Below are 69,220 nucleotides of genomic sequence, written 5' to 3' on the forward strand. Positions count from 1 at the left end.
ACAGCACTAGGGCCGCTGGAAGCTACAATATACCTGGCAGAAATCAGTGATTTGTGCACATAAATATGGAATCAAGAAAATTCCATGGACTGAAACAAATTCAAGGGCTTCACGCCTTGATTACACCATCAACCAAACACAAGTTCAGTAGACTCTAGAAAGCGCAGCGACCAGTGACAAACTCACAAACAATGACTGAAACCGTAAAGGCAAAGGCAGATTGACACCACAAAGGAATTTCAGCATTTCCATTATGCAATAGTGCATTTTCTACTCATCTAATCATCTCTGGAATCAGAAGAATCAGAAATGTGCATCAAGCTGCCAATCATCACGCATCAGACCTGAGTTTCTTCTTCCTAGGTCACCTCTTCCTTTTTTTTCTTGTGGTCGTGGGTTCGTGACATCGATGCTCCAGTGGCTGTGATGCTCCAGCTCCATCTTGTGCACTTTCATCAACTTCCTTTTCTTCTGCATTTGCATTTGGTACAGTCCAAAGTAACCAACTCCAGAAGAACATCATTTATTTCCTTCTCTATGGGATCTCTGCTCCTGTTCTCTTTCTTTTGCCTTAGTTTGGAGTTAAATGCACAAAATGCAAGATCCCTCATCCTACCATGAAGTAATTTGCTGGCATTCTTTGTGGTGAACCGCGCCATGGCAAACGCCTGCACGTGATATAAAGGTCATATTGATGATGTTGTCAGGAACAATGGTGAAAACCTTCAGCGAGACAAGATATATAGCAAACTGGGAAGATTTATCTAGTACGGTCGAATTGTATGATGATTTGTCAGCAAGAATGGTGAAACTATACAAGGACAAAGAGAGTCCACTACGGAAAAAGGAAGTGTGACTGAGGGAGGGACTGAATGCGAGTGCAACCTGTCTGTCTGAAGATTCAATGCTGGACCTGAAGATTGATATAAAGTGGCTGCTCTTAGCCGAAGGGATCAGATCCTTCTGTCATACTGTCATGTGACGAAGCGTCGCCGCGTTGTTGTCGGCACATTTGCTTTTCCTATGGACTTCTGTATTAATTTGCTCAAACACCGACCTGAGCTCTAAAGTTAAGCAGTGATGCAGGCAACACTCACTTTTTCACACAGCTGAAGAACAGTTGCTAACTACTAGGAAATAGCATGTGTATTGCACTCAGACTGCTAACAACAGCAGAACAAAGGTTCACTGTGCTCTCGCTGCTTTTCAGCTTGTCAACAATATATTACAAACAGTATGCTAATATCTGCACTTGGTCTGTATTTGAATCTTGAAGTGCAGGTATGTGTTATTAATAAGTCTTCTTTTCAAGATTGTTATAAAACAGTGGCTGAACAAAATCTTTTCTACTCTGAAACTTTTGTTTTCTTTCATATTTAAGCATAGGAAATTTTACATGATGTCAAGTCCATCATGAGTCTTGAGCAAAATGCTCCAATAATTTTCTAAGGCCCTCATGCCTGAACACCAACATGGATTCTTATTCCAAACTACCAAATCTATAACCTTTCATTATTCTATGGGAAGAATCAATTTTCATAACAGAACCGAATCAATCTAGATATATGAAGAGATATAGGTTCCACGTGCACGCGTGCGCACGCCCATACATGCACACGCGCACGCACGCGCCACACACACGTACCACACACACGACGTGTTTAGCAAACGCTGTCAGTTTCTTGCATTGTCAATCAAAGAACCTTAATCCACTACAAAGTTGGTACGCGTGCCAATAACGACTGTCACCCTATATAAAAGACAAGCCATGCACCCGATCGGCAGCAAGAAGCCGCACAACGCCTTCTTTCGCCAAAGGAAAGAGAGACTGTAGAAGCCTCTAGAACCTTCTTTTTAATAAGCAGGAAGCAGAAGCTGGCCGGCAATGGAGCGGGTGGCGGCGCTGGCGTCGGAGCGGGCGGTGGTGGTGTTCACAGCGAGCAACTGCAGCATGGGCAACGTCGTGGTCTCGCTGCTGAGCAGCCTGGGCGTGAACGCCGCCGTGCACGAGGTGGACAGGGACCCCCGCGGCCGGGAGATGGAGCAGGATCTCGCCAGGAGGCTCGCCGGCAGCAGCGGCGGCACACCCACCGTGCCGGCGGTGTTCGTGGGCGGCAACCTTGTCGGAGGGACGGCCAGGGTCATGGCGCTGCACCTCGCCGGCGAGCTCGTGCCCTTGCTCAGGAGCGCCGGCGCGCTCTGGCTGTAGGATCACGGAGCGAGCGACGACGACGTGCATGAACGCGTTGCATGCGCATGCAACGATAGCTTTCTCTTTTTTTTTTTCTCGTCGAATGATGCACGTACGGGGATAAAAGAGCTGACGAGAAGATGAAAACAGCTGATATGATGATGTACAGAAGCTGAACTCTGCGTGATCAAGGCCAGATTTTTCTTCTTTTTCTTTTTCGCCTTGTGCCGATGAGAAGAATAGCGAAGCTGGCGAGTAGTATACATGCCGCATAATGTTTTTGGACCTTGTTTGTAAGAATGGATTGGAACTAATTTAGTGATGCGTACTTGCTAATGTGTAGGCAATAATGGATATATACTTCTAGGTCACTGCTACTAGAAGGGGCAAATGAAGCTATACTCCCTAAATGTAATTCCAACCAAAAGACCCAGGTCCTTAGTACATTTCCGCTGTTGTCGAAAAATCCGCCCATGCATTTCTCTCTCGCCATAAGCGCCAAATAGTCAGGATGACTAATGTGCGGGTACCCCGTCTATTTGACACATCGACAGGAACCAAGTGTGCATATGTTGTTCTTTCCATTGAGCAGGGCGATCGTTAGTCATTTTCCCATCCTCTTTGTACGTAGTAACCGATCCGCATGCAGTCCATACTCTATCTTGAAGGAGCAGCCAAGCAAGTAAAGAATTTGGGAGCCCATAGTTTCCAAATAGCTGGAGCACAAGCAGATAATACATATTGTTCCTACAAACTGCATGCCAGAACCTGAATCAATAGCCATCCGAATGCAAATCAATAGCCTCCTCCTCAATGAATTGCCAGAACCTGAAGAACTCCGTCAGTAACCATGCATCCCAGATCGAGAAAGCTAATCATTGCTCCCCGTTTTGGACCGTGCATCATATCCTACCCTCACATAACAACAGATTTGGAGGACTAATAACATGATGGCTACTACCTTTGAGAGGATCCATCCTAACCGTCTGGCGACACGACATGAATGACCAACTATGGCTGACTGTCACCGTCTGTGTTCTTTTGTCCGTTGCGTTGCTACGCTACGATTACCTCTGCAGTCAGCACCACCAACAGCATCTGTCCTTGCACGTCCTCCCCAGACCCCAGCCCTCTCTCGCAGCATCTTTTGCGGACAGCCTATCCATTTCTACTGTTGCACCTGCTAAACCACCGTGATCAATGTTGATAGAGATTTGATTTGAACTTTTGGTATGTTGGGTCAAACTCAGGCCCATATATAGTTTTTTTTTCACCTACTGCATGCTCCAACTTTTATCGTATTTTCCTTTTTAGAAAATTGCAACAGGTGTTAGCCTGGCATGGTGTGTATGGTGCATTTGTTGCATTCGTGGAGTTGCATACTATATTGGGAATAAATAGAAACATGTAAAAGTGGATGCAATCACATAAATAAGGAAAATAGTATTTACGTTGAGAAGACAACAAAAACATATAGAAAAGAGTATATGATGAATTCATAGTGAAATGGTACGGTATACCACCGTGCAGTAAGCTAGTTTATTACTGAACTTTCACCTCCCATCAGAAGAACACCAGAATAAGCACCTCCATTGAATGTGGCGCACCATGCATGTTTTTACATATCCTTACAATATTTGACCTTATATTTTTCAACATATGATGGGTAATAATCACCCGGGGAGCTGGCAGGGCTATGGGCCCCTAATGATCCATACAACCAAGGTTACTACTTACTAATCAAATCATCAATTGCTTAGACTAATCACTAATTCTTTAGTATAATCACTATCATTTAGCTTTCGAATAATGTTTTTTTAGTAATTAGGTCTTGTAATTCTCCGGCTTTAACTGCCGCCCTTGAATCTAATTCCTAGCTCCGCTCCGGTGTAAAAGGTGTTCGGTTGAAATCGTTAAGGAGAGACATGCATGCTCAAAGGGGAGGAGAGCTACCGATAGTCACCAGATCCGGATGTGTCTTAGAATGGGCTGGCACAGAAGATCCTGGGGTGTGAGTATGATTATGGTACAGGCGTACAGCCCCTGACATAGTGAACGGCCCGACGGGATTTAATGCGGCTGTCGGCTACTTGCCCGCTGCGCTGCCCCCATCGTGTGACATGCTACGCTCCAAGATCTATCCTTTTCATATACCATACGTGAAACCAGCTGTGAAATACGCACTCCTCTACTGGGAGTAAAAAATCACAGACATGAAAGACAGAGATTCATTTTTTTTGAAATAAGAGATTCAAAAACACTTCTTTTCTAAATAAGACCAAGATTGTATTTTTTTAGGAAAATAGCTAAAAATACATAGTTAAGCCACACGAGACCACAGGATATTAGACCCCAACATCAATCATTCAATCGTATCACACTTAATCTTGTCTTCCGTGGCAGTGGAGACCAAAATATATAGTTTTGTTATACAACTCATACTTTCTTTGTGACAAAAGGTGACTTGAATCTTTTTGGCAGTCATTTGTTTATTTGTAGTTCTGCAAAATTTACGTGCAAAAGATGGATGTCTCGATCCCAGGAAAGCAACCGGGAAACGATTTGCACAATGAAATGCTGGAGGCCCTTTGACTAGTACTATACTGAGTTACTGACAATGAAATGCAAAACATGGATACGATACGATTTTCAGTGCTTTTCCGGGCGCTTGCCGGGCCCACAGTGTCAGGCTCAAACCTGTGAGTGACCGATGCAGGCTTTCCCATGACTCAGACTGACGTAGCTGTGTAACGACTGTGGTAATGAAGCCACCACACACACAGCCATGGCAGAGCAAGGTACCACATGCGCGTGTTTCAAGGCAAAACCATAATTGCGCCTTGGACCGGCAGAGATCAGAGAGAGATGCCGACTCTGTCTGTGTCTGGACACACCATTTTTTCCCCCCTCATAATCTCCTCGAGGACATTGCAAAGTACTACTAAATAAAGTATATAAAATGCATTGCATTGTTCAGAAAGTAGCAAAAAAGCAAGTATCACCCGTGTTGAACTTTCTACAGTAAGTATCATGCGTGTACTTTTATTTAGCTCCAGCGCTTTTTTTACAAGGCACCATTTTATCAATTTTTTTCTACTACATGAAAATTTTCAGATTCACAAAAAAAAATCCATCTTTGATGCTAACATGGCATGATGCTAACAGTAAAGTGAATCACCTTTCTCCATGCCTGTTGGCTGTTACAGCGGCTGCCTGTAAAAGTAAAACAGTATTTAACAAAACACCACCACCCCATACACCTGCAAAAACTTTTCACTAAGCTGCAGGCTGGCCAAGCTGCAGGCTGGCCCAGCAGTCTCACCAGTGACCAGACCACAGGCTTCTTCCCCACACAGACCCCTCCATGCTGAGAGAAGTCAATGTCGCTGCTGCCGCCGCCTGCTCCGCAGCTACAGTACCTCCACCGCTCACACTCCTCGAGCTCCCACACTTACCACTAGAGCAAATTTACGCCGGAGGTTGGAGCTGTTCTTGTTCGCCCTGCTCATCTTTCTTTCTTGCTCCGATCCAAGAAGAGGGTAGGACTCCGTGCTCATTTTATTTGATGATTTTTCTTTTGTGCTTACTTTGATGTGCCTGTCTGATTCTTGGCAATGCCAATGGAACTTCTTGAGAAGCTTAAAAAACTACATTTTTTAAAATAAAGTGAAGGTAAAATACAATAGAAGAAATTTATTGGTCTTGTTCTTGCTCCAAGCGAGGAGTAGAGTTGGTGTTCCTTGATTTGTTTTTGTTGGTGCCCAGTCTAGTGGATTCCTGGGCCCAAAAAAATTTCTGTCCTTTTTCCCCTCAGTATCTGCAACTGTTTGATGTCTTCCTGTTCTTGCCCAAGTCCCAAAGGCAGCATCCGTTTTTTAAAAGCAAAAATTTGTCCTTTTCTCCCCTTATTTTCGACATGATTTCTTGGGACCAATCCCAACCGCTCCACTAACCCGGCTTCTTTTCCCTTTTCTTCGCGTCGCCGTGTTTGCAGGTGACAAGAGATTGCGGCGGTAGGGTTTGGTTAAATCGTTCGAGGTCTTGGGAAAAATCTGGGGCTGAACTGAAGAGAGGTCGCAATGCCGAAGATGTTTGGGTTCTCTCGGCGCCGGATGAAGCTGGGGAGGTGAGATTTCAGTTCTTCACCCATAAATTTTGCTGCTTTTCGTTGTTTGGTTCGTATCCATTTTTTCTACTAAATATTGGTAGATATTTCTTTTCTTTATCTTTTTTGTTGGTACTCATGGGAAAAGATTTTATTTTTATCTGTTATGCGAGATGTTTTAGTTTGATTTTCTGATTTGGCTGTTTAGAAGATCTAGGGGTTCAATGCAAGAAAAAGTTTGTGCTTTCCATCTCATAAATACAAGAAGGAAAATGGTTGCCCTCGAAAAAAGAAGCTGGTGTTAATAAGATTTGGTTTTAGTGAGCCCCAAATATATGGAGAAAAGAGGTTCTGTTAAAAATGTTGAACTTATTTGTAAATTTCTGGGAGATGTTTGAACCTAATTTCGATTCCTTCTCTATATAACTAGATATGTTTATTTAGATGACTTTTTCTTAGTCTTCTTTCTGTAGTCACAAGATTATTTGGTTACTGTGATGAGCTTGAATCTTTTGGATTTATTATTTCTTTCAAGTCATAATCATAAGCTTGACTAGTTGAGTTCCAAAAGAAAAGGTCTCTCATTGTGCATTCACTCTGCTTGCCCTCAACCTTTTATTGGTCATATGATTTCTGCAGGTTAAAGGGTCATCTGCACGATCCTTTCCATGGCTCACGGAGCCCTTCACGTCAAACTAAGCGTTTTAGTCACCCCAATGTGAGATTTTCTGGTTCAACTGTATTGCATTTGCCCCCTGATTCTATCGTATCAATGAATTTTAAGTTTATTAGATCATGGGATTTGTCTAGGGAGAAGATCCAGTGACTACATCAGTGAGTGGCCGCGCCGATGACCTTGCTTGGCGCTGCTCATCTGATACATTTGATCTCAATGGGCGTGCTTTTGAGAGCTCAGAGAATTGGGCGGTGCTGTCAACAGAGGGCGACAAACCAACTCCACGTTTTGATGTAAGTAACCATATTAAGCTTCCTATCTGTTTGTAACAAATATTAATTCGAGTGCTGTCCTCCTCATCAATATTCTCAATCGTTGTATCACATTCTTTGGGTGTAAACAGCATGCAGCAGCCATGGTAGGGAGCAAAATGGTAGTCTTCGGTGGTGATTCTGGTCATCGTTTGCTAGATGATACCAAGGTAATGGATGAACACTAATCTTGTACTGAGATGACTTCATGATCTCATCTTCTATGTATCTTTCAGATCATTATCTAAAAAATGTATCTTTCAGATATTGAGCTTAGACAAACTTAGCTGGGATTCTGTGTCTCCTAAAGTTCGACCATCATCAAATGGACGTTGTCCGAAGTTGCGACCGTGCAAAGGTCATTGTCTGGTATGTTCTTAGAGCTCATTGTTCTCTCACTAAGGTCTTTGTATCAGTTTCAGTATTGTGTATTGCTGTGTAAATAGTTTAAGAAATTTTTAGGATCGCCAAAAGTTGCTTACCTTTAACATTTTAAAAACGGTCCCTTGAAATCTGATTTTACTAGAATTCATATTCTGAGGGATAAAACTACCCTTTTGCACTCTTGATTGCTTTGTTGCCAAAGCAATATAAGTCTGGAAAACAAGGATATGACTTTGTTTGCGTTTAGCTTTGTCTGTCATATTTTACAACATCTTAGTGTCTTACCAGCTGGCATTGATCAAATCTGCATTCTTTGATGTTTAGGTTCCATGGGGGAAGAATGTCATTCTTGTGGGAGGGAAAAGTGACCCACCTTATGACAAGATATCAGGTTTGTCTGCGCTATTTAATTTCTAAACCGCATCTATTTGTTTTATTTATCTGATTCTCTGCCAAACTTCCAACAGAGACAATTAGGAATTCATCATTTGTTTTACTGCAGTATGGACCTTCAATACAGAAACTGAGCTCTGGTCACATATGGAAACTAAGGGCGATGTTCCGGTAAAAATCTCAACTTATATTTCAACACTCCTAAAATATTCTTGTGCCGATGAAGAATGATGGAGACTGTACCTTGTTGGATTTCAGGTGTCGCGAAGTGGCCATACGGTGATTAGAGCAGGTCCTGTTCTAATTCTCTTTGGAGGCGAGGATGCCAAAGGGAAGAAACTGCATGATCTTCATATGTTTGATCTGAAGTCATTAACATGGCTTCCTTTGAACTATAAGTGAGTCATTCCTGTCTGGAACCCCAAATGGCGTCATTTCAAAAGCAAAGAAAAGAAAGTTTGGAGGTTAATTTAGCCAACCAGTTCAGTTTTTCTCTGTGAATGCTAATATCTTAGATGCAATACATTTTTAGCCATCCCTTATTCCCTGGGAGAAGCACCTCAATATTAGAATCATTCTCTTAATTCACTATGCATTTTTCTTTTATTCATTCTGAGTTTGTTGTTTTAGAGGTGCTGGACCTTCTCCAAGATCAAATCATGTAGCTGCACTTTACGACGATAGAATTCTATTGATTTTTGGAGGTCAGTCGAAGTCGAAGACCCTGAATGATATTCATGCTCTAGACTTTGAAACAGTAAGTTCTGTCAGGTTTCTTTTTAGGCTTTGCTTGTTAACAGCTTACTGAAAATTGGCCTCCTTATTAGATGGTATGGTCAAGGATCAAAACCCATGGTCATCATCCATCTCCTCGAGCAGGTTGCTGCGGAGCACTTTGTGGGACTAAATGGTATATCGCAGGAGGTGGAAGCAAGAAAAAACGTAAGTTCCATCCTTTCAGTTTCATTTATCAATATTATGTATCTTTCCTTTGAATAATTGATAATTTGTCTACCATGACCATGAACAATATCTAACGCAAAATGTTACCTCAGGGCATCCTGAAACATGGGTCTTTGACGTTCTCGAATCCAAGTGGTCTGTTTGTGTAGTGCCTCCTAGTTCCTCAATTACTACGAAGAAAGTAAGTTTTAAATATTTGTTGCTGTAGTATTTTTCATGGAGTTGGCATTCATACTAAAACAGTGAAATTCAGAACTCCTATATCTTCTATCTGGCACCCATTATAAAAAATAAGAGAACCATTTCTGCATATTCATGTGTTCATCACATACCTAGCTGCTGAGCAACGGATGACAAACTCTTTGCAGGGTTTCAGCATGGTACCATTGTACTACAGGGACAAGATTGTGCTTGTTGCTTTTGGAGGAAACAAAAAGGAGCCATCTGACAAGGTGAAAGAAAAGAACTGCATATGAAACACATGCTTCATTTTCGTGTAATTGAGCTGCACTCAAAACATTTATATGACTCAGTATTCCTTAATCGAAATTATTTTTGGGTTTTGAAGGTTGAAGTACTAGTGGTGCTGCAGAACGAGCACTGTTTCAGTTGGCGGTCTGCACCTGAGGTTGAACCCTTAATGTATGATGAATCTCCTCCAAGCTCAAGGGAACTTGCTGATCACCTCAACCATTGTGCTCCTCTGTACTCTAGTGGCTCAGTAGCGAGAAGCAGCATTGCCACCACAGCGGAAAACTCATCTGGGAGGAAATCCCTCCCCGATTCGCTGCTACAGAACTCAAATCTCGGGAGCTCATCGCTCCGAAGGCAGTTCCGTCAAGAACAGGACTGCAGCCTGGCCCAAAAACTGCAGAAACCAATCGATGACGACAAATACAAGGATGTTGATGATTGTTCTGAGCTACCTTCCATCACAAACCAAAAACCACGTAATGACACTCATCAGTCCCCAGATGCTGAAGCTAAAGTGAGAAAGCTGGGCAGAAGTTCTTCAGACATCAACAACCATCACGATACAAGGATAACCACCCTGGTCAGGAGAAACATGGCTTTAGAAGAGCAGCTCTCAGCTGCGCTAACGACCAAGGACGAAGCGGAAAAGAACCTGTCTCTGGTCATCGACAGCAAGGATGAGCTGGAGAAGAGGCTGGCTGAGAGGGACAGAGAGGTCGAGGCACTGAAGGAGAAGGTGACCGGGCTGGAACTGGCGCAAGAGGAGTCGAACAACCTCTCCAACACCGTACATGCGGACAATGTGCGGCTCGAGCGTGAGGTGGCGTTCCTGAAAGCCGTCATGGATGAGACCCAGAAGGCAAGAGAACGAGCTTGTTTTCTTGTCCTCGATTTTCAACTGCTACTAAATGTGCTATTGTAATGCTGATGACTTGATTTCATCCATCCTCAGGAGCTGCACTCAACTCGCGGAGTTCTAGCAGGAGAACGTGCAAGGGCGTTCCAGCTTCAGGTAAACACCTACAAATGCAAGGGGGTACCATTGACTGTTTTTTCAGGTCTTTATCAAGGGGGTCTTGTTTACAGTTGCATCCACTGAACTGACTAGGCATGTTGGCATTGCTTTGCCAGGTTGAAGTGTTCCATCTGAAGCAACGTGTGCAAACGATGGAAGGAAGGTCACCTACACCACGAAAGCCTCAGAACCTGTAGAGTACATGTAGAAGTGTACAGTATTTCTAGCACTCTGTTGTAAATTCAATGTTGTATTAAGAGTGGTATTGGGGCCATTTTGATTTGCAATGTTAACCTATTTCGCCACTGGGCTCAATTGTGTATCATTGAGTTTTTATCCATCCGCGAAGATGTTTATGCACAGATTCTGAGCTGTCCCTCAGCAGAGGATTTTATTGAATACCTGTTGAATTCTTTTGGTGCAGTTGTTCTTGTTTCAGGTCCACTGACTCTTGTGTGCACTAGCACTTTCTTTTATTTTCGTTTTCTTTCTAATGAAAAATAAAAGAAAGGCAGCTCCTTGTGTGCTTACACTATTTTTTTTAAAGACTGGAAGCAAGCCATCTCGCGTCATTAACGAAAGGAAAGAAAAATACTACAGGAATTTAAGTGGACAAAGATATGAAATGAATCATATGAAATCTTGCTGCCCGCTTCTACATCTGATTTATGTCGTAAGCAGTTTTTGAACGTGCAGGTGTTGAAACTCATGTCTTTTTTTCGAAATTGAAACTCATATCTATTTCTCTTAATATTAAAGTAAAAAGACTTGCACCTTTACCAAAAGTTCCTAGAAGGAAAATAAATAAATTTCAGTGAGTTCTTAGCCAATTTTTTTTGTTAAAAAAAGATTTCCTTTTTTCTTGTGCAGACTAGCAGCCATTGGCCCTCCGATATGGACTACTGCCTGCACGAATCTTGACGAGGCAACTGAACAAGCAAAGACGCTCTGCAGCTTCTTCAGTTCTTTCTATCCTCAGCTGCTGCTGCTGCTTTGCATCCCCACCTCTCGTGCTCCTCCTCCTCCTCCTCCCCCGCCTCACCACCATGGAGGCCTTCCTCGCCGGCTTCTTCAGGGCCCCTCCCCGCTGCGGCCCCGCCGCTCGCGCTGCTCCGACCTTCTCCGGCCTTCCTCTCTTCCACGGCAGGCGGCGCAGGCGGCCCTCCTCCTCCGTGGTCTGCATGGCGGTAAGAACCTTCCTTCTCCACCACACCGGCTCCATTCCCTGGCCAATTCTTGGAAACAGAGAGGAGCTGTGAACTGGCCATTTCGAATTGTTTTGTCAAAAACGGCCGCGGTTGTCAGTTACTCTGAATTTTGTTCACTCTGAACGTCGTGTGGTTCGGACTCTAAAAATCCTAGCTTTCGCATCCGAGCTGAATCAGTTGTTTATGTCATAGCGTTATGAGAATTCCGTTCACATGCTTCGTGCAGGAGCCGTATCTCATAGCGAAGCTGGATTCTGCGGAGAAGGCCTGGAAAGAAATGTCGGTATGGTTCTGCTGTTCAGAGTCAACATTTATTTTTTTATTTTAGCCTTTTTCAAATAACGAACTACCTAAGGGATTTTGTGTCCATTCCATCTTCTTATGGTTCTAAGTAAAATTGTGCTTCAATATACTGTACTAAACAAGTTCTGAACTTCTGATCTTGCCATTGGAGAAAAGCAATACACACTGTAGGCAATGTAAACTGCAATGCTGTGACAATGATATGGCAAAATTTTGGATTAACTTTGATCTCATTTGATGATTATTTAGCAAACACTCAAATCTGATGCGCGAGTATCTACTTCAGGTTAGGTTAGCAGATCCTGACATTGTCTCAGATCCTAGCGAGTACCAAAAACTTGCGCAGTCTGTTGCTGAACTGGATCAGGTATTCAGCTTACTCATGATGGAATTTAGTTTGCTTTTGGTGTCTACCCAATTACAGTGAGATGTGAGTTTATCAATTGTTAGATTTTACATTGCTCTAATTTTTTTTTTTTTGCCAAAACATTTAGGTTGTGACTACATACAGGCAGTTTAAGGATTGTGAGAGGAACCTCGAAGAGACAAAAGGTTGGTATGCACTGTGTTTCTGGTACCTTGACAAAGTACTATACACTCACATGCTCTTTTTACTTGCCAACATGGTAGCTTTGGAAAAGGAGAATGAAGAGGACCCTGATATGGCTGAGATGATAGCTTCAGAGCTAGAGGCTCTATCTAACCAGCTTGCAGAGCTTGAGGAAAAATTGAAGGTGAATACAATATGATACACTGCTTGATAGTTACATAAATTCTAGACAATATGTCTAATTTCATTCACTATGGAGTGTCAGCTTCTGTTTTTGTTGGAGAGCATACATTAAACATGTTGAAGTGCCTCTAACTGCTCTCATCTTGTTCTTGTTAGTTACTACTGATTCCCAGCGATCCTCTAGATGCACGCAACATCTTACTTGAAGGTACCTCTCCAGTGCTCAGTTGTACATTAGAACTGGCTATCCAGTATATCATGAGTTTTCAAAATCCTTTTGTTTTAGTTTTTTTTTTCTTTTCACATTTTGGAACTAAGAACTGTGTTTTCTTCATTTATGCAGTAAGAGCAGGCGCTGGTGGTGATGAAGCTGGAATTTGGGCTGGTGACCTTGTAGGTAGATGATAATTTGTGCAAATCGATTACAGTTTAGCAAATGAGCTACATCTGTTATTTTCATTTTGTTCAAATAATATAGTACTAGAGCTTGTCAAGCACAAGATGATATTTTCTGTAGACAATAATCTAAAGGATAAGAATGTGCAAAAAGGATTTTGGTTTTTTGGGAACATAAGCTCATCATAGTTCATTTTAGTATTGTTATAGCAGTTATGCTTCCGAATTATACACTTCTGCATCATATCTACAATTTTCACACATTTTCCACAATTAAATATGTTAATTGCTTTCTGTAGGTACGCATGTATCAGAGATATTGTGAGCGGAATAATTGGAAGTTCAAGCCGGTTTCTTGCTCGGAAGTATGTACTTGCAACCTTAACCTCATTATTGAATAACAATATGCTGCTCACATGCTGAACCTTTCAGGCAGAGATGGGTGGATACAAGACATATGTGATGGAGGTCAAGGGAAAACAAGTCTATAGTAAATTGAAGTTTGAGTCAGGCGTGCACCGTGTTCAGCGTGTTCCTCAGACAGAGACTATGGGACGTGTTCATACGTCAACAGCAACTGTAGCTATTATGCCAGAGGTGAACTATTGGCTTTTTGCATGAGGTTTTATGACATGAATTCCCTCATATTTTGAGACGCCTAATTCCCTTGGTTCAATGGCATAGTAGGCTGATGAAGTTGATGTGGTTATTGATCCAAAAGATATTGAGCTTAAAACGGCAAGATCTGGTGGAGCTGGAGGTAATATCACCAACAGAGTACTGGGATTTTTGCAGTGCGCCCTTAAAACTGAGCATCCTCTTATATTTCAACCAATGCAGGGCAGAATGTTAACAAGGTGGAAACGGCTGTTGATCTTATTCACAAACCTACGGGAATACGTATATTCTGTACAGAAGAGAGATCACAACTTCAAAACAGGGAGCGGGCATTTCAATTGTTGCGAGCAAAACTGTAAGTTCCTCTAGCTATTTTGTAGATATCAAAACTGAGTTACTGTTGTCCATATTTTCCCTATTTATCTCAGTTGTTTTGCTTCTGAGAATGTTCTTTGACAATAGGGCCATAATTGCAGTGTAAATTCTAGTTTTTGGGAGAAGAAATGCTCTTAACTCAAAATAGAGTGAATTTGTTGTTGCCAAATGATATATTGTGCTATGGCATATGCTCATTCTTGTGTAATTTTATTCTGATCGTCATATTTATCTATCATAAACCTTACAGCTACGAGATAAAATTAAGGGAGCAACAAGAGTCAATAAGAAACCAGAGAAAATTGCAGGTAAGTTCTCAATTCGTTTTAGAACCATATCTTTCAAATATCATAACTGTAACATCCAACTGAAGGCAACAAAAATCTGTCTTGTGGATAATAAATGCTCAAACTGAATACAGAGTAGCAGTGTAGTATTCATTTACATAACAATGTTATATACAGTTGAAATTCACTAAACAAAATCTTTATATGACTAATTCTACTATGATGAGTAGTTTTTTATTTAATTTGTGTAGGAAATAGAGTCAACCTTTTTGTCAAATTTTGTATTCCCCTCTGTTTGAAATTACTATTACCTGTTCAATTGAAGGTTGGTACTGGTGCTCGATCTGAGAAGATAAGGACGTACAATTACAAGGTAGCAGGGCATATTTATGTTGTTTTCTGTCGGTGCAATGTCACTTAAGCATATGTTAATGTTGTCTCTTCTTCTCTCTTTCTGTTCTTTTTGGAAGGAGCTCTTCCTATTCTTTCCTTTCATTAAATTTGAGGTCTTTTGCTCACAGGACAACCGAGTGACAGACCATCGGTTGAAGATGAATTTTGAACTGACTAGCTTCCTTTTAGGAGACATTGAATCGGCTGTTCAGGTAGAATACATGAGAACTAAACTCGGTAAACTTGGCAACATGCAACTATTACAGCGCTAATGATTAAAGATTTCATTTGTCATCAAAACATCTACAGTCTTGTGCTACATTGGAGCAGCAGGAGCTCTTGGAGGAAATGGCCAGTTCTGTGGGCGTGGCGAAGGTATGATCTGCGGAATTGGCCCCTGAGAAATAGGTCATCAAACTGATGGTGTGTTTAAACGGATGAAAATTGGTGTATAAGCTGTAGATGAAGAAATCCGACAAAACTCCACATAGGCACATTTTTTCAGTAGTTCATGATCATGGTCATGACTAATGTGACAGAACATAGCAATGCATCTCAGCTTCCCTGCTGGTGGCAGGTTTTTGAGTAGTAGAAAATAGACATGCTTGTACAATTCGACTGCTCCGGTTTTCATAATTCAATATACTTCAAATATGCTGTTCGTGTGAAAAAAATTCTTGTGTTCTGAATGGGTACATTTCTCTACATCGCTTATTTCCGGTTCCTCCTTTGGTTTAAATACGTAAAACAAATGCAAATATCTTTTTATGAAGATAGTTGTACCCATGTGCCAGGCTAAGTAGATGACTAATTCTACAGTCTCTTCCCTGTATCATAATCCAAGAATGTCGCCCGTTCCGGTTAACAAATTCACAGCTCTGTTTTTGGGATTCAAAGATAATTCAGCTCACCGTACAAAATGGACAAACTCGGTTTGAGAGTAGGAGAGTAAGAGACTCTTAGCTTAGCAAAGGTCTGAAGACTTCATAAACACCGGCATGTCGGCGAACAGCACCGGCAGCCGCCGCCATGGCTGCTGCCAAGTCCCTGCTCGCCGCTGCATTCTCTGACGGCGGCAGCCACCTCCCGTTCACGCTCCTCCCCGAAGATCCCGCTGCCGCCGCCACGGCTCCGTGGGCGAGTGCCTGGCCGGCGACGCCGAGCATTGCTCATCGGTTGCTCTTACTCATCGTCGCCGCCGTGCGCGCGCGGGCGCCACCTCGCGGAGCCGGAGGAGACGTGGTTGTTCGTCGTCGCTGGCGCCCACGGGGACGGAGGCGGCGGTCGTGAGCTTTCTCGACGGATGGGAGCGCGGGCGGGGCAGCGGCGGAGGACGCGGCGGCGCGACCTCGCCGGCGCGGAATATTTGCAAAGTGGCCACCAGGATCGCGATCGGTCTTTTGCAAAACCGCCATCGGATATTTTCATGCGGCCCCCTATTTTGGATCCTGATCAATAATCGCGATCCGATATTGCGCAAAATACCCCCGGGTATTTTCAAATAGCCCTCTATATTGGATCGCGACTATTAATCGTAATCCGAATATTTTGCAAATTGGCCCCCAGTTTGGACTGCCGGGTCCGTCGTCTCCTCTGGCCGCCCCCTGGGCTCCTCCTCCGACCCACCTGCCGCTGCCGTAGTCTCCCACATACCCCTCGCAGCAGCAAACTTTGAATGGAACATCAGTCTAGACTCTTGTCCCAGTTTTACCAGGATAGTGTCAGTAGTACAAACTTTGCACTTTTATGCAGCAGTTCATGCTTGTAGTTTGCAAAAAATAGAAACTTGGAGTGGTGGTGTGATTTCTTGAAGAAAGGGGCTAGATGAGCATCCATGTTAACAAAATGTTGCAGCTGGGAACACTAACTTTCGGCATAAACCGGTTAGTTGCTGTTCCCCAATGCCAAAGAGATTTGCTTTGTGCTGCTGTATTTCAGGTCATCTTGTGTCTTCCTGGACAGTGCTACTGATTTTGTAAGAATTACTTGTATGGGAAGTAGTTTCACTAATTTTTGAAGACTTATAAGGTGTGTTTTTTTTTTCTGATCTATGGAAATAATTGTTTACTTTTCATTTAATATGTCATTAAGCTGCTCTGGTTTCTTGCTGAACATGGAACTGTATGTGGTGCTATTTCTATCAAGCTACAACAGTTCAGGGTTGTCATGCCATTGATGCCTGCCTCCATCACCCAGATTTTTCAATATTTGCCACTGCCAATGATTGTTCTGCCAAATGTTGTTACTGTCCTGATATGGATCTCTTCATGTGCCTAACCCTGGTTGACTCATGGGGCATGGTACTTATAATTAATTAGGATCAGTTGGGTTGATTGTGAGTTGTGAGCCATAACTACAGACTCATGTGGAATGTTTGTTTGAGAATGTAAGTCTTATATCTGCTTACAATGTGTCTCTGAAATATATTATGCAGTCATGAGGTGCATGTACATACCATGATGGCTTGCACTGCAATTGTAAACAAACCAATGCTTAGTTTTGAACTGAACTCAGAAGCATTCAACAATAGTCCTCCGAATCCATGCTGGTTGTCTTTACAAATGGCATTTACATTACAATATTTGGTGATATCTCCTGAGAAATGATTGTAATGTCACCCGAGTTCTAACTGCTAATACTACACAACAGTGTGAGTCATTTAGGTTCAACAATGATTGACTCTGTAACAGTAACATCTGCCTCATCAGACTGCAAAAATTGGGAGAAATCTATTGTTCACTGTCTTCAAGTGTCATTGTGCACTTCAGCTTGGAGAAGCCAAGAGTTTTCTCAGTGTAACAGAAGTTCTTCTATGCTGCTCAAGTTCCCTGCCATCCCACAGCTGCGCACCTGGTTTGCGGTTGATCTCATGCTTCCAGAGGTATCTTGCATCTCCTGACATCACAACAAGGGAGCCTGGGTTCAGGTAAACGGGGAACTTTCTAGGCTCACCATCCCCTTGCCTCAGGGTGTCCAAGGCTGTGCCTATTGGTTCTGCTTGGCTGAAGTGCATGACACAAGCTGATTCGAGGGAGACTATTGCGATTCCATCATCAAAGCGCATCAGATCAACATGGGCGCAGATACCCTAGATTCAACAACAGAAGCGCTGTGTTTGACTGGATTGGTAAAAGAATGCATCTATTTCTTTAATGCCCACATTTGTTTGGGAACATGAAACAGAGCCAGCAGTCCAAATTATTCAGAAGAATAAAAAGTCTCGTACCTCACCTGGGTTGTATCTGTTTCCAATCATTTGATCAAAAAACGGTTCCCTCCACAACAAATCTGATGGCAGAGGACATGCATCTTCATCCTCATTTGCCATCTCTGCACTAACACCAGCATTGACATCACCAACACAAATAGCTTCACGAATGAGGGTGGAAAGTTCGACAGCCCATGAAGGGAGATCACCAAATCTCATAGCCTAAAAAGAAAGAGAAAGGAGCAAAAAGGATTTCAACATACAAAACAACAGATGAGCATGCAAATTCTTCATATTTGTTGAAAAACAGAATAGCTATAGTTTCGTTACTTTAGGAGGCCTTGTACATACAAATCAAACTGTCTTTATGACACTAGTGAGACATATGTATCATCTATTGAAATCCTGCTGACCTGCTGCTATCGCACATTAGGCACATCCTGACAAGATGAAGAAGGGGGAAAAAACCTTACTTGGTTATTTGCATCAATGAACCACCCTTCTGCAAAAAGAAAATGGGCAATGGCCAACAGTTAGTCTTTTGTTGAGCAACAAGGAACTAGAACTGAGTTTCATTTTCATTGCAGTTTGGTACTGTTCAATTGGGAGATGTAAAAAGATTCTTAAGCAAGTCAAGAGCTAAGTACTGTTAAATTGGTCTGGACATACAATGCAGTAATCGCCATTTTGCTAAGCAGTTGCTCTAAGCAAGCCTTGAATTCAATAAGCATCAAGGATACAGATCGAGCATTACCAAATAATCCCCCTCTAAAGTTGAAGACAGAAATCAAGCTAGTCCCAAACACAAAGCTAAAGATCCAATCTTTTGGTTGTACCCACAATAAGGAGGTCGCGGTGACCAAGGACTCACCCCGCTGGATCGCGGCGAGGAGGCGCGCCTGCTCGTCGGCGGAGAGGAAGGCGGCGCAGAGCCACAACCCCCTTACCCCCGCCACCGCCTCCCACCTCCACCGCCCGCGGCCGGAGCCGGCCGGCCTGTCGGACTCGCTGTCCGACGAGTCGCCGAAGGCCTCCCGGAGCGCGGCCCGGCAGACGGAATCGTCGCCGCCGCCGGCCATGTGGTTCTTCACCGGTTACTCTCGCGCCAGCCGCCGTACAGCACGACGAATGCAGATGCCGTCTTCCGCAAGGGTTTACGTAATATGCAACATCCCGCCTTCGACGTAGAACCTTTCCCTCTAATCTACTGGACCCAAGGCAGGCCCAAGCTTGGATTCTCAGGAGCTGTTCCAGGCCCAAGCTTAAAATGTCAAGTTTGTTTTTCTTCGCTCGCATCTGATTTCTCTTTTAGGTCTCAAAAACAAAAATCTGATTTCTCTTTTCATTTCAGGGAATGTCAAGTGAGCCATGTAAAAGTGAAGCTTTTCATAGTTTCCATGGCAAATTGACACATATTTTCAGTTTTCATAGCAATGACAATTCATCTTGAGCTGACTAAACACAAATAAAGGAAAACAGAGAGTTGATTTGAACATATGGTAGTCAATTCCAACACAAATAATAAGAATCAAAGTACATGCATTCTCCAAAAGTTCAATTAACAAGGACCAGATAATTTAAAATTGCAAGAAATAGCCATCATCCATGGATCATATACATCATTTTACCAATATATGAACAATACAAACTAAAGAAAATAAAAAAAACTTGTAACTTTGTTCCTTCATCATCTCGTACTCTTTTTCTTTTCAGGAAAACATTCCTCTTTTTCTGAAATATAAAATTAAAAGGATAGTACAAGGCATGTCGCTTACACCTTGTCGCCTCACGTAGTTAGATGATCACGCATAGCACTTGCATCATAGGAACAAAAATGAGCAGGTTCTTACAAAAGTACGCTAGCACATTGGCGCCAGAAGCAGGGTTACACATGTAGCTGCGTGGTATGTGTTTGCGATCTGCTTATATGCTGTTCCAATCACTTGTTGCCATCGATCTCTTCATGGAGCTTTAATACCCTTGGAACTGAGGGGGCGGTGGTGATGCGTACTTGTTGGCCATGATGGGTGGGAGGATGACGTCGTTGAATGACGGCGGAGGTAGGAATTCCGCCGGTGGTGGTGATGATGTTACCTCTTCTTGCTTCGGCGGGGGTGAGGCGACCACTGGAGGTGGTGAGCTTACTGGAGCTGGTGGCGGCGACGATGGCTTCACTGGTGGTGGAGAGCTAACCGGTGCCGGTGGAGGAGGAGATTTCTCCGGAGGTGGTGGAGAGCTAACCGGTGCCGGTGGAGGAGGAGACTTCACTGGAGGTGGTGGTGAGCTCACTGGTGCTGGAGGTGGCGGCGACTTTACTGGTGGTGGTGGTGAGCTCACTGGTGCCGGTGGCGGTGGAGACATCACTGGGGGAGGAGGTGAGCTCACTGGGGCAGGTGGAGGTGGTGACTTGACCGGAGGTGGTGGTGAGCTCACAGGAGCAGGTGGAGGCGATGCCTTAGGCGCAGGCGGTGGTGAGCTGACCGGTGCAGGCGGTGGGGAGGACTTCACCACAGGAGGCGGTGAGCTCACAGGAGCAGGTGGGGGTGATGCCTTTGGTGCAGGTGGTGGTGAGCTGACCGGCGCAGGTGGCGGCGAGGACTTCACCTCAGGAGGCGGTGTGCTCACCGGAGTTGGTGGAGGTGATGCCTTAGGCGCAGGAGGTGGCGAGCTGACTGGTGCTGGCGGTGGCGAGGACTTCACCACAGGAGGTGGAGAGCTCACAGGAGCAGGTGGAGGCGATGCCTTAGGCGCAGGTGGCGGCGGTGAGCTGACCGGCGCAGGTGGTGGCGAAGATTTCACTACAGGAGGTGGTGAGCTCACAGGAGCGGGTGGAGGTGATGCCTTAGGCGCAGGCGGTGGCGAGCTGACGGGCGCAGGTGGTGGCGAAGACTTCACCACAGGAGGCGGTGAGCTCACAGGAGGATGCGGAGGTGATGTGGCCGGCGCAGGTGGTGAAGTCTTCTCTTGAGGAGGTGGCGAGCTCACCGGAGCCGGTGGAGCCGATGCCTTAGGCGTAGTCGGCGGTGAACTGACCGGTGCGGGTGGCGGTGAAGACTTCACTACCTCTGGAGCTGGTGGTGGTGAAGACTTCACCACTGGAGGAGGTGATGAGGTCACCGGTGTCGGTGGTGTCGACGACGTCGGCGGCTGAGGTGGTGAGCTAGCTGGTTCTTCCGGTGTGTAAGACTCGGATGGTGGAGTTACCGCCTCTACCGGAGATGGCGGTGGTTGTGGCTTCTCCGGAGTTGAAGGTGGTTCGCTTGGAGTTGATTCAGGTGGCGCAGAGTGATCAGAAGGCGTTTCCGGAGACTTAAATGGAGGTCCCGGTGGAGATTTCACTGGAGCTGGAGCTGGTGGAGATTTCTCCGGAGGAGTAGGCGAGCTCACCGGAGCGGGTGGTGGCGGAGACTTCACCGGGGGAGGTGGAGAGGCCACTGGTGCCGGTGGAGGAGGCGATTTTACGGGCGGTGGCGGCGAAGCCACCGGCGCGGGCGGAGGAGGCGATTTGACGGGCGGTGGTGGTGAGGCCACCGGTGCCGGCGGAGGAGGCGATTTGACGGGCGGCGGCGATGAGGCCACCGGTGCCGGCGGAGGAGGCGATTTCTCCGGAGGTGGTGGCGAGGCCACTGGCGCCGCTGGTGATGGGGGAGACTTCACGGGTGGGGGTGGTGACGCGACCGGTGCTGCCGGAGGAGACTTGGCGGGTGGTGGCTGTGACGCCACAGGTGCCGGCGGCGGAGTGGATTTCGCCGGAGTCGCCGGGGGCGAGCTTACTGGTGCCGGAGGCGGAGTGGATTTCGCCGGCGTCGCCGGGGGCGAGCTTACTGGAGCAGGAGGCGGGGTGGATTTCGCCGGCGTCGCTGGGGGATAGCTTACTGGTGCAGGAGGCGGGGTGGATTTCGCCGGGGGTGAGCTTCCTGGAGTCGACGGCGGAGTAGACTTGGCTGGCGCCGGAGGCTGTGCCTGTGGTGGCGACGCCTTGGGGCGCTCGGGTGTCACCGGGAGCCAGGCGGAGTTGGGCGGCGGCGGAGCAGCTTGCTGCGGTGCCGGCGGCGACTTGACGGGTACGGCAGGCGCGGCCGGGGCCGGGCTTGGCGATGGACCCTGTGGTAATGGTGTGTTCGGTGATTTTACGGGCGGACCCGGCTGGTGAGGCGCCGGCGTCGTGGGCGTAGGCGTGGGCGTCGGCGTGGGCGTCGGAGGCACCTTGACCATGGGTGGCTTCCCCGGCAGCGATGGCGGACCCGCCGGCTTCCCCGGGTATCCGGCGCAGACGTTCTTGCTGCAGTCGACGGGCCTCGCGAGCACTGGCGCGCACTGCAGCGTGGTCTTCTGTGCCGGGCGGAGCGCGCCGAGGCAGTTGTCCCTGTCGTCAAGGCTGACCCTCGCCTTCTCCGACGGCATGCACGGCGCCGCCTCCGAGTTGAAGAAGTTGGAGGCGAAGCTGAAGTTCTGAAGCGCCGGGAGCTCGCAGATGGCCTCGTGCACAATGCCGGTGAAGACGTTCCTGGAGCAGTCGAACTGCTCGAGCTTGGTGACGTTGGAGAGCTGCTCCGGCAGGGTCCCGACGAGGACGTTGCCGCTGACGTCGATGACGGTGGTGTTCTGCAGCATCCCCATCTCCAGCGGCAGGCAGCCGTCGAGCCTGTTGTTGAGGAAGTTGATCTCGTCCAGCGTCCTCGCCATCCTCCCGATGCTCTTGGGGATGCACCCGGTCAGCCCGTTGTTGGCGACGACGACCACCGACGCCGTCGAGTTGCCGAGGTTCTCCGGGATGTGTCCGACGAAGCGGTTGGTGTTGACGAAGATGGCGTCGAGGTCCTTGTCGAAGAGCCCCGGCGGGAGCTCGCCCTCGAATTCGTTGAACCTGATGTCGAGGTACTTGAGCGAGGCCATCTCGAGGCAGACGAAGGGGAAGGGCCCCACGAAGCGGTTGTTGCTGGCGTCGAACTCGTGGAGGATGGAGAGGCGGGACATGCTCTTGGGGATGATGCCGCAGAAGCGGTTGGTGTTGATGTGGAAGAAGGCGAGGTCGGTGAGGAGGCCGAGCTCGGGCGGCAGGTAGCCGGCGATGTCGGCGCCGTTGAGGTCGATGCCGGCGACGACGGTGAGCTTGGGGTCGTCGAGGGCCTCGGTGCAGATGACGCCGTTGTAGGAGCACACGTCGTTGCCGACCCAGTTGGAGGTGTAGCCCTTGGGGTCGGAGTAGAAGGCGCGGCGCCAGGCCTGGAGCGCGATGTAGGCGCGGCGGAGGCGCGGGTTGGGGAAGTTGGCGCCGACGCGGTCGTCGAACTCGAAGTCCGGCGGGAGGTCGCCGGACTCGCCGCCGCCGGCCTCCTTCATGGCCACGAGCTGGCGGTGCGCGATGTAGGAGGCCTCCGCGCTTGTCACCGCCTGCACGCTGCAGGCGGACAGGCAAGCGGCCAGGAGGAGCAAAGCCGCCGTGAGGCGGCCATTGCTGGGGAGGAGGCGGAGCCGGAGAGGAGGGCCCATGGGAGGGGGGGAGGAGGGGCGGTGAGGGAGGTTTGAGCGATGGGACACCGTCGCCATGGTGACTTTTATGGAGGAGCGGTGGCGGGCGGTGGCTGGCCGCGCGGCATCGACGGGACCGATGCGTTCGTGGCCGCTAGGTAGGTGCAGGCGGTCGTGGGAGCGGCCGGGTGTTTCTCGTCGTCTCCGGCCATGCATGGCCACGCCTCTGCTTGCTCGCTTGGTTTGGTCTGTTTCTTGCATGCGGTCGTGCCGAGCGCCGGATGTTTCTCCTGCCATGCATGCATGGGGGAGCCACGCACGGGAAAAAAATTGGTGGGGACGGTCCGCATACTTATTCCGTGCGGCCCATCCCCGGATGCCCGAACGCGTCGCCACCAGGAGGCAATCCACGATCCGCAGCTCAAGCTTTCGTTTCAACAGCAAAAGCTAGCTCGTAGCTCGGACTTGGCTCCCTCCAATGCGCAGCTCAGAGCGACAGCTCCAGACTACTCCACCAGATTCAGAGGAGGATGGAGGAAGCAGGGGGAAGATGCGCGTGACGTGTGCCCGCGTCGTACGAGCCGTGCCGCCATCGATTACTGAACCAAAGAGGATCATTGAACCAGATTCACACTTTAAAACATTCAACACATGCAAATACGGCATTGATCATGACAGAGAATTCTTCCATGACAAAGATCATTTTTTAACATACCCATCACATTCCAGAATTTGAAACATCCGTATATATTTCATATCAAAAGAGAAGGTGATACATTGATCATGTCAAGCCATCTACATATCATTGCACATATCATACATGGACACTTGATACTGTCAACAAATAATCTCTGTACATCTGTGATTACAACAAAGTATAAATTACAATATCAAACATTTACACTATGGAGTCTGGATTGCTCCAAGCACATGACTTCCAACTAGGTGGTGAGCTTGATCTCGTCGAGGACCTCTTTGGGCAGTTGGATATTTCTCTCTTTCTCTTCCTCTGCAGCTTCCAAAAGGCTCTAGCAGCGCGAGCCAATCAACAGGAGGAAATAAACCGACATATACTCTAATGCCCATGTGCATTATAAATGTATTACCACCAGTTCACCACGATTCACTGCATCGGTGAAATCAACTAGATCTCCACAGTCCACTCTCTACGTCTGCTGTGCTCAAGAAAAAAATTCAGTCACAACAAAATGAGAACATAAAATTTCAGAGTAAAAACAATATCGATCGACCGATACATTTTAAGTAAACCTGCAAGCTTGAGTAAAATCTGAAATGTGAAAAAGAATGGATAGATTACCCATCAGGTAGAATCAGTGCTTTATACCATATCATAAAAATAATATCACAATCTTTCAATCATCCCACCACCCAACACTCTTGGTCCACCGATAACCAAAAGCCGCTACATTTTTTCTAATGCGCTACAGAACCACTACAGCACTCGATAATTTAATTGAATTTGCTCATTTACCCTAAAACAAAGTCTTACACCATGTGGTTGTATGATCTCAAGCCACTGAGCAAAATTCCTTACTCAGCACAGGACAAAACCATCAAAATCCACATTAAGTGATCGACTACGACCCAAGGGATTCCACAGCAACAAAATTGTGATTTTTTTAGAACACGGACAAGTTTCTATTCAGAGTCCCCAACATTCAGTTAGTAGAATTCATAACAGTGCAGTTAGCTAGAGCACTAACAGTTGATAACTGTGACGAAAGTGAAACTGCAGCAACAGTCCAATCAGTCTTCATGAAAGGGGAGGCAATTGCCCTGTTCCAGAGTATCAGCTTCGAGCTCAACGTTCAGAAGGAGTGAAGGACCTTAATCTTAGCCGAGCTGGATTGCAGATGAACTGACAACCAGTCGCTCAACTAGCACATGTCTAATTGCAATGTACTAAATCCACACTAAGTGACCAGGGCCTTGGGGGGTGGGGTCGTAACTATGGAGAGGAGCTGCTTCTCGGCCGCGATGATGCGGTTGGTGGAGGTGGGGATCCAGCGGAGCGAGGGCAGCCACACCCGTGCCCACCTCGACCCTGCCTGCGCCGGCGCCGCCTCCGCCATGGCCGCAGAGGCGGAGGCCCGTCCCATCTCCTCGGCCGCCATCCTGGTCATCGTTGCGATGGCAGCGTGCTCATACGACGCAGGCACACGTCACGCGCGTTTTCCCCCCTTCCTCCGTCCTCCTCCGAATCTGGTGGAGTAGTCTGGAGCCGCCGCTCTGAGCTGCGCATTGGAGGGAGCCGAGCCCGAGCTGCGAGCTTTTGCTGTTGAAATGAGAGCCTGAGCTGCGGATCTAGGATTGCCCCTCCTGGTGGCGACACGTCGGGCATCAGGGGACGGGCTGCACAGAATGAGTATGCGGACCGTCTCACCCAATTTTTTTCCCATGCACGCCCTTGTTTTGATTGCTTCTTTGTTTTTTGTTTTAATTAAAACCAAAAAACGAACGTGGTTTGCTGATCTGTTCATGTAGGAAAAGCCTGAATTAGCATCTTGTTGCTAAGTATATTAATTGTAATATTGATGATTAAACCGAGGCAAAACCTTACGATTTCATTTCTTGGAGTAAATTGAGTTTGTCCGTGTGATTTGATTATGCATGCTTTTCCTTTTCATCTCATCATCAACGAACGAATTCAAACTTTCAACCACCACTCTGTAAATGTCACAGTACATATGGTAGAGCAATATCTATGTCGATCAAAGCGTGTGCTATCACCTCACCACACATCACGTACGTATAACAAAGTGAAATGTGTTATGGGATCAGACACCATGCAAGAGTTCCCACATGCACTACGGATCGATGATGAGAGCAATCGGGCATGAGAGTCATCATGAACGAACTGAAATTTTCGCTCAAGGTTGAGGTTTGGTAGCCTCATAGAGCTTAACATTATCTGTGGATCCTCCTGCTGCTTCCTCCGTCAGCATCTTAATCGTAGGGACTAATAAGCGCCGTCACATTTCTAGAAGGTTTCTACCAGCTGACTGGACGTCGGCCTCGCCATGCAGGTCGACTGCTTTCTAATCATTGTGCTTCATCTTAATGAAATGTTTATTTGAGAGCTAATGGCAGCAATTTGCATAGCCATCGATCCAAATTTCCAAAAGGCATGCAATGCACACTGCTTGTCGAGATATGATATTTTTTTGATCTTCCACCCTTCCGTGCCACATTCAAGTTCTTGCTTTGCTTCAAGTACTTGTTGTCAGTAGCTATTAGTGGAAGTGGAACTACATGTTGCTTCAAGTACTTGCTTCAAGTGCTTTGCTTTGCTTCAAGTACGGCAACTGTTCCATGGATTTTTACTTGATTTCTTTTCCAGAGACCGCACCGCAGGGAGTGTAATTTGCTGCGTTGAATTTGATTTAGCCGATGGAATTTTTGAGGAGACCTTTGATGGGCTGGCTACTCACCTAGTCACCTGGACCTGGGCTTGTCCTCCAGGTGGCAGTAGAGAAACTGGCCTAGCTAGCAGCTGGCGAGGAAACGGAGCCTAGTTCTTTCCGAGCCCAGAACGATATACTCTAGCCCCCCAGATCAATTCGCTTGCACCAACATTATAAATCCTTTTAAAAAAAGCATAATTGTTTTACGATACTGCAGATGCAATGTTTCTTTTAGTTTTCTTACTTACTACGAGACACGTTACACGCAATGTCTCAAAGGTTGATGAAGTTGCTTTACGCAATTGCTTGAGATTGATGTTGTCGCTTTGACTTTGGATAAAACTAAAACTCTTTTGTATCTGGAAAGGGAGGCTCCTCGTGGAGTTGAGGCACTCGCTGTTCCTGCTGACACAGCCGTAGTCCGACCGCTTCGCCGCCGTCGCGCACGACGACTTGTTGAGCGTCCAGTTCCAGGACGGCCGGGAACACCAGCCCGGCGGCGTTCCCGGAGGAGAGAAGCGACATCTTGACGGCGAACACACGTTGTCCCTGTCGCGCCACCACTCCTGCTCCACCGTGAGCACGCTGGCACCCGGCGCCACCCACGCCGGCCGTGGCTCCGTGGCGTTCTTCTCCTGCCATGAGAACTGGACGCGGAAGGACGTGAGGCCCGTCGGTATGGGCGACTCGCAGCAGCCGACGCCACGCCGGAGCTTCTGCTGCTCGTCGGCGGAACAGGACGGCGCGCACGAGCCGAACGTGGCGGCGGCGGCTCCTGGCCGCGACGGCGTCGTCGCCGTCCGCGCGGCGGCCTGAAAGCCGCAGCCGACGAGGACGAGGCTGTTCCGCGCGGCGGAGAGCACGTACGGCCGGAGGTTGGTGGGCAGGACCCTGACCCTCGCGTCGCTGTTGTTGCCGGCGGCGAAGGACCAGGCCGTGGCGCGGACGCGCACCGTGCTGTTCCGGATGGAGATCGCGAGCACCTCCGGGCCGTCGCTCTGGAGGAAGAGCCTGGCGGCTGGTACGAGCGGTCGCAGGTGGCCTTGAAGCCCGTCCGGTGGCAGCCGTACGTGGTGCCGAACGGGTACGGCACGTCGACGTCGCCGCACTTGCTCTCGCAGCCGGCCAAGGCAATGTTCGCCGCCGCCGCCGCCGTCGCGAGCTGCGCCAGCAGCAGCGGCACGACGGGGCTGCGCATCGCTCGTAGCAGATGGCTCTGTTCCTCTGAAATGGCAAGCGTGTGTGCAGTGCCATCTTATGGGCTATGGCGGCGCGCGCGCGGTAGCTGGGCAGGACCGTTGGCCAATCCAAAGTCAACCATGACGGCCTCTGCGACAAACAAAATGACGAAGCTAATGATAAGATCATCTTCAAAATGCATGATTAACTAATATATCTGGCTACCTGCGTGTGTAGACATGAAAGATCTTTACGTGTATCCACACGTACTTCGACAGAAAACTTAAAAAAATTCAGTCAAATTTCTGACCTCAGGATCGTGCTTGGAGAATTCTGTCGTCCTTCGCCTTCTTTTTTATTTTTGAAAGATGTCCTTCGCCTTCGTATCTATCAGTTGGAGACTCAGGTTCGACGGCCCTACAGCCTGAAAATTAGCACAGGTGGCGGCCGCCGGGCAATGAGAGCGAAGCAACCGATAACGCAATCGAAGATAATTCTTTTCCAAGGATATTCATCAATTCAGAGGAAAGCTGTGGGAGGCCTCAACAAAATTACCGATTCAAAGTCAACCAGCAGTTCTCTGTTTTGTGCACAGCGAGGTAACCAGGTAACTGGTGAGAACTCTGCATGCGTAGAAGTGAAGAATCTTTCCGTTGATGCATAGTTAACTCTTACTACTACTCAACTACTCATGGGTTTGGTAGGCATACATCCTGAGAAAAACTTGAAACTTTCAGTCAGATTTGACTTTGAGATCGTGCATGAAGAACTAGTCTATCATGCATGCTTCACCTCCAAAGATTTCTGACCCAGCTGTCAGTTGAGTTTAGGTTCGACGGCCCTACAGCCCGCATGGGTGGACCACCGTGGGAAGCGAAGCGGTGGTTCAGGGACGGCGCCGCAGTTCGCAGGCTTGGTTTGTTGGCTGTCTGAATATTTGTCGGATATACAGTAGCACTGACAACCACATCTGGTCCGTCGTTCAGAATGTCATAGGAAGCACAGCGTTACTGTTGGGATTCAGGTTGATGAATGACCAGATGCTTGTTGTAGTCGTGATGAAGTGATGACAAGATTAAGGATTTGCTTTCTGATGTTGTTGATCCTTCGGCGTGTTTCTTCGGGAATGCTGTGTAGTAGTAGTAGTAGTGCCGTTGTTCAGAGTTTGTTCTGTGGAGAATCTATGCTCTAAAGGGCCTAGAGTCACATCTTCGGTCTTCAAATTTTTCGAAAAAAAAAACATCTTCAGTCCTCACAAACAGTATCGCAGGAGCTAAAAGAAATCTATGGAGAAAGGTGGTGATTAACTATGCAGCTGATAAAAACTAGTATGATCTCCATCCCAAAACCAACGTAACCACACCATCACCATGGTCATCTCTAACGCATCCAGAGTCCCGCATCAAGAATATCTCCATCTCAACTCTCATTAAGAGATGAGGAAAGATCCCTCCCTCCTTCGTCACAATGGCCAAAATCAGGTCCTTGGTTCAAAACATGGGAGGTAGAATAACCTAATGCTAATAACTGAAGCTAATTTGAGGAGTGCACGAATAATTTTAGGATGACACAAGTGGGATGAAAGCCAGCAGTCAATTGGCTGAGGAGTGAGTACTGGTACTACTACTGCATTGTATAGGAGTAGATAGCTTTGCTGTTGGATGGGAATGTGGCGTGAGGATCAGCGCTCCAAGCTCGCAGAAACTAAGATCTCTTCCTCGATGCTGTACTGTCTACTGCAGTAGTTGTCGCCGGCATTGGCATTTCCACCTTGAAATGTTAGGCCGTTCAGTCCATGCACATGACCCTCTCCAATCACTGAAGTGTTAACCTCTGAACCCAGCAGCCCTTGAAGCCTCATCTCCACGCTCCGCATGGTTGGCCTGTCTTCTCCCTTCATCCTCAAGCACATTGCTGCTATTTCCGCCAATTGTTTGCCCTCCTCTTCTCCTTCTTCGATGACCTGCTCATCTAGTATCTCATTGAGCTCACCTTGATCCAGGGACGTGACAAAGTGTGCCACGAGGCCCACACCTTCAGGCGAAATCTTACTATTACTAATTGGAGGCTCCTTTTGAAGTCTCCAGGTGAAGCCACCTAGGATTCCTAGGTGGACACTCTAGAAAAAGAGAGAAATCCTATAAATTCTCACAAAAAAGCAAAACATCCGACCATCAATCGACAGATTCAAATCATCATAGCCATTGAATCTATTATGTTTTTAAAAAAATTACCCACCTATGCCATTATGAAAATAGCCTAAAGTAACCCCCTAAATCTATATATAAATTACCCACCTCTGCCATTATATAAAATAAACTAAAGTAACCCCTTACTCTTCATCAAAATTACCCACTTATGCCATTATAAACAATATTTAAAATAACCCCCTAATTTGCAACTGAATTGCCTACCGCTATTACTTAAAGTAACCCCTTAAATTTGCATCTATATTACCCACACATGCCATTATTAAAAATAACATGAGGTAACCCTATGTTTTAATCAAATCACCTTAAGTAAAAATATATAGCAATATATGATTCTAAATAGTCTATATCTTACACTATTGGTATACGATATAATAATTAAGGTCTTTACGTATGATGTGTGTCACCATTTATAAGCATATAAAGTGATGAGAATAGAAATATCTATGCTAAAATTGTATCTCAAAATTAAGGTTCATTAAACAAATTCAAGCACATACCTGGGATGCAAAGTGAAAAGTCAAATATTATAAATGTGGATGAAAATATTATAGAGTAATTACTAACTAAAATCTATCACAATTGGATGAAGATATTAAGTATTTATCTAAATAAGTATTGTGTTTGAATATTTAACAAACGAGAGATAGCTTATGGTAATAGTTTTGTAGCAATGTAGTTTTATTCTTTTTCCATTGGAGACTCCGCATTAGTTCCCACAAGACAAGCTAGAAAAAAGAGACAAATTCTTATAAAAATTAAAAAACATCAAACACCAATCCTATAAACTCTAATAATTATAGCCATTGATCTATTATATTTTCTAAAAAATTACCCATCACTGTCATTGTGAAAATATCAAAAATGAGGTCTAAACCTATATCTAAATTATCGAGCTCAACTATTATAAAAAATAATCTAAAGTAACCCCATAATATTCATCCAATTTACTGATACACATCATTATAAAGTATAACTTAAAATGTCATTCTAAAATTTAATCTATGTTACCCACAAATGTCGTTATTAAAAATAACCGAAAGTAAACACCTAAATCTTAATCTAATTATCTTCATGTGCATCATACAGAAATATCAAAAAGTAAACTAATATATGATTCTAAATTACCTATTTATGACATTGTTAATATAAAAATACTAAGTTAAAGTATATACACATGATGAATGCCACAATTTAGACCATTTATACAAGTATGTGAGGAATCGATGAAAAATATTGATTTGTATGCTAAACATAATGTATTGAGGATTGGAGGTGTGATACAAAATGGAAAAAGTATGAATATGGATGAAAACATGCATAGAGTAATTATTAATTAAAAATCAATGACAACTGGACAAAGATAGGTACATATCTGTATAAGTATTATCTTGAAATATTAAAAAATAAGAGAGTAGTAATTAAACAATTTTGATTATTAGCTAGGAGTTTAATTTCTAAATAATTTTTAAATACAATAACTTTAAAAATACTAGCCCGTGCGGGAGCACGGGTTGATGGACTAGTGTACATAATTTTCTTTCTTGTTAGAAGTTCAACAAGCATGACGCCGTAGCTGTAGACGTCACTTTTGTCGGTTAATCGCCTTGTGTAGTAGTACTCGGGATCCAAGTAGCCGAATGTTCCTTGTATGCCGGTTGTCACTCCCGATTGATCGATTGCAATGCCTCTCGAGGCACCGAAGTCCGAAACCTTGGCTGTCAATCGATCATCAAGTAGTATGTTGGATGTCTTGATGTCCCTATGCACCACCGATGTCGAAGCAGCTGAGTGAAGATAGGCCAGAGAACTGGCAACTTCAGAGGCGATACGCAGCCGATCTTTCCATGTCAGTGGTCTTTGAGGCTTGTCAACATGAAGGTGGTCGTAAAGTGTCCCATTTGGAACGAACTCGTAGACCAACAATGGGACTTCTGTCTCAAGGCAACACCCGAAAAGCTTCACTACATTTCTGTGGTTTATTTGGGAAAGGATGGCAACTTCGTTTATGAATTCATCGATCTCTCTTTGAACTACAAGCCTTGACACTTTAATGGCAACAACACGCTGGTTTGACAGTATGCCTTTGTACACCGTGCCGTGCCCTCCGCCGCCCAGGATGCGAGCCTCATCAAACTTATTTGTTGCCTTCTCGAGCTCTTCCAAGCTGAAGATCATCCTTTCGGCAATGTCCTTATCTACTAGTTGTCGAAGCAGCAACCCGCGGTTTCGCTTGAAGAATTTCTCCCTCATGTTTCTGGCTTTATGAATCTTGAGTCTTTTTGTTGCAAAGATGGCAGCAAGAACCAGAAGCAAAACGAACATACCAATGCCAACCCCCATAGCAAGAGAAGGTAGTCTTGAGTTTGTGTACCGTAAAAGATCTCTCTTCCTTGACGCAACAGGAGGAAGCGGTGGCTCCTCCACGCTTGAATCATTCAGTGTCGGCATTGGCGGCAAAGATGGCGGCTGGGCTTTGAAGCGTTGAAGTAACTGGTAAAGGGAGCCAACGTCAACGCGCAGCATGTAGTCGGGCATTTCTGCCAATACAGGAGTATGCAAATGTCAGAAACAGGAGAGTAAATAATGCAGCTACTAATTAAATACTATAATAGATTAACCCTACGAAAGAATGTGAATAATCACCTCCCTAATCTTATGGCAAAAGCAGGGTGAATGTGGGATCATAACTCGAAATTTTGATATCGCACAAGCTACATGACAGTGGAGCGGAAAATGGCACCACCATTGCGAAGGCTTTAAAAATGGCCTAAGCACAACTAGCTATGTTCCCATGCTATTTTCCATCATACCCTGTAGATGCAAGCAGTAAAATCACGACCCATATATATGTAGATGACAAACGAGACTTACTTTTGTATCTTCTGACTGTCTTCGGGAAGTCAGTTATGATGCCTGACAGATTAAATGATTGAACATAGTAATTGATCTCAACAGTTTCATCTGCAAAGAAGTCCAACGGTAGTGATACAAACTCATTCCAGAACACCTGTGCGTACACAGCTAGCCCTGCTGACTGTAGATGTTTCACAAGATTGTTCTGTCGGATCGCAAAATCTCGACTTAAGGTTAAAACAGATTTCCTATCAACAACTACAGCATCAGCAAAGTTCTTCATGGCTTCTAATGAGGAAGTAGAAGCATCCCCAATGCCTAAGGGGAGAGTGTAAACAAGCTTGCATTTTGTTTTCTGCTGCTTCAGTTTGACAAGAACAGCACTATCTTTCGACTGGATCAGAACTTGCTTGGTAGTCTGATTATCGTAGCTAGCAGCACTTAAGGCAGCATTTACAGAATCAACTATGTCAATTCCTAATGACTTTGCCACAAATGCAGCATTCTGCAGTACAAAAGATAGAATGATATATGAATAAAGAACTGTACTTATTTGAGATAAGTCAAGGTATTTGTCATATGCAAAGCTGAATAGAATATGTGGTAGGCCATGAGAAAGAAATAGTGTCTTTCCATTATCTAATCCCAGAGGCCTATACGAGTACAAGTTCAGTGTGTCTATAATAGATATAGAACTCATCGAGATGACAACAGTTAAGCAATTAAGCTATACCATTTAAAAATATAAAAAATGAAAACAGATCATGAGCTCTTCGTTAAAATAAATTATATTGATTATTCTTCAAGATATTGAAAGTTTACTATCTGGTAAACTTTTGACTGCCACATACTCATAATAGTGATATAAAATTCAGGTATCTTACTGTAATAGTTGGAGGCTCCTTCTGGAGCCTCCAGATGAAGCCACATAGGATTCCTAGGTGGATACTCTAGAAAACTATTACTAATTGGAGGCTCCTTTTGAAGCCTCCAGATGAAGCCACCTAGGATTCCTAGGTGGATACTCTAGAAAAAGAGAGAAATCCTAGAAATTCTCACAAAAAAGCAAAATATCCTACCATCAATCGACAGATTCAAATCATCATAGCCATTAGATCTATTATATTTTCTAAAAAATTACCCACCTATACCATTATGAAAATAGCCTAAAGTAACCACCTAAATCTATATATAAATTACCCACCTATGTCATTATATAAAATAAACTAAAGTAACCCTCTAATATGTATCAAAATTACCCACTTATACCATTATAAATAATATTTAAAATAACTCCCTAATTTGCAACTGAATTGGCTACTGCTATTACTTTAAAAAACTTAAAGTAACCCCTTAAATTTGCATCTATATTACCCACACATGCTATTATTAAAAATAACATGAGGTAACCCTACGTTTGAATCAAATAACCTTCATTAAAAATATACAACAATATATGATTCTAAATCGTCTATATCTTTACACTATTGGTATACGATATAGTAATTAAGGTCTATACGTATGATGTGTGATGTGTGTCACCATTTATAAGGATATAAAGTTACGGGAATATACATTTCTATGCTAAAATTATATTTAGCATTATGGATAGTTCTATTAAATTTATGAGCACTCAAACTTAGGGTTCATTAAACAAATTCAAGCCCATACATGCGGTCCAAAGTGGAAAGTTAAAGATTATAAATATGGCTGAAAATATTATAGAGTAATTACTAACTGAAATCTATCACAATTGGATGAACATATTAAGTATAATATCTATTTGTGTTCGAATATTTAACAAACGAGAGGTAACTTATGGTAATAGTTTTGTAGCAATGTAGTCTCATTTTTTTCCATTGGAGGCTCCGCATTAGTTCCCATGAGACAAGCAAGAAAAAAGAGACATTCTCATAAAAATTAAAAACATCAAACACCAATCCTGTAAACTCTAATAATCATAGTCATTGATTTATTATATTTTCTAAAAAGTTATCCACCACTGTCATTGTGGAAATATTCAAAAATAAGCTCCAAACCTATATCTAAATTACCGAGCTCAGCTATTATAAAACATAATCTAAAGTAACCACGTAATCTTCATCCAATTTACTAATACACATCATTATAAAGCATAACTTAAAATGTCATTCTAAAATTTTATCTATGTTACCCACATATGTCGTTATTAAAAATAACCTAAAGTAAATACCTAAATCTTAATCTAATTATCTTCATGTGCATCATATAGAAATGTCAAAAAGTAAACTAATATATGATTCTAAATTACCTATTTATGTCATTGTTAATATAAAAATACTACATTAAAGTATATACACATGATGAGTGCCACCATTAGACCATGTATACATGTATGTGCGGAATCGATGAAAAATATTGATTTGTATGCTAAACATAATGTATAGAGGATTGGAGGTGCGATACAAAATGGAAAAAGTATAAATACGAATGAAAAAGTGCATAGAATAATTATTAATTAAAAATCAATCACAACTGGACAAAGATAGGTACATATCTATATAAGTATTATGTTGAAGTATTGGGAAAATAAGAAAGTAGTAGGTAAACAATTTTGATTATTAGCTAAGAGTTTAATTTCTAAATAATTTTCAAATACAATAGCTTATAAAAACATTAGCCCGTGCGGGAGCACGGGTTGATGGACTAGTAAATTATAAAGATTAACCCTATGGGTCATATCAAAATAACCAAAACTTCAAGCAAAAGTTATCACCTCAATGATGATCATGACAGCAGACAAATCCTTATCCATTCCGATTGCTTGAAAGTCAGATAACTTCAGAAACTTCCTTTGATTTGTGTACCTTGGGTTCCTTACAAGATTATAATCACTCACTGGGGAAGATATTTTGGCTGTAGGAAAAGAGCAAGTCAAAAGGCTACTAATGAGTTGTGCTTTTTTGTAAGCCATTCTATAATGTTATTTGCCATTTACTTTAGGTAGAAAACAACAACAACAATTTATCTACATAATGATACAAAAGAAACTCACGTTTTAAGGTGCTACTATTAATGTCATCCCAAGTAAGGTTGAATGTGAAGATTCCTGCTGTAGCCTGAATTTCTGGAACAACAGAACTACGAGAGCTGAAAGTTGTTCCCTGCACATTCGTGGTATCAAGCAGGTTAATGGAACTCATGCACATAAGAACTCCATCACTTGTCACTTAAATAGGACAATCAATGACATCTGCGCCATCATTAATTGCACTATGGTAGGCCAGGTCCGTACAGTCCCATTATGCGAGATAACTAAGGGTTCCCCTGTATAAAAACACTACAGAGTTTTAATAGAATACATTCAACCATCATGGTAAAACTACTAAGGTAGGTCTTACACCGAGATGAGACATACCATGATCAGTCTTACTTGAATTCAGACTAGCCAAGCAACCTGCAGATGAGGAGATTCAAAGGCATTAAAATGAAAATGTTGCTTATTTGTTCACAAATATCATCCTAAGAAAATTTCCACAATGAGCACAACCATATCTTAAAGTGCGGTAAGATTATTTTGCACTCTGCAATTCCAATCTATAGTATTATAGTTGAGTCTTTAACATGTACTTAGTAACTTACCAATAGCCTCTGACGCAGTAAAAGGGTGTTCTGACAATACACCATCAACAGAGAAGCCACCATCGCTGATAAAGTTTAGGTATTCTGCCAATGGATCATAACTGTAGTTATAGGGAATAATTCTATCATTTGCAAAATCAGAGGCATATATTTCCAGCCCTGCATTGTGGGCTTCGGCGACAATTGATGTGGACGGCTGTAGATAGTTATCCTTTGTCACTGGCCAAATGTATGTCTTCGGGACCATTATGCCAGATGCAATAGACTTAATAAGTGTTAGGTTACTCAAAAGTGAACCATATGTTTGGTTTATAGAATGATCCAAGAGGGATTTATCAAGAAAGCTAAACACAAGCTTTATTTTGCCACGAACTGTTCCAGATATATTTTGGAGGAAGCCAAGTTCAGGTGACGAGATATAATCCACAGATACACGCTTTTGGATGGAAAGTATGTAGTTCCTCATGTTCAAACCATGTTCTTTGTAGAAGGTGTCATGCTACACACATGAAACAGAAATAAGCTTTTGAAGGTAGCACTAGCAACAACAAATTCCAAGTTACAAGGACAATACTCAACCTGAACATTCAACCAAACAGAAGGCTGCTTGACAATGGACAGCAAGTCAGTGACAGAGAGGATAGAATATCCGACAGAATCGAATCTGCGGGTGCGAGACCAAATTGCTTGTGTTACTGCTCAAAATAGTAGATAATCAGTTAAGAGTAAAGAAGCTTACATCATTAGATCATCACGCTTTCAGCAAGTATTTATAAGGCACTAAAAGCACAAATGCTTGAGTTATTGAGTACACACAACTTGAGAGAAAAAGGAAGCTCATAATGTGAAACTAGTTAAAAAATAATAAAATAAAACTAAACACAACGAAAATCATAATATGTTACATTGTTTCAAGATTCATGACCTTGGTGTGTAAACAAATATGGTTGTATATGTTTCGGACTCAATGAGTCATGCACCGTACAGTTGTGATCTTAGGCCGATAGTATTAGGCCGGCGGTTTGCTTAGAGATAGATGGTGTCCTGTTGTGATTCAAACATATAAAGCAAATGAGTCCTAGGTGATCACAACCGTACTCATGCATATCTCTTGATGAATTTCACCCCTTTATAAATGCATAACCGTGGTGAGTCAAGATAGGCAACCACGTTTCCTCCTTTTTCTTCCATGGTGGTGTGTCCATGGGCATGTCTGCGCATACTTAGTCTTTTTCTTTGTGAGGGAAAAATACTACTAAAGAGTAAAGACTGCTAATGCGTATACCCAATTATCATTAGTTTGTACTTACTACACATCTGAGATGTGTAGACACTACGGGAAAGCTAGAAATTGCCGAGTGTATTTTTTTTGCCGAGTGTTTTTTTCCGAGCACTCGGCAAACAAGCTCTTCGCCGAGTGTCAAGCCAAAAACACTCGGCAAATAAAAAACACTCGGCAAATCGAGGCTTTGCCAAGTGTCAAATAAAAAACACTCGGCAAACCACCCTCTTTGCCGAGTGTCAAAAAAAACACTCGGCAAAGAGGGGGTTTGTCGAGTGTTTTTTTGACACTCGGCAAAAAAATAATTTTTTTTCCTCTTTTCACCACGAAATTTTTTCTACTCTCCACATACAACATTTGGTACTCCATGTTAAAAATTAGTATATTTTTGGATTTATTTGCTATATTTATTTAATTAATTGTATTTCAAGGAAATTTTTGGTATAAGTCAAATTTGAACTGCAAGTGATTCAAATTATGGAACAAAATGAGTAGAAAAATGATATTCATGTTATTTGGCCCAATTTGAGACCTGACCCATGAAATGAAAAGAAATTTCGAACATCTTGTTCAAGAAACACGACCATGAACGTGTGGTAGTAGTATTTTTAAATTGTAAAAAAAACAAGCAAAGTCTGAAAATCATGAGATTTGTCATGATGTGATGATATAATACGTGGAGGCTATGGAAAAAAATTGAGAAGGTTTTGCACATTTCATCATGTGCAATGATTACAAACCGAAGCATCTCAGAAGAAGAATAGTAACTTTGAGAGGATTCGGTAAGATTTAGAGTCGAAGTGACGGTCGAGTTTGGTTTGACTACAAAACTTTTTGTATAGTCAATAGAGAACATATATTGATTCATATGAAAATTTGGTATTTTTTTGAAACTATTGGATATTTTTTAATTTTTTTTTCAAAAAAAGTTTGCCGAGTGTCCTATGTTGGACACTCGGCAAAGAAACACTTTACCGAGTGTCCACATACGACACTCGGCAAACCAGACGGCCCACCACAAAACAAACCCCCCCCCCCCCCCCCGATCGCCCCCAACTCTCCTCTCTTCCCCTCTTCCCCGCTTCCTTCCTGCCGCCGCCGCCGCACGCGCGCCCCCCCCCCGACCCCCTCCCCTCCCTCTCCCCCCCGGCCCCCTCCCCTCCCTCTCCTCTGACGGACCCAGCGCGCCCCCCCGGCCCCCTCCCCTCCCTCTCCTCCGGCGGACCCAGGGCGGCCCCGGCCCCCTCCCCTCTCCTCCGGCGGCCCCCTCCCCTCCCTCCCCTCCGCCGCGCCGCCCCTCGAGGCCGGATCCGGCGGAGGCCATGGTGGGCGGGGGGCGTGGTGGCCCCTCGGGGCCGGATCCGGCGGTGCCCGGCCGCCACTCCTTCCCCCGGCGGCCGCCCCCTCCCCGCGCCCCTCCTCGGCGAGATCCGGGCGGCGGCCCCTCCTTCTCCCTCTCACCGGAGAGATCCGGGCGCCGGCCCCCTCCTTCTCCCTCCCCCTCCCTCTCCGGCCGCCCCCTCCCCACCGGCGACATCCGGCAGCCGGGGCCGCCCCTCCCTCCCTCCCTCCCTCCCCCAACGGCGAGATCTAGGGACGGGGAAGGAGACGGCGGCACGCGTGGGCAGGGGCGGAGGGGACGGCGGCGGCGCGGGCCGGGGGAGGAAGACGGCGGCGCGCGTGGGCAGGGGCGGAGGGGACAGCGGCAGCACGGGCCGAGGGAGGGAGATGTCGGTGGCGCGGCGAGATCCATGGAGGGGGAGGGAGATGGCGGCGCGGGCCAGGTGGAGGGTGATGCCTGCCATGGAGGTTCAGCAGGCAGTGACGACCGGCGGCGGCGGCACCGGCGGCTATGTCGAGTTCCTGGTGAGGTGCGCGGAGGGGCTCCTCTCGGCGCTGGGCAAGGTCTGGGGAGCCCTCTGGGCTGTGCTCACCCTCTGGGCCGTGCTCACCGTCGCCGTCGTCATGGAGTACACCGTCGGTAAGCCTGTATGCCGCCGTGCATCGCAGTTAGTTGCAGAGATCGATGATGTACAAGACGCATGCAACGTCACGCGTGGACGGCTTGGGCCAGTGACGGCGGCGGCGTGTGGCCGGCAGTGGCGGCGGCGGCGGTGGTGGTGGCCGGCAGTGGCGGCGGCAGCAGCCAGCGACTGGTTTTTTTTTATTTTTTTGTGAAATTGTTGCCGAGTGTTTTTTGGGCACTCGGCAAAGCTTTTGCCGAGTGCCCGGCAAAAAACACTCGGCAAAGTTTGTTTGCCGGCAGGATTTTTGCCGTGTGCCCATTGCCGAGTGTTTTTGGGGTTTTGCCGAGTGCCCCAGGCACTCGGCAATGTTCCTGTCTCCCGTAGTGAGAGCTTACGGAATCCAATTGCTCTATAGTGAAATGTTTGCAATGATATTGTTATACTCACAAATAACAGACTGAAGCTCATCCTTGGTAAAGTCCAGAGCAAACCATCCATTTTTCCGCACGCCATCGATGACATAGGTCCGCTTTCTCGCAGGGTAAGCTTGGGCGACGTTGGTGCAATTAATTATCCATGTTAATGTCCCGAAGGCAGACTCCCACGCCATCCTTTGTCAGCTGGACGTCACACCACAGAGTTGTACCGGGTGCGCTGGCGATCAACGGAAAGGAGTAGGCATCTGAGCTGGAGTCGGGAAACACTCCTGAGAACCCGCCTTTGGCCACAACTCGTGGAGCATCACCTGCACGACAAATGCACATGATTATTCCCGTTAGGGCCCCTTTGGGAACGCGAAACCCCGGCGGGATCCCAGCATTTTCCTCGGGTTGGAGGCCCGCGCGACCCTCTGGCCTCGGGGCAAATTGCCTCGCCCTTTCGAAGCCGACGCCGCGGGGTACGGTGACCCGATCCACACGTTTTCCACGGGCTAGCGCTCCACCACCTCGAGGGTCCGGACGCCGCTTCCCCGTCGGCAACGCCTCTCTAGCTCCCCATCTCCGGCGGTGCCCCTCAAGCAGGCGCTCCGCTCCTGTCCCCGTCGGCAGCCACCTCTACATCAACCGCCGCGTCTCCACCTTGTCTTCCTCCTCTACTACTCCGGCAATCTCCGTTGCAGTACCCCCAAGTACCTGTGCCTGTGGCCTCCCTCCCCAAGCTCGTTGCTCCAACAAGATCAGCAAGTACAGCGAGTACAGTCCTTGGATTTTTGTGGAGAGTGTAAAAATGCAGCGCCTGGATTTATGATGCATTCTTGCACTCTCCACAATTTTGGTCTGGACTTCTTACACTATTCTAGTATTGGGCTTTCTTGGGACGGAGATCTATATTCCAATTTTGATCTGGACTTGTTGGATTGGTAAGTGACCCTTACCTTGTATTGCAGACTTGCACTACATCGCTTGTTCTTGGACGATGGGGATGGCTAGTGCGTCTCATTGTAATTAATTTTTCTTTATAGGCAAGGACTAGTTGCTACTCACTTTAGGTTGGTGATACATTGCTAAGTATAGATAACAACAGTGGTGGAGAGCATAGGGATGTATTAGTGTTTCCTTGATTAAAAAAAAAATCTTATATGCATGTGAGATATGTCATTGCTCCTGAACCTTGGTTTCATGGGAGTTTGTAATTTTGGTTGTTCAGCATGCTCAAATTAGAAAAAAAAAATTCAGAAATCAAATGTGATTTTCTGTTGAGAAATACTGTGTTTCGATGTCAACAATTGAGTTAGAACTTGACTGTAGGAAATATGCAGGAACCTGATTCACAAAGTGGACCTGACAAATTATTCTGATTGAAATAATGTACTGTATGCTTTGAGTCTTTTGACTAATTAAATTGCATTCTTATCTGTCTGGATAAAGGTCTGTCATGGTAAGAATTTGACAATGGTTGATGTTGGCGTGAAGGAACACTCATGTGCTTCATAAGATGATCACGGCATAGTATAGTAGCCATTTATTCTCATGGATCGTCCAGGACCAGAACTCCAGTAGGCAAGGTAGGAGATGCATGCCCAAAATAATGTTAGCTTTCTTTCTTTTTTTTAAAGTTTCACTTAGTAGTTCCTCATGTATATGCTTACAATCGTATATATGAGTTCCAGGTTTTCAACTTAACTAGTTCAGATTATTTTTGAATAGCATAGGATAATAGCTTTTGGGTTTGTATGCTAGGTAAGGTTTGGGCCAAATTTTGAGAAAGTGAGCATTAATGTAGCGCAATATATCATAATTTGAGCCTAGTAAATTATGATTTGTGCTAGCAGCATGTGAAACATATTATAGTACCTGGGTTCATTTTTATATCTTTCCCTCAATTTGTTGTGTGCTGCGACTTTTTGTAGGTGGTTTTGCAATACTGCGATGCAATATTTTTCATTTTTCATTTGTAAGTGCTTATTTTTTTAAGCCTTGCTGCTTTGCTTCTTCATTATGCTAAATTAAGCTTGAGAGAAAAGGGTTGAAAAAAATAAGTGAGGGTCTGGTATAGATAAACAACGGAGCAAAGCAAAGGACAACCATGGCTGAACAAAGATGAGGTCACTGACTTTCTTTCGGTTCAGATTATTCTCCTCACATCATATCATGCGAAGAGATTTCAACTAGTTTTTTTTGTTACTTTCCCTTTCCACCTGTGTCGTTTATTACTGTTCATTTAATAGGAAATGGACTAATCTTGCTGCAATGAGGGCAATAAAATAATCTTGAATAAATAGAGCTTACTAGTGAGCGTTGTTGCTACTGTGTGATCAACATTGATCTTAATTTTGTTTTATTGCTTACTTGTTGCATGTGGCTATTCATTTTTTAAAGCTATTGTCAAAAATTGTATAGTCTTGCAGTATGTATGAACCATGTCCTAGTCTGCTTCTTAAACTTGTTACTGGATTTATTTTAGAATTATGTGGCTGCTCTACCTATTATTTTTTAGTATGATGTCTGCAAGTGTCCACCTTTTAATTTGGATATTCATGTCAGTCACAGCATGCCCAATTGCTTAACTAACAAGATTGTTGTTTGTCCTACTGTAGGTGGTGCTGTTGCCTGCATGAGAACGATGCCAAGGAGAAGAGGAAGGTGCTAAAAGCAGTTTATGCTATCCGTGGTAGCCAAGGAGAAGAGGAAGGTGCCGGATCAAGAACAAGTCGTAGAGCATTGGTTTTAGCCAAGAGAGGTAGCAAGTAGAAAAACTGTGAAATTTGCATATACGTGAATACACAATTTTTGTTGTCCTTGAATGTGCATATTATAGGAGTGTGGCCATTATATATGACTGTAAGTTGCCACTTCTCCTATTGCCTAGTTGTGCCAGATCTTTGATTTGAGTTCTAGCATGGTTGTGTCTGATACCTGCTTTATGTAAACCAGTAGTATGCATGCATAGTAATTTTTAAGTTGTATTACTTGGCTTACAAATAACTGGTCAACTACATATTAATAATACTATATTGGATGATTGCTTCCTGTGTTTTACGAGCATCAGTTCTTTCCATGTCCAGTCTTGCTAGTTTCACATTCCAGCCAGCTGGCCTTGCTAGTTTCTAGTCACAGTTTCACATTCCAGCCAGTCGGCCTGCATGGTGTAGCAGTTTTTCAGGACAAGTTGGGGTTGGTACTTGAGTCCATGAAATTTAGGGATGAAGTCAAGTGTCAACTTTGTTACTGCACAAGTTTGTTGGCTTCATGCAGTGCCTGGAGAAAATGTGCATGGTTGGTAGGATGTTGTCTGGTCCATTTACCATTTCTGTTACCGTCTTATGTGTGATTTGGGCACAAACCAAACTAGATTAAGTAGACAACTTAGGAAGCTTGTGAAATATAAAATGCTTACAAAATCATGATAATCATACTGTATAATTTTAGGAGATCTGACTAAAATTGTTTATTGTTTATTGTCTACAACTTTTCAATGCTAGCTATTGTTTATTTTTTTAAATCAGTGAACAGTGAATGGTTGAAGAATATGAATAGGAGAAAGAATGTTGGAGGGAAGGTCCTTGGCTTATTTTACTAGCCAAATCTCTTATACAATAATTAGATTATGCTGCCACAGTTGAGTTGAAAGCATTGGAGCTAATTAAGTAGATGCTTAAAACATGCAAAGTTCATTTAGTCCAGCTGGATGCGAATGTAATTTGGTGATTGATGTTGCTTGTTGACCTTGTAGACATGTTACGGATTTTATTTATTAAGTTGCTATTTTTTATTTTCTGAATTTTTTTCCTGATTTTTAGGTATTTTTTGAGATATTTGTGAATTGTGGGCTATTTTTTGCACATTTACAGCTAGGGTACGGGCGGGTCTCCTCTGAAGTCTGCCTCCTAAACAGCAACACGGGATTAGGGGCGGATCTCCCCTGGCTGGGGTGGGATGCGTATGTCCCAGGCATTTCCCCCGGAGCGAAGCTGGTCGGCCGATGCTTCCAAAGGAGGCCTTAGAGAATATCCGCTCAAACCATCACCCAATTAATTTGGCAAGGCTTGACCACACGAATGAACGAAACAAGATTTTTTTTTTATATACTCGAACGAAACAAATTTGAAACCCCCACCCAAAGAAAAAGGTGGTTGCTGACTTGCTGTAGCTGCAGTGCACGCAGTAGCACAACTCCACTTCGTGTAACCACTAAGGTTGAGAGAAAACTTCCTATAATCCTCAGCAAAAGGGGGTGGCCTCTCCGCCTCTAGAATAAGCACCCACAAATTCCCCATCGGCTTCGCCGGCTGCCGTACAGAACCCATGGAAGCACGCACCTCATCTCCCATGTTAACAAGAGCACTAACAAGAGCGCGAAGCGAAGCAGAGCAGGCGACAGACAAGCTTGCTGAAAGCTGCAGGTGGCTGATCCTTACCGCTTAGGGTTTTGTACGCGTAGGGAAGCCAGGGGCCCTGCGCGGCGGCTGCACCGGCGAGGACCATGACGCAGCCGCAGCACAGCAGCGCGGCGAGGGACGCGGACACCCCTCCTCATCTCCGGATCGGAGAGCTTCCAGAACCTTCCCGCGGCGCACGGGTAGGATTGAGGAGCAGCGCCGGGGATTGAGAAGAAGAGACAGATGGAAGAGAGAGGAGAGACAAGCTCTAAGCAGTGCAGTGTGCAGGCTGCAGAGCACGGGAATTCGGAATGCGCCTGTTGTTTTTTTGGCAGGGAGCATATAAAGCAGCTGCGCACGGCCTCCGTAGCCACGGCCGCGTTCAACGCCGGCCCCACATGTCAGCGCGCAGCAAGGTGGCGCATTTGGCCCCGTGGTTCCTGCCTCTTTGTTTAGTCTTTTGGTCGTTTTCTACCGCTGACAGTGCTCCAAATGGTCGTTAGCAAAGGCTTGAAATCATTATCCGGTCAAAAGAAAAAAACAGACTAAAAAATGGTCGTTAGCAAAGGCGGAGCCGAGGCAGGCGGGCGGCGGCGCGGAGCGCTTTTTTTTTTTAATTTTTTAGTCCTACTGGTAACATCAACCGAAAATAAAGGAACCTTTTAGCTCCCTTCTTGTCTTGAAAAATTTATCCCAGATGATTTTTAGAGAGATTTAATCCTATCCAACTAAGACTAAAGGTGAGTTTTTACCAGCGCAAGTGGATCACTGAATCAGAATTGTCAATGTATGCAGCATGTAAATTTCAAAATTTAGGATATGAAATTTAGCAAAAATAGGTTAGGCTGGTTATATATACTGTTTTGCGGTTCAGCTCCTTTTTGACTTCTTATAGTAACTTCTTAAAAAATTCTTCCCCAAAACTATGTATCGGGAGCTCTTCCAAAATTTTTTCCAAAAAAAACATAACAACCCACAGCAGATTGCTAATAAGTAGCCCCCAATATTTCAAAACAGACCACATCATCATAATTAGGCCATTAGTTGGGCTGGTCACTCAGGCTTATCTTCTTCCTCGTGTGGCTGGTGCACGAGGCTTCTCTCTTCCCTAACCTCAAAGTTAGCATCCGTCCTTAGCTAAAATTCATCATCTTCGTCAAATCCTAGATCAATTACTCGCAATTGAAGCTTTGTTGATGTGTTGTGAACCCATTTTACTACTCATCTGCACAAATCCCTAGAGGTACTAGCTGAATCAAGGAGGGGAAGAGAAGAAAATAGTTGTGCCCGGCCTTCGCTCGGACATGCACCGGCCATCTCCGCTCGGCCATGCCTCGCGCCCCACCCGCATGCCTGCTGCCTCCTCGCAATAGCCTCGAGCCTATTGCCGTGTCACGCGACGCCTCCCTCCTGCTCGCAATACCGCTCCTCCCTCCCTTCGGCTCACTATGCCGCGCCTCCCTCCCTGCTGCTCCCACCGCCTGCAGCGTCGCACCTCCCTTCTTGCTTCTCGAGAGCGATGGGCGTTTCGATCGTAGGCAACTCACGGTGGAGGACGGGGCCTCGCGGGGCGGTACCGTGCGGTGACCGCGACCCAAAATGACGACTACATTTGGGGCTGACGAGCGCGGCCGGCGTCAGCGTCGGCGGCTAGGGCGCGAACGCGCGGCTGGGGCGCGAACGTGTGCCCGGATGCGCTCCAGGACCGGGAGAGGAACTCGAGCGGGTCTAGCGGGGAGGGTGATTGGGGAAGCATCAGTCTCCCATATATATGTGGGGTGACGGAGGTGTTTTCCGCGTCCGCGCATTTTTACGGGAAGGATGGGGAAGCTGTTGGAGGTGAGTTTTTTTATTTTTCCCCTAAATAAGGTTTTAAGGTAATATTAAGGGAGATTTTTGGAGTTACTCTTGTATAGGAGTGCTGGAAGTCTGAAGCTCATCTCAAACAAATAAAACAAAAAGAAAGTCTGAAACTGGGAAGCCATGGTGCCAGGCAGTTGGAAAGCGCGGCACACTTTTTCGCATTGGGGGGGGGGGGGGGGGGGGGGTTGGCGGCGCGGGTGTGTCTCGCAGAACTGTGCGCTATTGGGATTGCATCTATGATCCTTGATCCGTTACAGCACTGGCAGTAATCTCAATTTGTTCCCTCCCTACTACTAGCACAAGGCGGGGACAGCTACACGGTACTGCTCTAACAAAAAGCAAAGCTCCGGTCTGGTCGTTTTGGAATCGGCATTTGCCCTCCGTCTATCCATATCGAATAGCTCAGCGTCCCGGATAGGAATTAATCTCGACATTAGCATTGATGCTCGGGATAAGCTTAAAATATTTTAGTGTATGCAGTGATTTGTTGTTTAGGTGACTTTTCTCACTTGTTTGTTTAAGAAATTGCAAAGGTATCTACCATTTGGGTGTTTCATGCATATATCTCTTTCGGAAACAGCATCACGAGGGGTGTGAACTAGGTTGTGATAATAATGGAGCAGCGGGATAATCAAATAGGCAAACTAACTTGTCACAAACATTTCACCGAACATCTTGTTTGCATGAACAAAACAACAATCATGCTTGAAACTTTCAAACCGCAAGCTGTCCAATGATTCGATAAGAAAATACTTGCAGCAACGAGCTCACTAGAATAAATCCACATCATCTCATATCAGCATATCAAAAAACACACATATGTCTTTCATGCCAACTCATCATCCATACAAGTAACCACTTCACATATGGATCAATAGCAATCAAGATGGTGACTTAATCAGCTCATCTTGCAAAGAAAATATCAAATCAAGAGTAGGCACCTCTTGCGGAGAAAAACACCGGTGGAGGGAGGGGGTGGCAGCAAGCAATCCACTGCATGAATAAGCAATACAAGAGGTGGGAGCCAACGAGGATGCAGAGGCTCCAAATCCTACGGATTTTACTTTCTATTGTATGGATCTGGTGTATATAAGCCTCTCCTCCCCCTACTAGCTCTGTCCCAAGGTGAAGAACAGAACACTATGATCCGGTTCGAGTTAGGGCTGCTCAGGTGGTAAAGGGCGCTCTAATTTAGCTGATCAGGCTCAATAAGGACCGGGTCATAATAATATATGATTTTGAGCTAAAAATAGATAGGACTGAATTGGATTGTGAAGGAGATATAAGGGTCATGATCCATTACCATCCCTAGCTGCCCCTTAAATGGTAGACTTGTAAAGAGGCCCCCAAAGTTGCAGATTATCACAAACAGCCTCAATTTTAACATATAACATGTATAGGCAATGTTTGCCATAACAAATAAGCTAATGGGTTTCCAAATTGGCGAATCTAGGAGCTACACATCACATAGTCAAGTAAGCTCAATTATGACCCTGTTTATTTTGGCTTTTGTGCTTCTTTTAGTCAAAAGCCACAAGCTGGAACATGAAAAAAAACTTCAAAAATAGGATTTGAGAAGTAGAAATCGGATTTGTATTAGAAGCCGAAAAATATCAAAGTTAATAGGTGCTTTGATGACTTTTGTAGGATGTTGTTTCAAGAGGTATTACATGCATTATGCATTTTATTTATTCAAAAGCCAATACGTGAATGGCCTTTTTCTACTTTTCTTTTAAAGCTAGCTTTTCCGCCACCCATAAAAACCCATTTCTGAATAGTAAAAGCCCAAACAAACATACCCGCATCAAGGACAAGGATCAGGTGCAGTTAGGTCATTCTTAATGGAGTTCATTCTTATTAAATGAGGATAAAACCATGCATACAGTATTTGTCTATTTCCAAGATATTCTGTGTCTTGCATGTAGTCTTGAAAACAGCAAACAATTAAGTTGTACATTATGCGAAGTTAAATGATAACTTGTTTATGTGGTATATATCCTTGGAAACATAACTATCAAATGGCTTTAGTGCATGGAACTCTACCAGAGGGAAGAGAGGGAGAGCGAGAGAGGGAGAGGGAGAGATGACCATGACTGATGGTTACTCGAGGAACGGCCTTGGTGCCTGTTACACAATACTAGTGCTCTCACGGCAGAAGCATACGACGGCAATAGTGCTGGCACCGAGAGCTGGAGGAGAATTGAACGACAGAAAACACTACCCGTATGCTACCTCAACGAGACAACGAGCGGCAATAGTATTGCCAGGGCTTCCAACGGTCAAGGTGGTGGATTGGGACGGTGCCATTTCGCTGAGGGTAGTAAGAAACGGCCCACGGCGATTCCTCACGCGAATACGCGATGCGGGGAAGGGAGGGTGCACGCCGACAGTGACTTCCCTCTCGTCATGCGCCCCACTCCAAGGCCACCCGCGAGCCAACGAGCATCGATGAAACGGAGAATAAATATGGACCTGAGCATCATGCATTGAAGCATTAATTTTAAAAAAAAAGGAAGCATCATGGAAGCATCTATATGCACGTGTGCCATCGATCGACGACATTCCTCCTTCGGAGCACGGGCATGATTATATCGACACACGTGATAGTGATGATGAGACTTATGATCCTGTTAATCTCGATCATGATGATTACTTCTAATACATGTACGATTTTTTATTTGTCATACCATGTTATTTTTCAAGAATGTTTAGTTTATTTTGCATATGTTTCTAAATATGTTTTGTTTATATTATGCTGATTGATTTACTCCTTTTAATTGCAGGTGATTGAGCAATGGTGGGCGGTATGAGGAAGGTCGCGGCTTTGTATCAAAAAGTTACAGGTAAAGCTTCAGGGTCCTCTTCAGGGTTTTCTTCAGGAAGAGGTCGAGGGAAGAGTGGACGCAGCGGTCGAGATAGGGGTGGGGCAGAGGTCGAGGAAGAGGTCCAGACTCAAGGCAGGGGTCGAGGGAAGGGTAAAGGGTTGAGGCACCCGTCGCCTGAAATAGAGTCGCCAGCTGAGGAGGAGATACCTTCCGCATACGGCTCTGGTGACGAGGAAGAGGAGCAGGAGGAGTAGGAGCAGGAGCAAGAGGAGGAGGAGCAGGAGCAGGAGCAGGAGGGGGAGGAGGGGGAGGTAGGGGGTTCGCAGACCCAGATCTGGTTGCGAGGTTCGTTGTCCCTCCTGGCTCGACCGATACCTTTCCATAGACGCCCGCTGATTCAACCCAGTGGGAAGCGGTACGTGACTTTAGATATTCTTAATAATTTTTCGTTTGATGTGTTGAAAATTACAATGGAAACTAATAATTGATCACTTGTGCATGAGTTGTATTAAGCTCAGTGGGGGTAATCACAACCGCAAGGTCAACGGCATCCTTGGCCTATTGTGCAGGATACACTTCCCGAGCTTGGTCGAGCGCGGTGGACGAGTGGAGCCGGCCTACACGTGGGACCACTACGTCGCTGCCGATGACTTTGCTGACCGTGAAAATAGGTCATTCCCAAACAAGGCGTTGCGGGTGAAGGGCGAGCTGTGGGTACGTATTGCTCAATACATCACCTGTACTGTACAATCTTGAAATAATAACTATATACACCTCTATATATATGCAGGACTTCTACAAATGCCAGGAGGGTTTCGAGGCTCGGACGAACGCCGTCTGTGATGAGGTCTCCAAGAATCTTGCGAAGGATATGCACTACGAGTCACGCATCCAAGCCATCATCGAATTCTACACTTAACACAGAAATATGAAGGTAAAAAAGATGAGGTAAGGATAATGAACCTGACCAAGGACCAATTCATGACGGTAAATATAGAACGTTGATACTTACTGTATCTAACAATAATCACACTAAATTTCTTTTTTCACATGTCACACTTGATGATGTAGGTGCACTAAATTTCTTTTTTCACATGTCACACTTGATGATGTAGGTGCCTGCGTGGTGGTGCTGGGAACACATGCAGTGCTGGGAATGAGGGGGCTCTTGTAGCGGCATTTTTTTTTTGACAAGTTTTGTGTCACCTTGTGTCGTGGCGCCTGAATATTTAATTTGGAGCATCTATTGCGTATGATACCAGAAATGATTTGTAGCTGGAGCATCTGTTTGCTCTGTTTCTTTTTTCTTTCTACTTCAATTCAGTACGTTGCAGCGTGCTCGCTTTTAGGAGGGATTTTGTGTCACCCTGTAACACTTTATTTAGCAGCAGTGACCTGTTGGCACATAACAGCAGGCGTGCACATAACAGCTGGAGATGAGATGCTGAAGGTCAGGTGTGTAGTAGTCATTCTATTACTACTGCTGCAAGAGTGCTGCCTATACAAATGAAATATTAAACACAGGCAAGCAACTGTGCAAAAGGCTAATTACCTGTCCTGCGTCAATGAATATTTGTATTTTCTGTTGTCAACTTCTGTTTATTTGATGCATTCAGCATTCAAGAAGAGTTGTCTGCCCATTTGCCCAAAATACAAAAAGATTACAGAAAAGAGGAGGGGAGGAAAGTTCAGAAGAAGATAAAAAAGCTATTGCAGAATTTGAAATGAACAGAGTTTGTTTGTACAGTCACAAGTCACTGACAGGAGCAGATGGAGTTCCAATGTTTGTCCATGCTGAAAGCCTTAATGGCCAATGCAGGAACCATAGTGAATAACACTGCAGCTTGTATAAGCTCCACAGTATCTGAGATCTGATAATGCAGAAAGCAATAGGCTGGGGGGTCCATGCTGAAAGCCTTAATGCATTAGAGTTCATTTGTATAGTTTGCTAATGAAGATCCTTTGAGTCAACATGATTTGAGCTTGTTGATCAGAAATGTCTCACAGCCACATGACAGGCTGGGGTCAAAAGGAATTTCAGAGAAGTAGAATGGGTGAAGGCAATGCAAGTATGTTGGGTGTATGTTGGGCTCAAAAGAAGTGCACTTTTGCCCAGCTGGTTTTGACCAGCCTTTTTTGTGGTACTTGGTTAAGCTACTTATACATCTGCAAAGTTGAAAAAAGTGTGACTGTGATTAGCTATAGCTTATATTCATGGAAATCTAGACATCTAGCAAAAAAATATCTGATCATGTCTACTGTAGACAACAAACAAAATACGGTTTTTGCATCTGTTATGTTATCCTCTTAGTTATTTTTCTTACTTTAACATATTATCTGTACTCTGTTTGCTTTTGACAAACACAAGTAGTCTGTCAAATACAGTTCTAATTAACAAAAATATTTGTATCGATCATTAGCTAACTACTGAGATAGAGGTCGTTCAGTGAATTTCATGTACATTGTCACCCATGGTGTGATTTCACCCTATTTACTATTTTCCAGAAATAATAAATAAATGAAGATATATACTTGGCTTGCTGAAAACAAATATGAAGTACATCAGTTTTATGAGAAAACTTGATTGCTGAATTGAGAAAAATAAATGCTGTTTTGTCGTGTGAACTTACTATGTTAATGTGTGCGAGCTTGGCCTTGTTCTCTTCTGACTCGCACCATTGCTGCAGTTCCTTGTTGTAATACCGATCAATAACTAGCTCCTGCAGGTTGGTGAGGTGCTGTATACATGCAGGCAAAGACTTGATGCTCCTACAGGCCTTGATGACGAGCTTTTTAAGAGAGGAGATGTTGCTCAGCCATTCCGGCAGTGCTGATATGCTGTCAAAATAACTCAACTCGAGCGATTGAAGGGAGGAGAGTTGCTGTATGCCCTCCGGCAAGCTCGTCAGATTTGAACACCAGGAGAATTCCAACTCCTGGAGGGCAGGGAAGTGGTGAAACAGCCTGAAACTGTGGTGCTCATAGACAGTGCTGCTGATTGCCAGTCTGGTGGTGGTTGGAGTAGAGTTGCAGCGATGGCTGCTGGTTTGTATCTCCTCCAGTGAAGATATAACTTGGTCGCTATAGGTTATTGTGAACTCACGACATTTGGGTGGGCATGGTTTCAACCTAAACTTTGGACATTTCTGTACCAAGAGTACATCTAGCATAGGGAACATGAACTCCTCCACACCATCTTCGCCAAGGCATGTTGTATTCCACTCCTCCAAACCATCCATCTCTGCCACTGTGAACTTTGCCAATTGGGGGAACGCTCCTTTGCCACCGCAGATACCCCCATCAATTTTTGAAACCTTGGGTAAATACCAGAGATGCAGGCTCTCAAGGTACGGCAACTGTCCAAGTGGTGGTAGGTCAATACATGTAGGCAGATTGAACAATACAATGGAAGTAAGATTCGGGAGATGATGAGAAATGGCCATGAGCCACCCAGGAAAGCTCGGACTGCTATAACCTTGTAGACTCAAGTCCTTCAGGCTCATTGGTGGCAGTAGTTGTCCCAACAAATGCTTGTCCTCCAGATGTCGACTAGCATCCAAGGTCCAAATAAGTCTCAAAGTCAAAAGATTTTGTTTGGTCAACAGGTTAAGTCTTTGTGCTTCCTCGAGAAGTCTTACGTTTTCAAGGCAAACTATATGTAACTCACCGACATTTTCACCCTCGAGCACATGCAGATTGCTATGAGCACTGACGTCATCAGCATGAACCTTAAAGAGTGGTAATGTGAGTGAATAGTGCAATAGAGAACCAGCCTGATCTATCAATTTGTGTGGGCACCCATTGAGCAGTACGGACTTTAACCCAGTTGCACAACCTATACTCTCTGGAAGGGACTCGAGCACAATGCAATTGTTGAGATCTAGTGTATGCAGCCTTTTGAGATTACCTATACTCTCTGGGAGGGACTTGAGCAACCCGCAAGATTTGAGATTCAGTGTACGCAGCCTTTTGAGATTACCAATACCTTCCGGTAGATGCTCAAATCCGTTATCCCTTAGGTCCAGATGCTCCAGATTGGTAAGTGTAGCAACAAAATTAAGATTGGTACTTCTACCAAATAGGAAATCTTCCAATTTCAAAACCTTAAGATTGGTGAGGTTTCTCATAGTTACAAGTAGATCTTCCTCCAAATTCTCCGTGACCCGCACCTTTGACATATCCAGATATTGTAATGCAGTGAGGCCATGCAGAGCTCCTGCTAAGCCTTTCTCAATATCATTGCACTCTCTCAAATCTAGATGCAATATATTACGGAGCCTCTTAAATGACTCTGGAAGTTCCCGGACACCACACTGTGACATGTTTAAATACTGCAGATTGACCAGGCTGCCTATAGCTTCTGGTAGCCGTGTGATATAATGACAAGATGATAAGTTCAAATACTGGAGATGCATAAGGCCACCCAAAGATTCAGGTATTTCCTTGACACCAGAACATTTAGATAAATCAAGATGATGCAAATTTGTGAGATTGCCAAGTGAATTTGGCAGTTCTCTTATCCCAGAACAACCTGACATGTCAAGATGCATCATACATTTTAAATCACCAAATGATCCTGGCAATTTTGATATGCCAGAACAACCTGACAAACCCAGATATTTCAGACCCCAGAGCTTGCCCATTGATTCTGGTAGTGCAGAAATGTGAGAAGATCCATTCAGGTTCAGGTACTGCAGTTTTGATAGCTCAGTCATAAACTCTGGGAGAACTTCATTTTGCATTTGTGGAGCAGTAAGGTACTTCAGCTGCTTCAGTTGCCCAATAGAGGCTGGAAATAGTATACCAGAGCATCCACTAAAATCCAAAATACGCAACCACTTTGCAAACAAAAATGCCCCACAAGAGAGATCCAGCTTGCCGCTATCTGAGATATGAAGTGCCCTCACCTTTGAGGGTAAAACATTGGATAACCTTGTTGCGTGGTCATATTTTATAACTGATGCATAGCGACAATATTTTTGGCTATGTGCTTTATTATTCTTCGATGCAACATTAGAAACAATTAACTCATCACCCATGATTAATGTTGCCAGATCATGCACAAGGTCGTGCATAGTGTACCGCTCCATATGATCTCCCGAAGTCTGAAATGATAAGTTAACCAAACTCCATTAAAATATCAACTAATAATTTCTTCATTTTGTAATAAAATTTAAATCCTAAGTTTACATGTGTATAAACTATGAGGATACCTGGTTTACTTATTAGTAAATATGCATTGTATATCATATCTTCACCAAAGAAATATTACTTATTAAAAAAGTAAAACATACTATCGGTCCTATGCACATGATTGCAATGACAAAGGGCAAAGTTTAGGGACTTGATTCTACTTTTTGCGAGTTATGGGACTGGTGAAGTACTTTATTACTATTAAAACTAATGAGAATTGAAAGGACGGACTAACAAATAGTTTTGCTTTTGGCTCTTGCTAAGAGATCGCCTGAATACAAGAAACCTCTTCAGATGATATTAGAACACGCATCTCGATGATTACACATGTGTTCTATGTTCAGCAGGTTTTGAAGAAAAACTGATGCACTTATTCTTTGAATGTTGTTTCAGTCAAATGTGCTGGGTGTTCCTGGGAATTGTGTGGAATCTTTCGTGTTGGGGATCGCCCAAGCAAACATCGACCTCGGAGCTGGCGGGGACCAGATTTCGGTTTCGGTCGGCCCTAGCCCTTGGCCTCAAAGGGTTAGCCTGAGGCTACAGCAAGATTCAACTGCTAATCTACTGTGACCTCACTAAAGGGGCAGGCCCCCTCTCCCTTCTTTGCACGCAGGTCCGAAGCACTGAGGTGGCAGAGCGGATCCGGAGGGCGGCTTCGCGATCGCACACGGAGGTCCATCTCATTGGCACGAAGCCGAGAGAGGAAGCGGCGCACAAAGTCGGAGAGACTTTGGGCACGACGACCACTCGGGGTTGAGGCAGGGGAAGGTGCAGAAAGCATGGCTGAAAAGACCGTGCTAGGGGGAATATCCTGCGAATGTAGCAGTTGGGCGGGGGCAATTATGTAACGAAAACTGTGCGACGTGTTGTGCAGCAGGGTCAAATTACCCCTTTGTAAAGCATATGCCTAGGATATAGCAGTTGAGTAAGGGTGTTTACGGTATGTAAATGTGTCGCTTTACGGCACCATATAAGGAGGCGAACCGCCCTGTTGTAATGGACGCACTATTCATTGACAGGACGGTTTGTTAAAGAGTTTGCAAATCATCCCATTCCGAAGTCAAGCCGTGTTCTCCCCCAAAGTGTGTTGTTATCTAGCTCTCCCCGTGGTTGGATCCCAACATTTCGCTGGACCCTTTAGCTATGATCATTCAGGCTCGACTTAGTTTTTGGAGAACAGTTTTCAGCGAGATTATCATCATTGCTAGCTAGTGTATTTGGTGTCATCACAACAATATTATCTTTGATAATGGTGTTCGGTATATGGCTAAGTGGAAATTATTCAGAGAAGAAAGCGATAGTGAAGCTTTCCTTGGATAATTGGATGAGTAATCTGTAACTTTTAATCCCCCCCCCCTCTCTTCTAGCCTGTGAGCTTTATTTGTAACTTCTTTGTACATGCATTTTTTCTTATATACATACATACATACATATGTATGTATATATACCAAAAGACAGGTAGGGGACTCCCATGCCAATTTGTTAAAAAAGGAAAGTATCTTTTGGGGAAAAGGTTTATTTTTCATCCCTCAAGTATTGCAAAGTCTGACATTCATCTCTCATGTTTCATGTGGTGAAAATCAACCCCACCTAAGTTTGACAATGGTTCAATGCCATCTAATGACAGTTTATGCCATGAAATTATCTGACTAGTCCATGCTTAGCAATGTAATATGCTTAGTCGAAGATATAAAACCAATAAAAAATTAATAAATCTTCTAAATTTCTTTCAAATAAAATTATCGGAAAAATTAACAGAACTGATTCATACCGAGCTATTATAGCAATTGACTCAACTTTAGACATAGCTAAGCAGTGATTAGTAAGATGATTACATGGCCTAAACCGATGTTATATGACACTAAACTATTATCAAACTTACGTGGGGATGACAAATGCATCGGTTTAGTAAGTTAAGGGGCTGATTTACACCAAATGAAACATAAAGAATGAATGCCACACTTTTGTAAGACTTCAGAGATAAAAATGCACTTTTCCTAATTTTTATTCCCTAAGTATTTTGATGTTTTACTTGATCCCTTAACAAATTATATAGGTGCACTAATCATCCCTACCTCGACTTAACAATGGTTTAGTGCATAGTTTATGCCATGCAATCATCTGACTAATCACTACTTAACATTGTGGTTTCCTAGCCACACTACCACATCCGAAAAGAGGACCTTGCTGGAGCTTTGATGTATGACGGTTTCAAGCATTTCTTAGATTCTTAAAGACATGTTGACACTATTACATCAAATATTTGTATAGTCGGTTGGTAACCCCTTTGCACAGGGGTTTAAGGAAGGACCTGCACCTGAATGCCCGTGAAAATGTGGGTTTTTACAAGTGAAAAATGGGCAACAAGATATAAACATCTACTCAAACAACATAAAAAATTTGAGGAAAAAATCATTTTTGCAGCTGGGCCGACCCAACTAGCCAGACTTATGTTTATTTTTCATGTGAAATATGCACGCGTGCAAATTCCTAAGTTCAGAACCATGACCTCCCCTCTCGCACGATCCTTCCATATACCATCCCACTATGGAATAGGAAATAGGAAAATATTCCCATCCACCTATATAAATGGTATCTTCACAAGTGGTTCCTTATGTGCAAATGTGTTTCCATGTGTGGTTCAAAGCTACATTAGACTCTTCCAACTAGGCAAGAAGCCCATAATCTAAGCATGTGGGAAGGCAGGTTAAATAAGGAAATTGTTTTTAGTAATATATGTGGAAAACTCAAGAATAGGTAGTAGTGTGCCCCCAACACCTTATCTATACTTTAACTGAATTTAGGATAAAAATTACCCATGAAAATAATATTATAATTCCATATCCTACAATAGTAAAAAGTCAAATGTCATCAATTGAGTTGTGGTAATGACAAGTAGTAGGCAAAAACAACCAATATGCGAACAGATCAATCAACAGGCAAGAGTAGTGTTCTGGTAGTTATATATACTTCAACATTACCTTGGGCAACTTTGAAACTTGAAGGAAGGACATGCCCAAAAGTTGCCTGGTGTATTCCTTCCCCTTCGATGGCTTGATAAAACCAAGAGAAATCCATTGGTGAATCAAATCATCTTCAGCAATATGATGGCCTTTTGGGAATATGGCACAATAAGAAAAGCATATCCTTAGCTGTGGTTGCATCCTTTCATAGCTTAGCTTCAAGGACGGGAGCACACCACCGTTATTTTCAGATGATTCATTCCAGATATCACTGTTGTTTATTTCTGTCCATCCAGACAGATCTTTGGATTGTAGCATGTATCCAAGTGCTTGAGCTGCTAATGCCACACCTCCACATTTCTTTGCAATGTCCAATCCTATCTTCTCTAATCTTTCTTGGTAATGTTGATCTTCAAACCTGCTATATCTCTTAATTATTTCCCAGCATGTATAATCGTTCAAAGGCTGCAGCTTGTACGGTGTACAAGTGGAAACTTTCCATGCAATGTCTTCCTTGCGCGTGGTTACTATGACATCTATGGTAGTGCCCTTCTTGCCCACCTGAAGCATACTCCTCAGTTTCCCCAACTCACTTTCCTTTTCCTCCCATAAGTCATCTAAAACAATAAGAACCTTCTTGCCACGGAGTAGGTTATCTAGGCACTGATTTATGGCTTCCAGTGTATCCCTATTCTGCTGGCCTCCTTCTATTGGTATTAGAGAAATTATAGAGCTTCCTATTTTCTTTAGACTGAAATCCCGGGACACATAAACCCATATTCGATGGTCATACTTCTTGAATTGTGCATCATTGTAAATTAGTTGTGCCAAAGTACTCTTGCCCATACCTCCAAGGCCATGGATAGAAACAATCACAGTCTCATCATTGTTGTTACCTGAGGTTAAGATGTTTATGATTTCCTTCTTTTCTCTATGCCTCCCAATTATTGGTTCTTCAGGCAAACGTGATGTTGTTTCACGATCGTCATCATGTTGCTCGATAGATGTGCAAGTGCCACCCTCTGAGAATTTAAAATCCCGAAATTCCTTGTTGATTTTCCTCAGTTCTTCTCTCATGCTCTTCATCCTATTAGCCACGACAATCTTCTTGTATGCAACTGGTAGACAAGAAAGCACTCCTGGCTTCTGCAAGAATTTCATTTATTCTCAGTTGGAATCTACACTAAGCTAATAGGCTTCAGATCATATGAACTTATTAAATGGAAATTGAACCACAAACTGAAGTAGGAACTGGCTAATCGGCTAGATATTTCAAATTTAAGAGGTCTGTATGTTAGCTGAGATGACCGATATTAACCGCTACTGGCAGTATCGAGGCAGGTACCAGATGGATGGCCTTTTATTGAGCTATTATCCAACCACATCATCAGGTATATGAAACCCAGCCCAAGGAGTAGGACCTGAGCAGTACAAAGGGGAAAAAATAAACCTTGCTAAAAAAGAAGGTATATTTCTTTGACACAAAATCAATTATAGGAGGAAACACAATAATCCAAATGACTTATAAAAGTAAGTTTGTGCAATATTTCTTGCCTTAAATTTTAGGTGTATCCAAGCGTAACACACTTGCTATAGCCTAAAGTTTATTTGTGCCGCACCAAACCCCTCTGCACTAAATCAGATCTATCGAACACGAGCAAGATCGAGAAGACATTTGATTCAAAATAGGAGTGTCAAATTGATAATGAATTAGTTCTCCCAAGGAGGGATGCGATCGGTTTCAAAGGAATTGAAGATAGATCCTAGCATGTATAACCACGCACCTTTGCAGTTAACCGATCGCTAGTGTCTTGGTAGTCTTCGAGCATGTCGGCGATGTCTAAGGCAGCATGCTTGAGCCGCTTGAGCCATAGCTGCACCAACTTCTCCTTGGCCGACCGCCTCTCAGCATCCTGGAGTGCTGCTGAGATGGCCTCCAGCACTGAGTTCATGTCCTCTAGGTCGTCGCCGAAGTTCCAAAGCAAATTGGCCTGCTCCGCTATGGCGACGGCCAGCTTATCTTTCAGGATGCCGACAACGGCGGAAGTGAGCAATCCAGCTAAGATCTCTGCCATGGCTGCAGATCTCTGAGACTTGTGCGAATGGTGTCGTGTTTGTGCGAATGGAGCGCGTCAACAAAGCCAGTAGTTTGCAGCATCCATGTGCTCTTGTCTGCTCTTCACTGGCGCTGACGGACAATTAATGGTACCCTGATTACCAGCTGGCGCCAGTGGAGTGTTGCTTTCTTTGATAGCTCACAATTTCACATCGATCGAGAAGATGGAGAGTTGTTTTCTGTGCTAGTCTCGGTGTATGCACGCTAGCTGGTTCCATGTGTGCCCGTAGAATCTCGAGGCAAAACAGTTGGAACTACCAAGATGCTGACTGACCTTAGCGATTTAATTACTATATATGAAAGTCATCACCAGCCTAAAAGCCTATGTCTGTTCAGATCCGAGGCTAAATAAACTGGTTCATATCACCAATCTCTGAAGCAATTTGCATAACTATTTACTGATCGAAGCAGATTGGATCTCGATGTTATATTAGTAGTACTTAAACAAAACCGAAGCACATGGTTCCATATGTGCTCAGGCCAGCTGTTCACACCACCGAGGACCTTATCTAATCTTAGAGATCCCAAGCGTTTTAGTATTTACAACTGAGGCTAAACTGATTCCGTATCTTGCATGTTACTACCTCTGTTCTAAAAATTATGCAACTATGGTATGCGTGCCAGTTAAAGTACTTCACGTTTGAGCGGGTTTCTAGTAAATAGTATTCACATTTATGGCTCCAAATTAATTTATTATGAAAATACATTTCGTAATTAATCTAATGATGTTTATTTGATATTATATATATTTATACTTTTTCATCTATAATAGGTCAAACTTGATATAGTCAACCATTCATGTTCCAGAATTGCATTGTTTTGGGGACGGAGGGAGTACAATATTTACTGATATGATCAACTAATCCTATGATTACTAAAGCCACCTATTGGTCCGTTACATTAATTCTACCTAGTAGTTATCTTGAATCGATGTCCATAACCCACTAGTAGAAAACTAAGTATTAGTACCGGTTGGTAGGCCTCAAAAGCTCTCGAAAATCCATCCGTAATAAATTTTTCGAGACCAAGGGGTCTTTAATCCTAAGTCATTCAACTGGGACTGAAGACCCCTTGAATCCCGGTTGGTAAAATTTCAACTAGGTCATTCAACCGGGACACAACGAAGAGGTGCCTTTTGCTAAAAGTTCTCTCCAGTTTCCATTGACTCCTCTGCTGTTGCATCCTTTTGCCCTACTCGGCTCAAGGTATGTTTTTTGATATGTAAAGCTTGCTGGCCTCCGGTTAGTAAAGAAGGTATTCAGATATTTTTTCCTTTGTGCCTTTCATAACACTTTTCTCTTCATGCAGAGATAGCACAAGCTTTGATGCTGGACAACGTGCCCATGAAAGAAAAAATAAAGTGTCTACAAAAGGCATTTCTTTTAGTCACCGTCACTGTAACTGAATTCATAGCGTAGTTTGGTGTTTCTTAACTGCACAGATAAATCAGTTTAACATTCAAATGAGTGAAGGGCATCTTAATTGTAATTTCATGCCTACTTGGCACTTTTGGCAACGTGCAAAACGGTCTTGGATTCCGGAGCCACTACTAGCGCACCAGCGGGCCACGCAATTCTATGCCAAATCACGTGATAGAATGCCACTAGTTAGTACTTTCCTAAAAGTTTAAGGCAGCCTTCTAAAAGCTCCTAAAAGATTGTTTAGTTCCACCTCCTAAAACTGACTAAAAGTAATAAATATTGTGGCAAAGGAACCATGCTGCCCTCCCCATGCCCCTACTCTCGAGGCACCTCTTTCAGTCTTTCTCGTGCTAAAGTTTGTTCAAGAAACAACATGCCCGCTCAGCAAACTTGAATTGTTTACCAAAATTGCAACCTGGCAACAACAACAATGCAAATACCATCACAGGGTAATTAATCGTACAAGGACAAGGATTAGCAGGTTAGGTTAGCACACAAGAAATGTGCTTTGAGCGCACATGAATCTCAAGAGTAAGTTGTTGAGCCAAGCCTCGAACACGCTGAGGAGAGCCCCTACGACGACGTCGAGGACGTAGTGCCGGCCAAGGAGCACCCTGGATGCCGACGTCACGGCGACCCAGAGGAAGAGCGTCTCACGTGGCTGGAAGCCGACGGCGGCGAGGTAGGCCACGATGAGGAAGGCGCGGGAGGAGTGTCCGCTGGGGAAGGACCAGTGGTCGGCGGCAACGGTGACGTACATGTCCTTGGCGTTGTACGCCGAGTGCGGGCGGCGGACGATGACCTTGACGAGGCCGACGAGAGCGAGGTCGATGACGAGGCTGAGAGGAGCAGGGGGATGGGGGTGGGGAGCCAGATGCGGCCGTCGCCGGTGACCTCGAGCGCCTTGAGGAGGCGCGGCACTGGGAGGAAGAGCGCGTGTAGGCGGAGGGACACAGCCGCGTCCAACCCCGCAATGCCGCCCAAGAGTGCAGGCCTCGCCGGCACCGACGGCGAGGTCATTGCGGGGGGCCATGCGCGTCGGCAGGGGTCTGCAGCCAGGGGAGGTAGGACTAGGGGGTGGTGGACCGGTGGGGGTGGGAGCGGACAATGGTTTTTGGGTGCGGACGCCGGCGTCAATGGCGGATCGAGCGGCAGCGGGGTTGAGGGCGGCGGGTTGGGGGAGAAAGGGCCAGGCGCGGGGGAGCGTGCGGTCGGGACGAGGGTGCGGGGGCAGTAGCGGTCCACGATAGACTTTAGGGGGTTTTAGAAGGGGATGGAGCTCCTAAAGTTATTGGACCCTCCTAAATCTTTTTAGGAGCTTTTAGGCGATGTTGGGGATCTGCTCAAAATCCGCCCCCCTCGTCCATGTCCAGGACCTAGGTCGCCCGACCAAGCATCAAAACTCTTCTAGCTTCGGACAGCACCACATGACGATAAGCTGACTTCGGACAGATGTAACCCGAGGTTAATTAACGCGTCCCTTAACTAACCAAGATTAACCATGTAGATTCCATGGGGCCTCTTTTTCTTGTGTGCAGGTTGAAGGGAGATGACGTTAGGGGAAAAGGCCCGCCACGAGTCAGCTTCGCTGAGGTCGCGGAAGGCCCAAAGTGCACCGAAGCTAAAGGTGCTCCCAATGGTGTGGGTGACTAAAGATCCGTGATTTACGGGATCCTGAGAGAGTACAAATCACGGAGCTGTTGGGTAATGGGAGTGACCATTTTGTAAAGCATATTCCACGAATGCGGTAGTTGGGCGGGGTAAATACGTAACAGGAATTTAGGTGACGTGATGCACGACGGAGTGAAATTACCCCTTTATAGGGTATATTCTTGTGATTTAGTAGTTGAACAGGGGTAATCTCGACTTGTAAAGGTGACCCTGCACGGTACTATAAAAGGAGGCGAACCGCCCACACTGTAACAGATGATTGTTCATTGATAAGACAGCTAGTGAAAAGAGTCTGAGAACCTTACCTGCCCGAAGCTAAGTGTTTGTGGTCTCCTCGCTGTGTTGTGATCTTGCGTCCTTTGAGGAATAGATCCCAACAGGAGACGTGTTTGGTTCTTTAGGCAGATTTTAGTTACTTTTTAGCTCCTAAAGATTTTAAGAGGTGGAATAGGGCCATAGCATAGAACTGAATTTGATGCCTTGACCTAGGATTAGTTTACACCCAATAATCTCATGTTTTTTATGTACCGCCGTATACAATGCAATTTATTGAAACTGCTGATGAATGTGATGCGACAAAAATATAGGAGGCTACTTTTATACTGATGTGTCATCAACTTGGTGATCATTCCGAGCTTATCAAGATTCCAACATCAGAGTTTGGAGGGGCTCATAAACATTTCTTCAAAGATTATTAACCCAGGCACGATGCCAGACATATAATTAATTACTGCATGTTGTTCTAGTCAGTAGGATGGGTTATCAGGTTTATTAAGTACGTACTGAGGCGTAGCATATATTGCAACTAGCAACAATCTTAGCTTGTCATCTTAATTGTATGTTTGCTTTCCCTGCAGTGTCCATATACCGTATTTATATATCCACGAGACATAAAGTCGCAGAGCTTCGTCAGTCCAAAACGCTCTAACTAGTTAATTAGGTTGAGTGTTAACAGTTTCCATTGACACGATCACCTAGTCTGGCAGCTAGAACGTGCGTGGAGTCAGAGTTAAGTAAGGTACAGACACAGTAGTTGCTTTTAAAAAAGCAACTGCTCTGCAAATAATCTATGGGTTCCTCCAAATTTTACAACCATGACCGGGTTGGGACTGCCCTAACAACTCTTACGATACGTACTATTACCAACTGTTCTACTTCACATGCCAAACATAACTGGATCACTGCCGGCGCAAATAAAGGGACTTGGGGTCACTAATATTGCGAGAGTAATCTTTTTTCTTTTTTTGAAATAATAGAACCAGCTATAGCTGGCATCTACTCGCTCCTTCTTTATCAATAAAATAGCCACAATTTCATGCCCGTTCGTTTAAACATAAATTATTTTCTGAATTATGAAATTACGGGATACAACAAAGTAGCTGACAAACTTTCTCACCCTTTCCAATACAGAAAAATATAGTACACTTGCGTGCATAAATCCATACAAGCTGAATAAGTAATTTTGTATATAGTGATGTATGCTATGTTAGTATTAATCTTGAGTTGTGTACTTAGCATGTATGATCATGTGTTAGTTGCATGCGCATAGAATTAGCCTGTTAGTTTGGCTAGTGCGTAGGCTGCATGTGTTAGTGGAGTTAGTCTTCAGGTTGTTAGGATCGTGCGTGAGTCCGTTAGACCACTAGTAGAGAATTGGCCTTTAGTCCCGGTTGGTAGGGTGCATATCTCCCGAAAATCCATCCGGGATAAACCAACCGGGATAAAAGGAGGGGTCTTTAGTCCCGGGTCTTTCAACCGGGAGTAAAGGTCACCCTTTAGTCCCGGTTGGTGTCACCAACCGGGACTAAAGGGCCTGCCACGCCAGGCGCGGGACAGGCCCTTTAGTCCTGGTTGGTAAAAGCAACCGGGAGTAAAGGGTGCCCCTTTAGTCCCGGTTGGAATCCAACTGGAACTAAATGATGCCCTGTATGGCACCCTGCCTGGCGCCTGAAATTTTCATGCATGCATCACGTACGTAGTACCGCGGCCCTTTTGTTATCCTTTAGTAGTTGAGATTTTTTTTAGAATGAAATCAACTAGTATTTAAATGAATGGGATTTGTAATTATACAATTACTATATATATACACAATTCTTATACACAATTCTTATACACAATTCAACTAGTACAAATCGATCATAATTAGCGCGTATTATATATACAAATAAATCAAAGTATCTATCTACAATCTTCCCGTCGAGGTGTTGCTGATCGGAGTGTCTAATTGTCGTCCATCGTAATAAAATTCTCCTTTTGGATTTACCACCTCGTCCATTAGGAATCCAATGAGACCTTCACATATTGCCGCTACTCTTTCTTCCTTTAAGAGTCCTTGTTGAATATTTAACATCTATAATTTGGAAATTTGTGAATGTTACACGAACAAATACATATAAGGAGCTAGAAAATAATTAACTTTAACTAGTAATAGTTTTATTTTATGTACTTTAAAGTTGTGCGGCGTCATCTTTAGTCCCTTGGGTCCCATAAAACTGTGCATGTGCTCACAGATGTAGTAGCCACATAGATTATTCCCGGGTTCCTGTCTTAAGCACTTCAGTGCAGAAAAAAAATAAGTTATGAAATATTTGTGTTATACAATGTAATAAATGTGCAGACTTCATACATACCGGGAAGTCTGTGTTCCATGTAAGTTTTTCTTTGAATGGACCTTTGTGTGTCCTTATGAATTGTTTCCATGCGCTGCGGATTAGAATAATGAATGATATAGTGTAACAGGGATAAAATTTAGGAAACAAACTTTTGCATAGAGATAAAGGTCCAGAATTATTACAAGCCTAGCATGTCTTGCATGTCTTGGTACTCCACCGGATCTTTCCTCAACGAATCGAAGACAGTGACGTGGCTTCTTTCAGGCTCAATTATAATAAGGATCCAGTGGAAGCTGCGTACGTAAAATGTTCATCATGTACTTTCTCGCCTTCGCCGTAAAAATCTATCGGTTTTACCTTCAGGCCGAGCATCTCCCTCGAGTCGACGGATGCCATCATGTACCAGTGATTGAATGCGTACATCTTTGTTGATAGCTTCCGTACCAATGAAGGCTTTACTAGAGGTTTGCCTAGCTCATAAGGCCATCTCGGCTCGGGGGGCGGTGCAATTGGCGTCTCAACTTGCCCTAAGCATTCATCAAGTCCCAGACCTGTTTCTTCCATGAACTTTAATATTTCTGCTTGTTGATCCAAGGGCATTGCTTTACCCTTTGAGCGTATTTTTTTAATAAATGGCTGAGGTCGGGGACAGCACCACTTGAAGATGACTTTCCTTTCCTTTTATCCTTTTCATCAGCCTTTACTAAAGCCCGTTCATAGTTTGATAAGAGTAGTATCCTTTTCTTGGCTCCTTCTTCCATCCTGATAAAAAAGTTTAAATCTCTTCGATTTACAGGTGGTGGCTCCATCTCCCTTGCTTTTTTTCTTCGGCTTGTTTCTTGAACCACTCACTGGCCTCTCGTTGGATTTCTGCCCACTGTTCCGCATGAGACATTGCCTCCCAGCGTTCCTTACGAGTCACTTTAGGCTCCTTTGTTTTCTTCTTTCTCTATCTTTGCTTGGGAGGCGGTGCTCGTGACTTCTTTAGTGGTGGTGCAGGTTCCTTCACGGGGGCCGCTCTTGGTGCCGGCGACGGTGATCGGGGAGGGGTGTTGTTATTGTCGTCGTCGCTCCCACCACCAGGATGTGGTGGAGATGGAGACCTTGATATAGATGGGAGGGACGGTCCTAGAGCAGGTTGTGCAGGAGATGATGGTCTCGAGCTATGAGGGAGAAGGTCGCTGCTGGGGATCTACGGGGAGCGGTCTTGAGCTTTGAGGAGATGGCTCCGTGCCGGGAATAATGATGTAGCGTTTTCACCATAGAATGATCCCATGAATCCCATGATCCCGGGAGGTCGAGCTCTAGACCTTCATATTGGCTATCAACTCTTTGCTCTACGCGGACGCTGGCGTAGCCAGGTGGAATCTCCATGCCATGACTGCTCTGCCCCGCCAGGGTTGCTAACGCACTCCCGTACGCTACCTGTACATATAGCAGAAGTAAACAAGTTAAACTCCGATCACGAGGCGTGGATCAATTGACAAGATTGCATAAATATTAAGTATACCTTAATAGTGAGGTTGCCGACCGGTGCATGCAGCTCACATGTGGTGCGTTGCATGATGGCATCCATGGGGAACCGTTGCTCCTCCATGGGTAACCTGGGCGTCTGCGCATCGGGGACCCCTATAGAAGCACAACTGCTCAAGAGGCGTTGAGAAGGGCTGGCGTTGTTAGGATTCGGCAATGCTCCAGATTGGGCCAACTCCGCAATTGCGTGGGCCACTCGACGATTGATTTCCTCCATCATTCTTTGTTCTTGTGCCTGCACTTTGGATTCTAACATCTGCCGCCAGCTCTCCTCGATCTGTTCCTTTCTTCGCTTCCAGCTTCTGTACGATGCGCTATCGTCTCGGAAAGAAAACTTCCACGGAATGACCCCGAACCCTCGGCAACGTCCTGGGTGCTCGGGATTACTGAGGGCCAATGTGAGCTCATCATTTTCTCGATCCACCTTCAACCTCCAGCCTTAGAATCTTCAATGTTCTTCACAAGATGTTCAGCCTTCTCACGTATTGTGTCATTGAAAATCAACATCCCATCCTCTTGGCTCAGGGAGCCTCCATGAGCGTAGTACCAATTTTTTGGTCGTTCGGGTCATTCAATAGTTGCAGGTACGATTCCCCATTTGATCAGATCTTGTTCCATCTTCCTCCACTTGGGAATTACTGAGCCATAACCACCTCGTCTTAGATGATGATGGTAGCCCTTCTGACTAGCATTTGTTGTGTTGGTCACGATCTTTTTCACATTGTCTTCACTCCTCTTATATTCAACAAATGCCTCCCAGTGGTCCCTCAACTTTGGCCACGCGTTGAAGTCTGGAGTTCGGCCCTTCTTAATGTAGTGGGCATCCAGCATCTTCTTGAATGTCTGGAATTCCACGCTTTCACATCATTTTCAATATATCCTTCGGTGAATGTGAAATGTCTCTTGACGTCTTCCCACAGCATATTCTTTTCTGTCTCCGGGAGGGCGTACGGATTAGTGCTTCTGCCCTTCCATTCTCTGATGCTGATAGGCACGTTGTCCCGGACGATTGCCTCGATCTGACTCACGTACTTCTTTGCTACTTTCTCGGGAGCAACCGGCCTGCCCTCTTCTGTCACTTCCATGATGACAAGCCTCCCTTCCATCACCTTTGTACGACCTCGGGTCTTCTGCCCTTGCATCGATCCAGAGGGCTAACAGTTCAAGATTCGTTAATTAGTACGTAGTAGTAACGGTGGCGTGAAACAATACAAGATTTGTTATATATACCTCGCCGGAACCTTCCGCCACGGCAAGGTGTTGCTAGGGCTCTTGCTCTTCATTCCCATCGGCGGACATGTTGAGGAACATGTCCGCCTGGGTGCCCTCTTCATCGGTGTACGATAGTGGAAGGTTGTCGCCACTACCATCACCAACGATTATTTTCTCCATGAGATACCTTGCGGTCTCGTCGTCTGCCATTTCAACTATTAATTGAAACATACATGGAATCATACATGACAGTCATAGAAATCCCCTTAGTTATATGTACATAAGGATATATACATGAAATCATCAAATAACATGAATCCCACAAAGTTCGGAATATTTATACAAATTTCTACAAATTAGTAGTACTTTGTACGAATTTCTAGCAATAACATGAATTCTGTACGAATTTCTAGCAATAACATTAATTTGTACGGATTTCTAGCAATAACATGAATTTGTACGAATTTCTAGCAATAACATGAATTTTGTACGAATTTCTAGCAATAACATGAATTTTGTGCGAATTTCTCGCAATAACATGAATTTTGTACGAATTTCTAGCAATAACATGAATTTGTACGAATTTCGCGCGGTCGATGGTGCCTAGGTTGGGACGGCGGCAGCCGGGGCGGCGGAGGCGGGACGGCGGAGGCGAGGACGGAACCACGGACAGTGCCTAGGTTGGGACGGCGGCGGTCAGGGTGGCGGGACGGCGGAGGCGTGGACGGAACCACGACGGTGCCTAGGTTGGGACGGCGGCGGTCAGGGCGGCGGGACGGCGGAGGCGGGGATGGAACCACGACGAAACACGATTCATTTCTAACCTAGGCGGAGCGACGAACCTAATTACTACTAATTTACACTAATTTGATTTTCTAACACATATACAAATATCTATTGATTTTCTAACTAATTACTACTCATTTCTAATTATTTTCTAACTTAAA

At 44.6% G+C, this 69,220-nt stretch overlaps 7 protein-coding genes, 1 long non-coding RNA gene and 2 pseudogenes across 9 annotated transcripts; 4 read left to right on the forward strand and 6 right to left on the reverse strand.

Annotated features, from left to right (window-relative positions):
- The first annotated feature begins 1,799 nt into the window (after positions 1-1,799).
- LOC117833974 (glutaredoxin-C10) lies at positions 1,800-2,505 on the forward strand. Its single transcript, XM_034713568.2, has one exon. It carries the CDS (start codon positions 1,886-1,888, stop codon positions 2,207-2,209), a length of 324 nt encoding a protein of 107 aa, XP_034569459.1. The 5' UTR covers positions 1,800-1,885; the 3' UTR covers positions 2,210-2,505.
- Positions 2,506-5,477: 2,972 nt separating this feature from the next.
- On the forward strand, positions 5,478-10,935 carry LOC117867067 (uncharacterized). Its single transcript, XM_034751398.2, has 16 exons — positions 5,478-5,730; positions 6,186-6,317; positions 6,936-7,014; positions 7,107-7,265; positions 7,376-7,453; positions 7,548-7,652; positions 7,992-8,058; positions 8,170-8,231; positions 8,319-8,458; positions 8,691-8,817; positions 8,888-9,002; positions 9,116-9,204; positions 9,392-9,475; positions 9,592-10,356; positions 10,450-10,509; positions 10,629-10,935. The coding sequence occupies exons 2-16, from the start codon at positions 6,271-6,273 to the stop codon at positions 10,707-10,709; spliced, it is 2,058 nt and encodes a 685-aa protein (XP_034607289.1). The 5' UTR covers positions 5,478-5,730; positions 6,186-6,270; the 3' UTR covers positions 10,710-10,935.
- A 542-nt stretch (positions 10,936-11,477) lies between these two features.
- On the forward strand, positions 11,478-15,479 carry LOC117867069 (peptide chain release factor APG3, chloroplastic). Its single transcript, XM_034751399.2, has 15 exons — positions 11,478-11,699; positions 11,947-12,003; positions 12,310-12,390; positions 12,518-12,575; positions 12,654-12,757; positions 12,913-12,964; positions 13,100-13,149; positions 13,452-13,517; positions 13,585-13,749; positions 13,840-13,912; positions 13,993-14,125; positions 14,396-14,453; positions 14,758-14,805; positions 14,954-15,037; positions 15,135-15,479. Exons 1-15 carry the CDS (start codon positions 11,559-11,561, stop codon positions 15,204-15,206), a joined length of 1,242 nt encoding a protein of 413 aa, XP_034607290.1. The 5' UTR covers positions 11,478-11,558; the 3' UTR covers positions 15,207-15,479.
- Positions 15,480-17,300: 1,821 nt separating this feature from the next.
- LOC117867070 (alkylated DNA repair protein ALKBH8 homolog) lies at positions 17,301-19,174 on the reverse strand. Its single transcript, XM_034751400.2, has 4 exons — positions 18,905-19,174; positions 18,507-18,535; positions 18,052-18,255; positions 17,301-17,913 (listed from the first exon to the last, which is right to left on the reverse strand). Exons 1-4 carry the CDS (start codon positions 19,110-19,112, stop codon positions 17,590-17,592), a joined length of 765 nt encoding a protein of 254 aa, XP_034607291.1. The 5' UTR covers positions 19,113-19,174; the 3' UTR covers positions 17,301-17,589.
- A 435-nt stretch (positions 19,175-19,609) lies between these two features.
- On the reverse strand, positions 19,610-23,583 carry LOC117834630 (uncharacterized). The gene has a single exon (XM_072290330.1). The coding sequence runs from the start codon at positions 23,581-23,583 to the stop codon at positions 20,005-20,007; it is 3,579 nt and encodes a 1,192-aa protein (XP_072146431.1). The 3' UTR covers positions 19,610-20,004.
- A 6,139-nt stretch (positions 23,584-29,722) lies between these two features.
- Positions 29,723-32,859, reverse strand: LOC140220094 (wall-associated receptor kinase 3-like). The gene is made up of 2 exons (XM_072295525.1): positions 31,851-32,859; positions 29,723-30,166 (listed from the first exon to the last, which is right to left on the reverse strand). Exons 1-2 carry the CDS (start codon positions 32,855-32,857, stop codon positions 29,791-29,793), a joined length of 1,383 nt encoding a protein of 460 aa, XP_072151626.1. The 5' UTR covers positions 32,858-32,859; the 3' UTR covers positions 29,723-29,790.
- A 257-nt stretch (positions 32,860-33,116) lies between these two features.
- LOC117866653 (glycerophosphodiester phosphodiesterase GDPDL4-like) lies at positions 33,117-40,944 on the reverse strand (annotated as a pseudogene).
- LOC117866654 (uncharacterized) lies at positions 40,866-44,593 on the forward strand. Its single transcript, XR_004642958.2, has 3 exons — positions 40,866-41,405; positions 41,914-42,050; positions 43,083-44,593. It is a non-coding gene; the product is annotated as an uncharacterized lncRNA (long non-coding RNA).
- Positions 44,594-50,242: 5,649 nt separating this feature from the next.
- Positions 50,243-59,992, reverse strand: LOC117833319 (uncharacterized). Of its 2 annotated transcripts, none has more exons than XM_034712771.2 (4): positions 59,493-59,992; positions 57,727-58,854; positions 52,183-54,657; positions 50,243-50,461 (listed from the first exon to the last, which is right to left on the reverse strand). In XM_034712771.2, the coding sequence occupies exons 1-4, from the start codon at positions 59,781-59,783 to the stop codon at positions 50,429-50,431; spliced, it is 3,927 nt and encodes a 1,308-aa protein (XP_034568662.1). In that variant the 5' UTR covers positions 59,784-59,992; the 3' UTR covers positions 50,243-50,428. The 2 variants fall into 2 exon arrangements, with proteins under 2 accessions (XP_034568662.1, XP_034568663.1); XM_034712772.2 differs by lacking the exon at positions 50,243-50,461 and adding an exon at positions 51,065-51,718 and having other exon boundaries at positions 59,493-59,990.
- Positions 59,993-61,732: 1,740 nt separating this feature from the next.
- Positions 61,733-62,265, reverse strand: LOC117834631 (probable lipid phosphate phosphatase beta; annotated as a pseudogene).
- Between the last annotated feature and the right edge of the window lie 6,955 nt (positions 62,266-69,220).

This window comes from Setaria viridis, chromosome 8, assembly GCF_005286985.2.
Source record: "Setaria viridis chromosome 8, Setaria_viridis_v4.0, whole genome shotgun sequence".
NCBI lineage: Eukaryota > Viridiplantae > Streptophyta > Magnoliopsida > Poales > Poaceae > Setaria > Setaria viridis.

Bases quoted from the DNA above. Each gene is read 5' to 3' on its own strand.
- LOC117833974 (XM_034713568.2), top strand. From the start codon at position 1,886: ATGGAGCGGGTGGCGGCGCTGGCGTCGGAGCGGGCGGTGGTGGTGTTC.
- LOC117867070 (XM_034751400.2), bottom strand. From the start codon at position 19,112: ATGGCCGGCGGCGGCGACGATTCCGTCTGCCGGGCCGCGCTCCGGGAG. The intron at 18,256-18,506 runs GTAAGGTTTTTT...CTTTCTTTTTAG, and splicing joins TCATTGATGCAAATAACCAA to GCTATGAGATTTGGTGATCT. The intron at 17,914-18,051 runs GTACGAGACTTT...TGTTGAATCTAG, and splicing joins ACAGATACAACCCAGGTGAG to GGTATCTGCGCCCATGTTGA.
- LOC117834630 (XM_072290330.1), bottom strand. From the start codon at position 23,583: ATGGCGACGGTGTCCCATCGCTCAAACCTCCCTCACCGCCCCTCCTCC.
- LOC117867067 (XM_034751398.2), top strand. From the start codon at position 6,271: ATGCCGAAGATGTTTGGGTTCTCTCGGCGCCGGATGAAGCTGGGGAG. The intron at 7,454-7,547 runs GTAATGGATGAA...TGTATCTTTCAG, and splicing joins GTTTGCTAGATGATACCAAG to ATATTGAGCTTAGACAAACT. The intron at 8,459-8,690 runs GTGAGTCATTCC...TTGTTGTTTTAG, and splicing joins TGGCTTCCTTTGAACTATAA to AGGTGCTGGACCTTCTCCAA.
- LOC117867069 (XM_034751399.2), top strand. From the start codon at position 11,559: ATGGAGGCCTTCCTCGCCGGCTTCTTCAGGGCCCCTCCCCGCTGCGGC. The intron at 12,004-12,309 runs GTATGGTTCTGC...TATCTACTTCAG, and splicing joins AGGCCTGGAAAGAAATGTCG to GTTAGGTTAGCAGATCCTGA. The intron at 12,965-13,099 runs GTACCTCTCCAG...TCATTTATGCAG, and splicing joins ACGCAACATCTTACTTGAAG to TAAGAGCAGGCGCTGGTGGT.
- LOC117833319 (XM_034712771.2), bottom strand. From the start codon at position 59,783: ATGGCAGAGATCTTAGCTGGATTGCTCACTTCCGCCGTTGTCGGCATC. The intron at 58,855-59,492 runs GTGCGTGGTTAT...AAATTCTTGCAG, and splicing joins GCGATCGGTTAACTGCAAAG to AAGCCAGGAGTGCTTTCTTG. The intron at 54,658-57,726 runs GTAATGTTGAAG...TTATCATTTCAG, and splicing joins AAGTTTCAAAGTTGCCCAAG to ACTTCGGGAGATCATATGGA.
- LOC140220094 (XM_072295525.1), bottom strand. From the start codon at position 32,857: ATGCCCGACTACATGCTGCGCGTTGACGTTGGCTCCCTTTACCAGTTA. The intron at 30,167-31,850 runs GTACACTAGTCC...GCCTCCAATTAG, and splicing joins CTAACAAGAAAGAAAATTAT to TAATAGTAAGATTTCGCCTG.